A 72,089-nucleotide genomic window follows, 5' to 3' on the forward strand; every position below is an offset into this window, starting at 1 on the left:
CATTAGATGTTATGCAAAGGTTTCTCGAGTAGAAAAATGTCAGATGGGAAAATTATCTACGTGTTTACATTAATATTACAAAGTAAAATTATTTTTCTTTATAAAATATTCAATAATTGTGAACTTTGTTATAAAAAATATATTATATTTCACTATTATATTACCCTAATGCTAAGTTTTTAATTTTGATTATTATTCCTATTTTTTTTTCAAATTTTTTTTTTAACAGTGGTACAATCGGCAGTGTACCTTGACTTGCTAAACAATGCTGTTCCATATCTGTTCTGAACTAAAATTTTAAAACTTAAAGTTGTGTTTCTCACTATAAAGTACTCCTCGAGCAGTGGTGGCACAAGGGATAGAGCATTCGCCGTTCAATGAGGTGAACCGGGTTCGAATCCCGGCAATGGCTGTTCGATACGAATTTTCGCACCCGGCTCGCACTGACCACAGTGATGACGTAAAATATTCTCAGTGGTAGGCAGATAATGGGTTAGAGTCCCCTTGCCGTCAGGATAACATTGGGAGACTCTCGTGGTTTTCCTTTACATGTAACGCAAATACGGGTTAGTTCCATCAATAAGTCCTTCATGAAGGCAAAATTCCTCCCAATACTTGATCCAGGAGTTCTCTTGTCTTCTGTATAGGGTTCAAAATTACGAGATTACGGAGTTGACCGTTAGTAGTGGTAAACCCCAAAAATTGGGTCGGCTGTTCAACGACGGTTATAATATAAAATAATCCCGTAATATTATCTTTTTGTATAACATTTTATGCCAAACATGTTTAAATCGGTATTTAATATTATAAGTGCAGCTGGAATCGAGAGAGAGAGAGAGAGAGAGTGAGAGATTTACAAATATAAATCGATGAAATATACAGTGACTATTTAACTGGCGTGCTCATGTTATTCGGATGAATTACTATTGTACTTAAAAACATATTTTTACGGCTTGACCCGACGTAAGGAAAAACCTAGACTTCGATGAGTAGTTGATATTGAATATAAATGCTTAATTCTAGGTATTAAAAAAATGGAATACAATTACGTCAAGAAGAGATGCCTGGAATGAAGAGGGCCATGGCTCACACAGAACTGTCTAGCTAGGGACAATGATGCAGAACTGGAAGCAGGGGCAAATTTTTTTTTCAACAAAGGAGCGAAGAATCACCACTATCTGATGCGATAGTGCAATTTAAGTGTTGTATAAAATATTTTTTATTTATATATGTTTGACAAAAAGACATTTATTGAAAAGCCAGATAAAATTCTAATTCTAATTTAACAATATTATAAAATAAACTCTTAATTTATTGATAAAAATACGTCAAAAAACGATGTTATCTTTGCAATCGAATTTTCTGATTCAAATGACTTTCGGATAATAAAGGTACCACTGTAAGGTACTACAGTAGTGAATTTTTTTCCTCACGAAAATAATATTTAAAAGAAAAATAAAGAATAAGTATTTATTATTAACGAATTTTTATGAATCTTATTATCTCTATTTGTAAGGAATTTTTCCTTCTCAGACCACGTTACTTTTGGATGTCTTCGTAAGCTAATTGAGAAGAGAGGAAAAAAAAAAACATATTTACAAAAAAATACTACTTATATTAAAAAACGAAACAACTAAAATATTCTATTTAATTTGCATATTCTTTGAAAGTAAGAGAATGTAAAGCTTTCATTTAAATTTTATTAATTGAAAAAAAAAATTAGATCACAAATTTACTTCATCATTATTTCAGACGAATTTCGATAAGAATAATTTTAATTTATACGAACATCGTCTCTTTGCAGAAGAAAAAAAGTCTCTTAGTGAAAAATTGTGAGAACGACAAGAACAATTACAGAAACATAACTCCATTTCAACAAGTTCTTGCTTTCACTATAACGGCTTTTTTCTACTCAGCGTATCGTTGCAATGATGGAATGGATGTGATAAATTACGATTATTTCTTTTCAAACAATTAATCGCCTGCTCATTCGTTCGATTCCTCGTTTTATACGCATTCAAAACGTAACACCAGGTGCTTTTCGTTCGCTCAGGTAAAGCTATTAATTTAATAAACTTGGAAAGTGACGTAAACTGGCATGAATAAGAGCTGGTCACGTGATTTCCGTTAGGGAAAAACGATTTCTCATTGGGTGAAGAGAACGTGTGTCATGAAAGCGCAAAAACGCAAAAGATCGATATTTTATTTTATACGACTCCTCTTCGGAGAAGTGGAGAGCTTCAGATATTAATTCCTTATGAATTTTAGAACACATCGAGAGCTCTTTTATAGTTTTTACCAAATTACCTCTTCCATATTATGATTTAATTAATATAGATATGTGCTATTTAAAGTGCCTTGGAATTTTCGTCTTTTGTGATATAATTTTTTTAGTTTCTGCACTTTTTAGGACAGTATGATAACGATGATTTTATGACGTAAGTGTTAATATTTATAGTGCATTATTAATAATATTTTCAATAAAAACCATAGTGTCTAGTGATTTTAGTTATATAGAACAATTTTCATATAAAATAACTGTCTAAACATAGAACAATTTATATTAAAATTTGAATAATCATGTTAAGCAAATGTATGTGAAAGAAAAACATGTTGGGTTTTTAAACGGTAATGTTGATGTTTTCTTTCTTTCTTTTTTTTTAATTGTATAATTTATCCGCAAAGGTAAAAAAGATATAATACAGAATCATTTTTTTCTCCGTTCTTTTTTACTGACACTTAATTCATTCGTCCGAAATTTTATTTAAAATAAAATCGTTTTCATTTAGGTCTTTTGGATTCAAAATAGCTTAATATAAATTAAGTTCATGCATTTTGGGACTTTTATTGTTAGTTGTATTGCTAATTTTATTTATAAAGATATAATACAGATTTTGTTCTAATATTGTTTTTTTTTTCATTCTTTTTTTACTTACACTTAATTCATTTGTCCGTAATTTTATTAAAAAAAATTGTTTTCATTTAGGTCTTTTGGATTCTGAATAGCTTAATATGAATTAAGTTGATGCATTTTGGTAGTTTTTTTGTTAGTTGTATTGCTAATTTTATTTCGCTCATAATAAATAAACAAAATAAGCCGCGAAACTGAAATGACAGTTAGTAATTCTGTAACTGTTTTAATACGAAACTTCAAAAATTGTAAATAAAACTTGGTGTATAACATTTACAAGTACTTCATTAAAAACTCAAAAGATTAATAGACTGCGTGTGCATTTAAAAAAGCAATAACCAATAACAGAAATTTCTCCTCAAATTGAAATTCGCAATAACTTTTAAGCCGTTACAATATTATGAAATCCGTTGAGAACAATTAAAATATTACAAAATCATTAATCATTTTATAGTTGGTTAAAATTATAAAATCGTAACTTTTCATAAATAATTTTTTTTTTACAATTTTTGAATATTTAGATTGTGTGTATTGTAGTTTTAATGTCTTTCGATATTATAATGGCTATCATTATTTAGTGTACTTAATTTTATGGAATTATCATTGTTTTATCCTAATTCATCATTATTATTGTACATATTGCACTGCCTCTTATTATCATTTATTTCCCGAATGACTCACCAAGGAACAAAAAAAAAAAAGAAAAAGAAAGAAAGAAAACCAAACAAAAACATTCTCTCCGTTTTATTCTCTATATTTAATGAAAGGGTATCTTCATTGCAATAAATCTTTCATTACTTTTTAAATTTTATTAACTATAAAGGTTAAAAGAAACGCATCTAAATATCCAGTTCAAGTTTTTTTTTTCCAGGTAGAGTAGAAAGTAAACAACACAAAGAAAATATAAACAGGAAAACTTTTGCGATCTTTTATAGAACATCATTACTAAATTTGATTTTAGTTTAAGAAACATAACTAATTTTTCCTGTTTTTCTGATATTCTGATTATTTGTTCGTAATTGCTAGCCATTTCATCCAATTAGTTATATATTAAGTGAATTTTTTAACGTAATTATGTTGCGTTTAAATAATAAGTTGTTAAAATCGAATTTTTTTTAAAAAATTCCTTCTGATGCGTCTCAACTTTTAATTCGCTTTTTCTTATATTGATTTAGTTTATTATATTTCAATGTTCTTTGATGATGTTTGTTCAAAGTTGATGCTTTGATCTGCTATTAAATATTCTAATTCTTAGAATAACATCTTTTTGTTTTTAAATGCACAAGTTTATATTTAATACTTGTTAGCGATATATTTCAAATGGAATGTTTTTAATTTTTCACCATAAGTTAAATATATTTAATACATAAGAGACATATTTTTACCTTTTAAAAAAACGTTATTGAATTTTTATGCCGGTTTCACATTTGTGCAAATTTTAACTTCATTAATCATTAATTTAAATCTGTGTGTCCTAAAAGATTCTGTGGAATCGTAATTCCTTGGCATTCATTCCGTAGTACCTTAGGGAGGGTTCCACGGAACTTTTTACTCATTTTCAGAACACGAACTCTTTCTTTACTGTTTTTTTTAAAATTTATTTATTAATTTTTTTACATTTATTATTTTTTATATTTATTATTTTTCATATTTATTATTTTTCATATTTATTAATTTTTTTTAAATACTTATTTTATGTATAAGGTGTTTTGACATCGTCTTTGATTTACAGGCACTGGGAAACCTTGCCAAAAATGAAAAAAAGAATAAAATCAGTTAATTAAAAATCGCAGAGTTGTTTTTAAATGAGACAAAAATATTAATCAAAATTAGGCGAATTGTTAGTGAAGTTAGTCAATTTAAAAAATGGGTTCAAAATAATGAAAATCTTTTTTACTTTCGGAAACCGTAAAGACAATGTTTGGCACCGTTTTTGTTTTTGTTTCGTTTAAACATTAATTTGCGACTTGCAGTGTGTTATTACAGCCCAATTTCTGTCAATGTTCATAAAACATATATCTAGACTGAACATTGCATAAAAGCCTATATTTCAAAATGCGATTTTTTGTACTAAAAGCTTTACTTATTTGCAAAAAATAAATTCTTACTTTTTCGTTTAATTAGTATGATTTGATGATATGCGGTTAAAACCATACATTTAAAACCTATTTTTCAAATATGCAAAAATGCATAAAATAATAAGCATTTTAAATTTTCTTAAATAACTTTCAAACGGTTGTAGTTAAAATTAATGTTGATAGAATATAAGTCTCTTTAGGTGGTCTCTATACAAATTATGATTAACGTTTCTTTAATAAGACACGAAACCTTCAGGATAAAATTCAAAAAAGAATTTTTTTTCTTCAAAAATTTGAATTGCTCACAATAATTTGTATTTTTTTTTCCATAAATTGTAAATACTTGGGTAGTTAGATTAATTTTTGATATTACGTTAAAGTTAGCAAAATAGTTCAAATATTTACCCATAGACATAAAATAATAAGAGGAAAGCTCATTTGCATTGGATGCCTGTAAGTGACGTCATCGTTGGTAATTCGTGGCATTTTTCGATTCTGAAGCGAATCAGGTTTGACACACGCGTGACGTCCCTTACAAGTATTTAATTAAATCTAATATAAATCACATGGTTATTTTATTCGGTGAACAGCCGATCCAATTTTCTGGGTTTACGACTACTAATGTTCAACTCCGTAGTCTTGTAATTTTGAACCTCAAGCCAGAAGACAAGGGAACTCCCGGATCAAGTATCGTGAGAAATTTGCCTTCGTGGAGGACTTTTTGATGGAACTAGCCTGCATTCGCGTTACGTGGAGAGGGAGACCAGGAGAACCTCCCACGGTTAGTCTGACGGCAAGGGGACTCTTACCCATGATCCGTTCACCACTGAGGATATTTTAAGTCAGCATCGTGATCGGTACAAACCGGGTGCGGAATTCGAACCCGGCACATCTCATTGGGAGGTGAGCGCTCAATCCCCTCACCACGGCTCTTCAAAAGTTATTGAAAAAAAGTGGAAAAGGGTTTAAATTTTTTTCTTCTTATTTTTGCATTTATTAGTTTATTTATTAGACAGGGGCGTCTGCAGAAATTCTCTCAGGAGGAGGGGGAAGGAGAAAATTCAACTCTAAAAAATTTGCCTTCGTGGTGGACTCTTTGATGGAACTAACCCGTATTTACGTAACATGTAGAGGAAAACAGATAAATGTTAACCCGGCGGCAAGTGCCGTCGCGCTAATATTTTGATTTCGCGGAGGTTTTCGTGGTTTTCCTCTCCATGTAACGCAATTGCGGGTTAGTTCCAACAAAAAGGCAAATTTCTCCCAGTACTTGATCCAGGAGTTCCCTTGTTTTCTGTATTGTGTTCAAAATTACAAGGCTACGGAGTTGAACATTAGTAGTTGTTAACCCAATTTTGGGTCGGTTGCTCGACGACGGTTGTAAAAAATAACAAAGTGTTAAATTTAAAAATTACAAGCGATTTATGTTTTCACTGTGTTTCAAGTTGCTCACAGTTGACCGTAACGTATTCTTTTAAAGTCGACATGTGTCAACCCATTAACTTTATAACAATACGTTCAAAGGGAATTGAATTTTACTATTGACGAAAATCGTAAATCAAAACAGAGCAATCATACGAGGAAGCTATTATGTGATATATCATTTTCATTTCCTCGAGTCTTCGCGTTATTGATATCTCCAGCCATTATTTTTCAATTTGAGAGCCAATTTTATTTTATTCTTTCTCTTTGTTATATTTTTTTTAAAGGTCTCGAAGAAAATTGATGCGTCTCTCTCTCTCTTTTTTTTTCTTTTTTTGGCGAGAAAAACGAATGAAAGTTTAAATTATGTAGTGTAGTTTGGACGATTGTTTATTACTTTATGACGGAGGTTGTAGAGTATTTGATATTATTCAAAACTGGGAGAATATGTATACAATTTGATCTTATAATACTGTTTCGTAGAAATTTGGGTCCGTTAACGGACCCTTCACAAAATATCTTTTCATAAAAAACGGACCCTTCACAAAATAATTTATATTTTAATCGGGCCCTTCACAAATTTGTTTATCTTCATTATTGTTTTGTTAATCGAATAAACCCTTCCCGGGGGGCCGGGGGAGAGAAAAACGGTCCGAGACAAATTAAGTTTCCCCAAGTTTAAATTCCAAATGTAGTATTCTAAGAAAATATTTCTACTTTTACAAGCATCGCGTGCGCATTCTTTTTAATATTAAATCACAATTTTTTTTGTGAATAAATAATTAATCAATTTATATTTATTCATAAAATTAATTAATGGAATATTATGTAAATAAAAATTAATTTCTGGCAATTTTCTTTAAATAAAATATTATAAATTTAAGAATTGTTTAAGTTTACTTAATGCGCAACACATTAAAAGTGATACATTATTAAGTTGTGTTATACATCTTGTGCGCATTCTTATTAATATTAAATCATAATTTTTTTTCGTAAATAAATAATTGATCAATTTATATTTATTCATAAAATTAATTAATAGAATATTATGTAAATAAAAGTTAATTTCTGGCAATTTTTTTACATAAAATGTTGTAAATTTAAGAATTGTTTAAGTTTACTCAATGCGTAACACATTAAAAGTGATACATTACTAAGTTGCCAGGGGTCTGTCCAGACATTTTGTGAAAGGTCCGTTTTTCGTGAAATTGTGAAAAAATTACTCACATTCTTTCAACCAGGGTCCGCTTTTATGAATTTGTGCAAATAGGGTCCGTTATTGCAAAAAAAACTTTTTCAAGGAGTTTTTAAATTGTAAAGACATACAAGATTATGCTCAACACTGTAAAATAATTTAAAAAAATTAAATTTTAAAAAATAAACAACAATTGCTGTTTCTAAATTAGAGATGCAACATACTAATATTTGTATTTAGCCTTTACTGCTGAACGCAGAATATTCATTTCGGACGAATAATGGAAGAATCGTCTGCCGAAGACAAAATTTAGTTCGTTTACATCTGTTTTTCTCCTTCCCCCCCTTCCTGGGAAGAATTTATTCGATTTACAAAATAATAATGAAGTTAAAATATTTTGTGAAGGGTCCGTTTTTAAGTTAAAATATTTTGTGAAGGGTCCGTTAACGGACCCAAATTTCTTCTAAACAGACCCCTGGTTGCGTTATTTAAAATATGCTAATTAAAATTATTAAAAATGTGAGTGATTTTGTTTCGATTATTCGTCCGAAATGAATATTCTGTGTGGAGCAGTATAGGCTAAATACCAAATACTTGTATGTTGCATCTCTAATTTAGTAGCAGCAATTGTTGATCATAATCTTGTATCTATTTACAATTTAAAAACTTCTTGAAATGGTTTTTAGCAATTTTTGCAATAACAGGACCCTATTTTCACAAATTCACAATGGCAGGACCCTGGTTGTAAGAATGTGACTTAACGCTTATTTTGTATTCGCAAATTACGAGTAGTTTTTTTCACAATTTTACAAAAACTGGACCTTTCACAAAATGTCTGTACAGACCCCTGTTATCTGTTAAAACTGAACATACCAGTACTTAATATATACCTATTTCTACCATAGCCGGTCAAACGCCCGTACTTTATGTTTCTTAATTGAATGTATGAAATATGGATGTTAGAAAGGAAATAAACTAAAAAAACTTTTTTATAATTAGACAAAATTGTATATTGCCAATTTTTATGTACTACAAACGCAAAGGATAAGAATTTTAATTCATTACTCAACGCATTATAAATTTTACTATAAAAGTAAACAAAAATTATTTTCTGGCTAATAATTTTTAAAATGATGAATAAGTAATATACTGTTTTATATATTTTATCCTAAAATATATAAAACACCGTTAAGTAATATCTTAATATTACTTAACGCCGTTAAGTAATATCTTAATACATTTCAATAAAATAACGTCTCTTTTAACTAAAAGTCTTTGATTTGAGATAAAAAGTAAAATCGCAAAGAAAAATACTAAGAAATGAAGATAAATATGTCAGGTAAAAATCACTACTTAAAGGATAAAGTAATATTTCGCATGTAAAAAATACCAGGGGTCTGTCCAGACATTTTGTGAAAGGTCCGTTTTTGTAAAATTGTGAAAAAATTACTCGTAATTTGTGAATATAAAATAAACGTTAAGTCACATTCTTTCAACCAGGGTCCTGCGTTTGTGAATTTGTGCAAATAGGGTCCTGTTATTGCAAAAAACTCTTTCAATGAGTTTTTAAATTGTAAGGATATACAAGATTATGCTCAACACTGTAAAATTATAATAAAAAAAATAAATTTTAAAGAATAAACAGCAATTGCTGCTACTAAATTAGAGATCCAACATACAAATATTTGGTATTTAGCCAGCCTATACTGATGAACGCAGAATATTCATTTCGGACTAATAAAAGAAGAAGCCGTCTGCCGAAGACAAAACTTAGTTCGTTTATATTTGTCTTTCTTTACCCCCACCTCCCTGGGAAGAATTTATTCAATTAACAAAACAATAATGAAGGTAAACAAATTTGCGAAGGGTCCGATTAAAAGATAAATTATTTTGTGAAGGGTCCGTTTTTAAGTTAAAATATCTTGTGAAGGGTCCGTTTTTATGAAAAGATATTTTGTGAAGGGTCCGTTAACGGACCCAAATTTCTTCTAAACAGACCCCTGAATACCCTTTATTAAGTTGATCATATTCACCTTCGTTAATTAAGCATCTTATCAAATAATACTTATGGCCAATAAGAATGCACTGACAACGTTAAGAAACGATTTTAAACCATTATCTTCTAATACTACACATATAAAAGTATCCACCTGATTACTGCATAGTGCACAAAAGTAATGCATGCTGCACAAAAGTAAATAAATAAAACTCCCTGAATAAAATCTGATATTGTTAGATTGTTATTCTATATTGATTTCACTAAAATGGTTTTAAGATTTAAATTAAAATCTGTTTGCATAGAATAGAAAAAAGGTGGGATATTTATAGTTCATTCATTAATAGTGCATCTCAGTGTATAAAAATCCGTTCATTCGATCAAAAGTTAATTAGGGTGTTCCGTTTCTCAATCGGCAAACTGCAGCACAGCGAAATTTTTTTTAAAAATTACATTAGTAAAAATTCTTGAAATTAGTTTTAAAGCATACATAAATTTGGATCAAAATGTTCAGTATCTAAGGAAGTAAATAAATATTCTAGGCTTAGAAGCCTACATGAGGGATTTTTTTCAACTTTTTTTTAAAAAAGGAAAAAGGATAAAAGAGGGCTAAATGGATATTTTCCCATTAAAACTTTTTTAATAAAATGGTGAGCTTTTTAGTCTAAAGATTTCAGGAATTATTTCAATTCAATTGATTTTTCAATTCCCAGTAAAAAGTATTTCATAATTTTTGGTTGTATTTAAAATTCTTTCTCATTTTTATATTCTTGATTCTTTTTAAAGTCAATGGACGGGGAAAGCCGTAATACAAACTCACGCAATAGCTAAAAGCTTCTGATAAAATAATCATTAATTCTAGAAAACAACGATCTAATTTTTAGAAAATAACTGAATCCTTGCATTCTATTTAGAATAACAACGTGTGTTGTTTTTGTTTTATTTTCATAACAGAAGTGATTTGCGTGAAAAACCTATTTACCTAAACTAAACTACTTAATAATAAAAACCATTGATGTTTTTCTACTGATTATAAATATTTACCTAGGGTAGGATTGTTTATGCTTATACGAAATGACTAATATGCTAATATGAAATAAAGTGATATAGAAAAAAATTAATGCCAATAAGGGTTAAGATATAATTTTCCGGTTATTTTACAAGTCCGGTTATTTTCCAGTAATTTTTATTTTGTAGAACAGGAAGGTATGTTACGTAATTTAAAAATCTTTTTCTTGTGAAGTGTGTGTGTGTTTATGTTAATATGTCGCTTATAAATGTTTATAAATAATGCTTATAAATGTTATGTCGCTTATAAATATTTGCCTGGTACCTTACGATAAAAAATGTGGATGAAAATTTAATTTTACTTGAAGTTTGATATTCAATTCTTTGTATGTAGCGTGCATAATATATTTTCGGAAATTTATATTATTAGAAAATTGTACTAACACTATTAAACGAATTACGGTTTGTTTATTGTTATTATTAAGTTAAAAAAATTTCACGATTTGCTTCATACTCCACTATGTTGATTTGATAGTATTTGATTTGATATGATAGTTTAAAAAAAATTTATAAAAAATGCATAGAAAATTCTGCTTAAAGCTTGAAATTTGCATATAATATATTTGCGATTCTGTTAAAAAAAAATTGCATTGAAACCATTAAACCACACTAAAAAATTCCAGATGAAATTTTAAACTACTGGCACCATCAGTGCAGCATCTATAAAATCCATTTTTACTGTGAAAATTTATTTACCATAATTTTTACAGAAATATTTAAGCAATTACGGTGATTTTACTGTAAATATTACCGTATATAAAAACATCAGATATTTCAGATTCTTTGGTCCGTAAAACTTTACGGTAAAAATGGATTTAAAGCTTCCTGAAAACGGTAAAAAGCTTCCCGTGTGTTCCTGAGCAACACTGTTAAGTTTATTTACTCATGTTTTTAGATTAAAATTAGTTCCATTTGATTATACTTGTTTCTTATGACAATAGATTAAAAAATTAATTTTATGGCTTTTCCCCACTAACTCTTATGTCATATGTGATAGTGTGGAAAAAAAGCTTCATTTTTCTTTTCTTTTTCTTAAATAAAAATATACATCTAATAAAATAAGCATCAAAATTTAATAAATATAAAAAATAATGATTTGAAAATATCAGATTGATTAAAAATTATGATTCGTAAACTTCTTTTTGGCAAATTTTTTAAGTTTATATTCCCCCTATATCATAAACAAGACCCTTTCTCTATATTTTCCCTGTGTTTTTTTTTATTTTCTCTTTTACACGTGATTATTTTAAAAATTGTTCATATTTTATTTTCAAAGCGTAATTTTTCTAGATTTGCATCGTAATGGGAGCAATAAATGATTTCTGATATAGCGAGTGAATTAAGAAATAAAAAAAAAAAAAGACGAGTAAAGTAAACAAATCAGTGAATCGTCATATTAAAGAATTAGCCAATCAACGTAAAACAACGTATTAGTGAACTAATTTATAAATATATGATTAATTATTCATTTAATTTATAATTTAAAATGCGGTTATTTACAAGAATTCTTCTTTTTTATTTCTCGAACAAAAAGTAAAGCTTATTTTCTATTATTATCTAATTTCAACTGAATTTATAACGACAAAGGAAAATATCATGATTCGAAATTCCGCGGAACAAGAGCTCTTAAATTGGTTATTAATTTCTCTTAATTATAATGTTATCTCTTAAATTAATTCTTATATCAGTTCTAAACGTTTCCTACAAGGTGCGAGCAAATTTCATAGCCAATCCAGATTTATATTATTTTCTGACATGAACAAACAAACACAAAATTAGAAGAAAAAAATAGTTATAAAAATTTACAAAAAAGAGAAGAGAAAAAAAGGGAGGCAATAATTTAAAAGGGAAATTATTTTCTTCTTTTTTTTGGCAACTAGAAAAACGCAATTTCTAAAATTTTCTTTTTTGATAATCGGTGCTTAACAAAGCAAATTTCACTTCAAGGACATGCCTTAAACGTAGATTTTAATCTAATAGTGTATTAAATTTATTTCTAATATTTTATTTGATCTCATTTTTTGCATGATTTTGGTTGAAAACATCCTGCAAAATGAGGAAAAAATGCAAAATATTTACATTCGACAATTTACGAAATTGCATTATTAGGGTAGCCTTCAATTCAATATTCCGTTTTTTTCCATTATTGTTTTTTATTCATGAAGTTAGTACCATAAAATAAACGATTTTTATGATAATAGTTAATTTCGACAAACTTCCTTAACAGAGCTATATATAGAGGTACTTATATTTATCTGAATATTTTTTCCGCTTTTTGGGTTAGAATAGAGAAATTTAATATTAATTCAACACATTTATTTTTTATTGGAGAAGGGTTTGTTTCGTTTTCCCGATAAATTTGAAGCAAAATAGCATTTAATGAATTCGTTTTTTAAGCGGAAAAAGCTATAAAATTTACTTTACTCAAGAACCAATTTTTTAAAAAAGTTGTTATATTTTAAGAGAAAAAAATTTAGCTTCAAATTATAAAAATTTTATTTTAAAGTTGAAACAATAATTTTTTTAAAATACTAGGAGGCTTGTCTTCCTGTTCGCCCCCCTTAGTTGCTTCGCATTCATTATAGTTTTTTGTCTTCAGAATCGATAAAAAAGGTCATTATGTTAATAAAATCGATAATTATTAAAATGTTATGTAAGCACATTTTTTAATATGCTAATCGGGGCTATAGGAACAGTTAAATACAGTCCCTGGCCAAACTATTAGATGCACTATAGGATTCTATGTAAAATGTTAATTATCAAGTGATACTAAAAAGCTTTATTCTTTTTGCGCAACTGAAACCGGTTTGCACTTGTTTACGTTCTTTTATCAATTGGTTATATTAAAGGCCAGTTTACACGGTCCAATTTCTTAAATTCGAGAAATTGGACGGATTTCTCTGTCCAAGAAATTGGATGATTCATCGACACTATCCAAGTTCTTGAATGTCATTGATTCGTTGAAAGAAAAACTTGCGCATGCGCATTGTTTATATTCAACATTATAAAATAATACTTACATAAGTTTAAAATTACTAAATAAATTCAAATAAAATCATAATAACACAAATAAACCGCAACAGATCAATTTATTTGAACTAAAATATATGAAAACAGACTACAAAATGACATAATTTGCTGCCTGCTTGTTGACGTCACAAAACCTAAGACGCTGATTGGTTAAGAGAGAAAAAACTTGGATGGAAAGTAGAACACGCTCTACTATCGTCCAAGAAGTTGGACCAAGTTCTTGGATGATTGTTGGCACGATCCAAGCTCAAAGCAAAACAAGTTTCCATCAATATCAATCAATCACTGTCCGAGAAATTGGATCGTCTAAACAGGCCTTTAGACCATATATAATCAGGGGTCTGTTTAGAAGAAACTTGGATCCGTTAACGGACCCTTCACAAAATATCTTTTCATAAAAACGGACCCTTCACAAATTTGTTTATCTTCATTATTGTTTTGTTAATCGAATAAACTCTTCCCGGGAGGGGGGATGAAGAAAGACGGTTCGAGACAAAGTTTAAATTCCAAATGTAGTATTCTAAGAAAATATTTCTACTTTTACAAACATCTTGTGCGCATTCTTATTAATATTAAATCATATTTTTTTTGTAAATAAATAATTGATCAATTTATATTTATTCATAAAATTGATTAATGGAATATTATGCAAATAAAAATTGATTTCTGGCAATTTTTTAAATAAAATATTATAAATTTAAGAATTGTTTAAGTTTACTTAATGCATAACACGTTAAAAGTGATACATTTACTAAGTTGTGCTATTTAAAATATGTCAATTGAAATTATTAAAAATGTGAGTGATTTTGTTTCCATTATTCGTTCGAAATGAATATTCTGCGTTGAGCAGTATAGGTTAAATACCAAATACTTGTATGTTGCATCTCTAATTTAGTAGCAGCAATTGTTCAGCAGAATCTTGTATCTATTTACAATTTAAAAACTTCTTGAAAAGGTTTTTAGTAATTTTTGCTATAACAGGACCCTATTTGCACAAATTCACAAAAGCAGGACCCTGGTTGAAAGAATGTTACTTGACGCTTATTTTGTATTAGCAAATTACGAGTAGTTTTTTCACACTTTTACGAAAACAGTACCTTTCACAAAATGTCTGGACAGACCTTATAAATAATTAGACCAAAGTATTAGACGCACTGCAGTGTTTTAATAATGACATATTTTGCACGTGTTTACATGCAATACTTTAATATTTAAACATACATGTAATGGGTTCTTATTCAGGAGATGTTTTATATATACTTCCTATTTGTATTTATTTTTAACGTATTGCATTGCAATGTTAACCCATTGATACACGAGCGTAAACAAGTGCAAACCGGTTTCAGCTGCGTAAAAACAATAAAACTGTATAGTATCACTTGATAATAAAGATTTTACACAGAATATTACAATGAGTCTAATACTATATACTTCAGTCGAACTCTGTTATTGTGAATTCTTTGCGGAATCAGAAATAAGTTCACTATAAACGATGATTCACTATATCCTAAATATAAAAAAAAAAATGAATTTTTTTTTTTTTTTTTTGCTTTAAAAGATCCAAAAAAAAATCGAGTTAAAGGGAGTAAAGTTCGAGTAATCGAGAATAATTAACATGAAATTGAAGATAAAAGGGTCGGGACCTCATAAAAAAATCGAGTTATAGTAATATTCGAGTTATCGTACTTCGAGTTAAAGCGAATTGACTATATAGTTCAGTCGAACTCTGTTATTATGAATTCTCTGCGGAATCAGCAATAAGTTCACTATAAACGATGATTCACTATATCCTAATTATCAAAAAAATAATTTTTTTTTTTTTTTGCTTTAAAAGATCCAAACAAAATCGAGTTAAAGGGAGTAAAGTTCGAGTAATCGAGAATAATTAACATGAAATTGAAGATAAAAGGGTCGGGACCTCATAAAAAAATCGAGTTATAGTAATATTCGAGTTATCGTACTTCGAGTAAAAGCGAATTGACTGTAGTTTGGCCAGGGACTGTATACCGTACTCGTTCCATGGAGTTTTAAATATAGATTCTTTCTTACCTTTTTTATTTTTTATTCTGAATTATTAACGGAGTACATGTTCCGAAATAGTTTCATTTCTGCTGGTGGTTGTGAAGGTCAAATAAGTGGGGAGTTCTCAGTTAAGTGTTTCATGCATACATAATGAAAACGCTAAACGAGAGTTGGTTATAATGTTTTATCTCGAAAAAAAGAATATTACTTAACAAAGGATTCCACAAATAGCCAGTTTATGGAATTTTTATGGTCAGGTCAGCTGTTATTTCGGTCGAGTTAAGAAATACGATAATTTATTCGTTTACAGTTTATGGTAATGGTGCAAAAAGAAAAGGAGTTTTTTTTAGGTTTAAAAAAATATTTTTCAAACCATTTTTTTAGAAATAAATATTAGTTATTTTGATTGTAAATATGTATTTCTCAAGGGCAATGACCCCCTAAAACTCAACTTTTCTTCATTTTGCAATTATTAAAACTAAACAGTAAGTAAAGTAAACTCAGTGTGCGTAGAGTTTTTAAAAAATGCTTAAAGGGGTTTATTTTTGATTTACGTTTTTTAAAAACCCTTAAAAGTGCATTTTTTTTATTCGGGGTTTGTAAAAAGTGCTTAATTTTCTATGTTTTGAAAAGAGATTTTTTCTTTGCAGTGTCGATTGTCCTTCTAAATTACAAGAAATGCATTATTTTTCACAATTTTCTCTGCAATATTTATCAGAAACTAATTATTTTATAATGAGTATGTAAAGGTTTTGTGGAATATTTTTGAATTTTATTGATTTCATGTTTTTAAATTAAGAACTTTAAACGATAGAAAACAAATTATTTTTATTACTGCATGCACAGATCCTAATTATGATTTTTTGGATAGTGATTAAAAATATTTTTTGAGTGCTTGAAAAATACTTAAAAGATGCTTATTTTTTGTTGAAAAATCTGACTACTCACCCTGATAACTGAATTTTTTTACCTTGGATTCAAAGTCTTGATGGCATAATAATAACCAATACAGAGGTGTGTAATTAGTATCACACAAACCTTTAAATTTGAATTGCATATTGTATAAAAACATTATCTTCAAACATGCTCCATCGATATTTTAAGATCTATTAATCGCATTTCCATCTTGTTTTTTTAAATTTTTTTTAAAGAAAGTTGTAAAAGAATAAATTTTCCAAATTTTTTCTTTAAACTTGAAAAAAAAGAGGCATAAAAGTAATATATATTATATTGTGTTTAATTTAAAGAGTTTTTTTTTCTCCCAATTTTGCATAAAAAGTGGACTTTGAAGATTATATGAATCTCAATTATACATACAATAAATAAAAGATATTACATTGAACTCAATTGTCTAAAAACATAATGAAAATCGGATAAATATTGAAAGGAAGAGGTAGCAAAATATTTTATCCAATTGAACACAATCGAAGTATGTCGATTCATACCTGGTATCCTAAAAATGGCTGACGAATTTTGATAAAAATGAAAAAAATGGAACTTGATTAAAATATACAATTTCAGACATTTATGAGTGCGAAACTAGTTATTTCATTCCACAGAATTGCAAATTTGATAGATTTTTCATCAATAGATGGCGTTTCAAGCGCTCAAGAGATGCGACAGGGAAATTGAATCCGTATCATCCTCAGTCGGTATTACGCAACAAAATCACTTAATCACCACTCGTGAAGGCTTTTGATGATAATTCTCACGTTAGAACAGTGTATATTCATCTGTTCTGAATACCAATTTTATATACTGATTGAAGATATTATTCTGCAGCGCCATCTATTGGCAGGAATTTTAACTAAATTTAACTAAATAAATATGAAATCTTCGACATTGAAAAATTTTTCGATCTTCCCCTTTCCTTAAATTTAAGAACATGAGTTATAATAACCGCGATTTTTTCTTAATATTTACAGATTAACAAAAGCAGGCTGTTCAGTAATGACCGAAATTATTTTTTATTTTTAAATAAATAACAATAAATCATAATAAAGTAAAATCGTAAGTTATCATTGGAGGTCACAATGTAATATTTTTGCACGAAATAACAGTAAGACTACAGAAACCTAACGAATCACAACAGAAGAAAGTGGGACTGAAAATGTCATAACCTGTGTAAAAAAAAGAGAGGGTAAATTAACCAGGTAATTAAATTGGTTATGTTTTTCATCCCGTCTTCGTCACTATTGATATTTTTGCTTTTTTCCCTCACTAAAATATAAATTTACAACCCTTACTGAGTATCCTTTTGAACTTCATTTTTGACAAATGTTTTAAAAATGTGCATTAAGATTTAAGCGTGGTCATTACGGTAACACCATATATAACGTTGCTGACACTACCTTTATAATTTGTTTCCAAAAATCACTGACACATATTAATCACAACAGCTATTTTTGGTGTCTATTTGTGCTCTAACAATTTGCATTTATCCGAATTCAGAAATCGTTGAAACTAATGAATTCTGCAAGCATTCCGGAACAAAACTATGTATCATTTTGAGGGGGGGGGGATGAACGGAGACGGAGTTACGGGTCATCATCATGCATATAAATAGTCAATTAACGAACGATAACCGCATGTTCTGCCTTAATTCTAATTATGGACCGGGGTATTCTTGAAGTTCATCCGCAAAAGTGTTGCCATCGAGTAATCTGCATATCTGGAATGTCATTAAAAATCATGGAAACTCATGAATTTCGACCTCGATCGAAACTTGTCATGGAAAGTCATGATTTTAAGTGATAAATACTAAGAATTCATAGAAACTCTCAGTTCATTATGGATTTTTGACTACTGTAGCCCTTAATAATGACGCACGATTTAAATATCCTGCAATTTGTATTAACATGCAGGGCCCTAGGTCAGGCAGGGGCCCCTTGGTTTTATATGTAGTTATTAAACTTATATTTGTAGAAAATTTAATAAATGTTTTGAGCCTGATAAATATTAAAAATTTTAGTAAAATTTAATTTTAAAAACGATTTCATTTTGAAAAAATTTAAAGTTAACACTTTTGTTTATTCTGTGAAATATTTTTTTAATTTTTATTTCGGCTTAAAAGACATTAAATATTTTTAATTCCATTTTTCTAATTTGTATGTTTGTTACGGCTAATTGCTGAGTTTTTTTTCAGTTTGTTTAATAGTTTAGTCCTTTTTTATTGCATTTGTTTAAATGATCTGATTAAAAATTGTGCAAAGCACACACACATCAAAGCATTGCCTCACATCATGTAAAACAATACTGTTTGTAAGAAAGAGCGTTATAGTCAGTTTGGTCTCCCTTCGACTTTATTGAGTAATAATGTATTTGCCCATGTAAGCCATGGCAAGTGTTTGGTAGAAGTCATAAAAAATCAAAGAATGTCATGGATTAAAAAACTCTAGATTTAGTAGGTATAGGTTATTCTTCTCTAATTTTACGACAAAGCATTGTTTTATTTTCAACATCGTTTCTTTTTTTTGCTCTTTTCAGGTTTACAAACACCATGGAGATACTACTTAGCAACTGCACCCTTTCAACTGCATCTTACGAAGGCGACAAGGCTTACGTCTTCCTCGCCTCCACGACAGCCGTCCTCTCTTTCTTCCTCAATCTAAGTCAGTTCATCATCATCATCCATCAGCGATTACTCAAAGAAAACAAAAACATCATCATCATCAACCTCTGCATTTGCGGTCAGCTCTCATCCGCTTCGGTGATCTGGTACATCTACAAGGTCGTCTCCTTCTGGCAAGAGGAACGCCTGGTGGACGATTACTTGCTGTGCTTCTTGCTGCCATCCGGTCTGCATCTTCTGACCATTTTCATCTTCACGCCTTTAATCACCTTATTAGTCCTGCAGCACAATCTGGTGATTCGACCCAAGACTGGAAAGCGATTCCAAAGCACTCATTTGGTGATTGGATTGCTGATCGTTCTCTCCTGGTGCCAAGCCATCATCATATCCATCATACCATTAACCGGTTGGAACAACTGGAACGGTGTTTGTTCTCTTCCACTAGCATGGTCTCCGTCCTTCACTATATTAATTTGTATTATATACTTCTTACACTATCCAATAGTGCTGATATTACTGGCAGATTTGTGCCTGTGGTCTTCAAAGCGGAGAAATTCCATCAGTCCAGAACCGCTTTGTTGCCAATCGAAACTCGAGCTTTGTCACGCCGTCCGAATAGCAGAAAAGCCTTTGAGCAACAGGAATGCTATTTTTCTATTTCTATTGTACATGGCAGGAACGATGCCTTTCATGTGTTACGCTGCTAGCGTTGTCATGGATCAAGACATGGACTTCTGCAGCTCGTTGGTTGCTAATGAAAAAGCTGCGATGTGGACTTCTTGGGTGACAGTTGTTTTTGCTGCAATCCGTCCGTTGTTTCACATATTTATGGAAGACGATTTGGGCGACGCTACTGCAGTTTTCATCACAACAGTGTCCAGGAGAAAAAACTGCAATACGTGATATTTACAGAACTATGAAATTGTATTTATTTTTTAAAGTGTCAAAAATACGATTTTTTTTCGCTTCATTTTGTGGAATGTATTGTGTTTTTAGCTGTTTCTTTCCTGTATAAAAAGTCAGTATGCAAACAAGTATGAAGAAAGGTTACTTCATTAGACCACTTCAAAAAAAATGATCGTCTAATTCGTCAATTTTATTGTGTTCGTGTTAATGCAATTATTACTTTACATACTACACATATCTATTTGGCAATTATTTTTCTTTTATTTTATAGCCGTCGTTGAACAGCCGACTCAATCTTTGAGTTTACAAGTACTAATATTTAACTCTGTTGCCTTGTAATTTTGAACCCAATCCAAAAGACACGGGAACTCCTGGATCAAGTATTGGGAGAAATTTGCATTCGTGAAGGACTTTTTGATGTATTTGCGTTACATTGAGAGGAAGACCACGAGAATCTCCCACGGTTAGCCGAGTGGCAAGAGAACTCTAACCCATAATCCGTCTACCATTGAGAATATTTCACGCCAGCATTGTGGTCGATACAAGCCGAATACGGTTTGTCGGTCTCTATGGTTTGTCGACCACCTTTATGATCGCGTTTGGGAGGCGCGGAATAATTTTTTCCATAGCCTTTGTATTGAAGAAAACCTTTAGGAGAGACCATTAAAACCTCTCCTAGCGACCGGGCAAACTTTGGTACCAAATGCGAAAAAGGCCAAACAAGGAAATATGAAAAAATATCGAAACAAAAAACTTATTTAGAGAGCTCTTCTCAACGATATATCCTCATGTTGCATCCAGAGTGCTCTAAAGATAATGCTATCAATGATTTACTTCTAGAGCTGCAAGTTAAATTATTAAAAATTTATTAGAAAAAACAAACCTCTTCTCACTTTTTAAAGCTAACTAATTTTTATCATACAAAATTAAATGCAAACTTAAACAAAAAATTTAATTGTTTATTCATTTAAAATAGCTTGATCATTCATAAATTTGTTTTTACATATAATTATGTAAGTTGGGATCATTTTCATAGACGCTAAATTTAATTCATGGATTCGTCTTTTCATCACGCGCTTATCGAAGCGGCATTTTCGCACCAAGAAAATGACACTCTTAAATTAAAATCTTTCGCGAAAAATCATGCACCTTCGTTAACAATTTTGAAACCTCTAAGAACGACCAATTTCCATCAACGACCATTTTACCACGGAACAGAGAGTGGTCGCACCCGAGGGGTTTAACTCTACTAATCATTCTAGTCAAAGAACGACGATTTGACAATGGCTAAATCTTATGAAAAAAAAAAAAAAAAACTGGGGTTCGATCCTTGAACTTGAAGCCAAACCAGCTTCAGATCAATGGCTATCTTTTTTGTCTGGGGAAAAAATATTGCCGCAATCAGTAACTGCCTTATCCCAACACCTCCTAGAATAGAGCAGGCCTCTGCACGGGTTACCATAAATATCCTTCAGTAGTCCAAACGTAATGACTAAGGCCCGGATTTTGATGACATTTGCATTTTTTTTTGCATTTTTTGAGATTTATAGGGCATTTTCTTTAAATTTTGGGGCGTATTTTGCATTTTAAAGCATTTTTTAAATTTTTTGTTAGTTTTTTTCTAATTTTTATTATTACACTGGCTTACAAACACTGAAGAAAATCTCTAGGATATTAAAAGGTGAAGCAACATCTTTTCAAAATGAGGAGGAATTGTCAGTAAGTGTGACCGTCCTTTTCAAGTACGCAGCAATAACATCAGTAGACGTTGAAAGAAGCATCTCCTGGTATAAAAATTTGCTTTCAGACAAGAGAAGCTCGTTTACATTTCAAAATATTAAAAAAAATTTAATAATACACTGTAATTCTGATATTTGGTAATATTATGAGATGGAAGTTGTTAAGTTTCTATACAAAATGAAAATGTTTTGGAGTCAATATATTTTTCTTTTTTTTTTGTTGTTATTTCAGGATATAAAACATATTTTTCAAACTTAAATTAACGTAGAGCAAGTATTGCATTTCTTTATATTTTTTGAAACATAATAATTTTAAAGAGTAAAACATTGTTTTAGTTCAATATTTTTACTTCTATTTAAGTCATGTCATAGGGCATTTTTAGCGCAATTTTCGCATTTTAAGGGCGTTTTTTGAACTTTTAAGGGCATTTTTTGCAGTTTGTAAGGGCATTTTTTGCACTTAAGGGCATTAATTGAGATTTTTTTGGTCATCAAAATCCGGGCTCTAGTAATGACATATTTTTTATTTGCAACCACTGCGCAGCTTAGTACCCCGAACGTAATGACATCTTTCTTATTTTTCGTCTACTGCACAGTTAACTTCGCCACATTGGACTACTAAATTGATCCGTGCTGAGGCCTTCCTTATTCTAGGAGGTGCTGCTTAGCCTCGGAACCCCCTGGCACGCAAAGGGATGTGGCGGGAATGCTTTTCTTTATTTCTAGTCAATAAAATAATAAATGAACCGTTTGATAAAGGCAGGTAGGTACTTTATTTACGTCGCACTAGAGCTGCATATTGGGCTATTGGCGACGTTCTGGAAAACACCCCTGAGTGAGGATCCGAAGACATGCCATCGCAATTTTGATCCTCTGCAGAGGGGCCGTTGACCTGCGCGCGAAGTCAAGCACTTAACGTTAGATCTGTTTAACGAGGACCGATACCGCACACTCTCGGTTTCTACGCTGGATGATAGAAGTGGTCATCTACCAGCTCACTGACAGCAGCCAGTGATGCTTGACTTCGGTGTTCTACTAGGAACCGTGTCTTTACGATCAGTCCACTGCGGGACCGTTTGATAAAAAAATATTAAGTAAAGAAAGAAATTAATTCGGAGCTAATATGAAGACATTATTTTTCACTATCCAATGATAGGAATAAGAGATAATTTAGTAATCGGCAGATATAGTCGAATATCGGATAGAAAAAAAATATTCTGAGTATCTTTGTTGTAAAAGAAAGTAGTTTCAGTGGTTAAATTTTTTTTTTTATAAATAAAAAAAATTATTATAAATTAAATGCATGCTAATCTTATTTAAAATATATATATTTGCTGAATTTAAAAAGTGACCAATAATAAAGTAGATTACTTTTTGTAAATCTGACTTCATGCCTTACTTTTCCAGTTAATATTCGTAATAATTCAATGAATAAAATAAAACCAGCATAAAAGCATATGAAATAAAAGGATTATTTTTAAATTACTATTGATAATTTGCAGTTTGAATTCATTTTTACCCTCTTTTTTGTTTTTAGCATCGAAGGGATTTTGTAAGAGAATCCCACCAATTTAATGAATACGCAATTTCTATCGGCGCGAAGTTTTTAATATTTTCTTTTATTATTAGAGAGAAATTTGCTCGCTACGCTTGCCCACTCTCAAAAATTCTGACGCAGCTCCTTTCTATAGTGAGCGTAATATATATATATATATATATTCATACAGACAGATATAATATATCTGTTCTGTGTGTGTATGTTTTTAAAGGGAAGTTACGAACTCAACATTGTTTTCATTCAGTTCGGTGGAATTTTTATTTTATTAAAAATTAACAATGGTCAAATATTAAGTTAGTTTTAAATAAACAAAGGCAAAACTGATGTTGTTTTTATAAGTAAAGCACATTTAGATAAATTTTGCAATATCACTTTCTCCCTTTACCTCATTAGTTAGGATTATCATTCGCATTTAAATCACAAATATCTCTATAATGAGCATATATGGCAACGTTACTTTTGAAAAGTAACGAGTAAAAGTACAAGTATTTTTAAAAAAAGTAACGAGTAAAAAGTAAAAAGTTCTTATTTTAAAAAGTAACGAGTAAAAAGTACAAGTAAAAGTACAAGTACTAAACAAAAAAAGTAACGATTTAAAAGTACATTTNGAGAAATTCCATCAGTCCAGAACCGCTTTGTTGCCAATCGAAACTCGAGCTTTGTCACGCCGTCCGAATAGCAGAAAAGCCTTTGAGCAACAGGAATGCTATTTTTCTATTTCTATTGTACATGGCAGGAACGATGCCTTTCATGTGTTACGCTGCTAGCGTTGTCATGGATCAAGACATGGACTTCTGCAGCTCGTTGGTTGCTAATGAAAAAGCTGCGATGTGGACTTCTTGGGTGACAGTTGTTTTTGCTGCAATCCGTCCGTTGTTTCACATATTTATGGAAGACGATTTGGGCGACGCTACTGCAGTTTTCATCACAACAGTGTCCAGGAGAAAAAACTGCAATACGTGATATTTACAGAACTATGAAATTGTATTTATTTTTTAAAGTGTCAAAAATACGATTTTTTTTCGCTTCATTTTGTGGAATGTATTGTGTTTTTAGCTGTTTCTTTCCTGTATAAAAAGTCAGTATGCAAACAAGTATGAAGAAAGGTTACTTCATTAGACCACTTCAAAAAAAATGATCGTCTAATTCGTCAATTTTATTGTGTTCGTGTTAATGCAATTATTACTTTACATACTACACATATCTATTTGGCAATTATTTTTCTTTTATTTTATAGCCGTCGTTGAACAGCCGACTCAATCTTTGAGTTTACAAGTACTAATATTTAACTCTGTTGCCTTGTAATTTTGAACCCAATCCAAAAGACACGGGAACTCCTGGATCAAGTATTGGGAGAAATTTGCCTTCGTGGAGACTTTTTGATGTATTTGCGTTACATTGAGAGGAAGACCACAAGAATCTCCCACAGTTAGCCGAGCGGCAAAAAGGACTCTAACCCATAATCCGTTTACCACTGAGGATATTTCATGTCAGCATTGTGGTCGACACAAGCCGAATGCAGTTTGTCGGTCTCTATGGTTTGTCGACCACCTTTATGATCGCGTTTGGGAGGCACAGAGTTTTTTTCCCCGTAGACTTTGTATTGAAGAAAGCCTTTAGGAAAAAAAAGACAAACCTCTTCCCATCTTTTAAAGCTAACTAGTTTTTACGATATATAATTAAATGCAAACTTAAACAAAAAATATAATTATCAATTTATTTAAAAATAGCTTTATCATTCGTAAATTTGTTTTTACATACAATTATTTAATTTGGGATCATTTTTTATAGACGCTAAATTTTATCCAACGATCCGTCTTTTCATGACACCAATCAGAGCGGCATTTCCGAACCAAGAAAATGACTCTGACTAAAATTAAAATCGTTTGCGAAAAATCATGCACCTTCGATAACAATTTTGAAGTCAATGGGAGTAACCTCTAAGAACGACTAATTTCCATCAACGACCATTTTACCGTGGAACGGAGAGAGATCGCACCCGAGGGGTTCAACTGTACTAATTATTCTAGTCAATGAACTACGATTTGACAATGGCTAAATGTTATGAAAAACTGGGGTTCGATCCTTGAAGCCAAACCAGCTGCAGATCAATGGCTATCTTTTTGTCTGGGGAAAAAAGATTGCTGCAATCAGTAATTGCCTTAGCCTCCGAATCCCGCGGCACACAAAGGGCTGTTTCTTTAGTTCTAGTCAATAAAATAATATGTGAAACTTTGATAAAGGTAGGTAGGTACTTTATTTACGTCGCACTAGAGCTGCACAATGGGCTATTAGCGACGGTCTGGGAAACATCCACGCATTTTGACGCTAACAAAATAGACGAAAAATTAAATAAATAAAAATATAAAAGAAAATAATAAAATTGAACTAAAATTTAAAAAAAAAAACGTTTTTTAAGTAGACTGATAAGGGAAAATAATTTTATTTTTTCTTCAGCCTAAAATGGAAAATATCACTTCGTACTAGACTTCTTTCACCACCAGAAATTCCCCATGTTCTTCGAAAATGATTCGTCCAACGTATTGCTTTTTAATTGAGACAAAAAAAATTAGTAGTCTACTTAAAAAGGCAGGTACTTTACTTAAGTTACACCAGAGCTGCACAATGGGCTATTGGCGACGTTCCGGGAAACATCCCTGAGTATGATCCTCTGCAGAGGGGATGGCTCCCCTGCTTTTGTAGCCCGTCGACCTGCGATCGAAGTCGAGCACTTAACGGTAGAACTGTTTAACGAGGACCGATACCGCACACCCTCGATCCCTACACTGGCTGATAGAAGTGGTCAACCACCCGCTTACTGACCGCAGCCAGTGATGCTTGACTTCGGTATTCTACTGGGAACCGTGTCTTAACGATCAGTCCACTACGGGACCGTTTGATAAAAAATATTAAGTAAAGAAAGAAATTAATTCGGAACTAATATGAAGACATTATTTTTCACTATCCAATGATAGGATTAACAGATAATTTAGTAATCGGCTGATCTAGTCGAATACTGGATAGAAATAAAATAGGTATTCTGAGTATCTTCGTTTTAAAAGAAAATATAGTTTCAGTAGTTAAAAAAAAATGTTTTTAAAATAGTAAAAATTATTATAAATTAAAAGTTTGCTAAGCTTATATAAAATATATATATTTGTTGAATTCGAATTTAAAAAGGGAACAATAATAAAGTAGATTACTTTTTGTAAATCTGACTTCATGCCTTACTTTTCCAGTTAATATTCGTAATAATTCAATGAATAAAATAAAACTAGCATAAAAGCGTATGAAATAAAAGGATTATTTTTAAATTACTATTGATAATTTGCAGTTGGAATTAATTTTTACCCTCTTTTTGTTCTAGCATCGAAGGGATTTTGTAAGAGAATCCCACCAGTTTAATAAATACGCCATTTCTATCGGCGCGAAGTTTTTAATATTTTCTTTTATTATTATAGAGAAATTTGCTCGCTACGCTTGCTAACTCCCAAAAATTCTGACGCAGCTCCTTTCTTTAGTGAGCGTAATATATACATATATATCTGTGTGCTTTTAAAGGGAAGTTACGAACTCAACATTGTTTTCAATCAGTTCGGTGGAATTTTTATTTTATTAAAAATTAACAATGATCAAATATTAAGTTAGTTTTAAATAAACAAAGGCAAAACTGATGTTGTTTTTATAAGTAAAGCACATTTAGATAAATTTTGCAATATCACTTTCTGCCTTTACCTCATTAGTTAAGATTATCATTCGCATTTAAATCACAAATATCTCTATAATGAGTATCTGCATAATCAGTTTTATATAAAAAAATAAATGAAAAACCGTTGACGTAACATTTGAAAGTCAAATTCAATAGAAAAATTTTAATGACAGATTTACAAACATGACAAATCGATAAATTACATCTGGTTATAAGTGGGACAAAGGAATTAAGTTTTTAATCAAATTTTACAATACATTTCATTCCATTAGTTAAAAAGAGTGTTTTTGATATTCAAATATTGCATTTAGTTTTATTTGTATCTGGTCTCAAACTTAAATTTTTTTCTTAAAGTAAGATTTCGTTTAAAATTTTTTCTAAAACTAATCTTTACTCTGCACCACACTTTACAAAAATTTGAAGAACTCGTAGAGTTTAAAGAATTGTATTTACAAGAATAGAAGTAAAGTCCCAGGGCTCGAAAAACAGCCCGTCCTCGACGGTCAAAAATTTTCCGCGGACAACGAATTTCTCGAATCCGACGTCCGCGCGGACGGTCATTTTCCCGTTAATGTTCGTGATACATTTTCAATTTTTGTTATGTTACAAGAGTCTTGTAAGTTACAAGGCAGCAAAATGACCCACAATACAGCAACATACTGCGCATATATTGATGTTTTCTCTGTCTGGGAGTACTGCAGCGGTTGAAAGGGGCTTTGCAGCAATAAACTTACAAAAAAACACAATACGTACTGGTCTTAAACAAGAAGCTTTAAAAACAATTATGAACATCTACCTAAATGGAAAACCCCTTTTCAGATTTCTGTTCAGAAACCTCTGTAAATCATTGGCTTGATTGTGGAACTGGCAAACGTCATATTTGATTCATTTAAAAAACGCAGTACCCTCGGATAACTTGACATTCCAGATAACTTGACCCTTGTCATTTAAGTTATTTCATAAAAGAGATACTGGTTACTATTAGTAACCTAGTATTTCTTTTATTACTGTATAATGTAATCCTAGTAACGACTAATTCATTGTGCAATTTATATAAATGTTTGTAATAAATAGGAGAAAATTATTTTTTTATTTATTTTAAAGCGACGGGTTAGTTTCAACGGAGGACGGGTGCATTGTTGGACGAGCCGTCCTCGGGGACGGGTAAAATTTCTGAGTTTTTTCGAGCCCTGTAAAGTCCCTTTCCAAATTATTAGACGCACTATAAGATTCTATGTGAAATTTTAATTATCAGGTGATACTATACAGTTTTATTGTTTTTACTTGACTGAAACCAGTTTGCAGTTGTTTACAATCGTGTATCAATTGATTAAATTAGACGATATATTATATAAATGGAGAATATTTATTATATCAGTATATTATAAGAATTGAACCAAATTTTTATACGCACGGTAGTTTTTTAATACTTACATGTTTCGCACGTGTTTATATGCAATACTTATATATTTAAACATACATGTAATGGGTTTTTATACAGGAGACTTTTTTATATACTTCCTATTTGTATTTATTTTTAATGTATGTTAAATGCAATGTTAACCCATTGATACACGAACGTAAACAAGTGCAAACTGGTTTCAGCAGCGTAAAAACAATGAATCTGTATATGTACCTGATAATTAAGATTTTACATAGAATCTAAGAGTGCGTCTAATATTTTGGCCAGGGACTGTATATTATCTTACAAATGTTTTTTTTTTTTTAATGCAGTTACTATTTTATTTTCTGAAATTTAACATAAATGTCAGAAAATGTTTCAGATGATTCCAAGAAATTTGACTTAAAAAAGCGTGATAATTAAAATTATAAGTTTCAAGTTATACATACACTTTACGAATCGTTGGTTATAAAATGTATCGGCTGTTATATATTTAATATCAAACAAAACTGTTAAGAGGAAATATTTACATCAAAATTATGTAGAAATTAAGATACAATTTTGTTTTACAAAAATAGGATACAAAAATAATTAATGTCGATACATCGAAATAAATAATGTCGAAATATGTAAATAATTAATGTCGTGCCGGTTGTGGAATTCGCATTGACCAGACATGGTTGGGATTCGAACCCGGTTTACTTCATTGGAAAGCAAAGGTTCTAATCCCTGAGCCGCTAAGGCTCAAAACAAAGAACTATTTTATAACCGTCGTTGAATAGCCGGCCCAGTTTTTTTGGTTTACGACTAGTGTTCAAATCCGTAGCCTTGTAACTTTGAATCCAATCCAGAAGACAAGGGAACTTTTGGATCAAGTATTAGGAGAAATTTGCCTTCGTGAGCAACAACTTCTCCATTTTAACACTTTAAAACACACTTAGAAATACACATATATAAACTCACATATTATGTCTCATAAGAAATATATGCCTATTAGAAATATATGCATACATACTTACATATTAAGCAACATTGTGGGCCCCCTAATTTGTGTATAATTTAATCCTTTGGTATGGTACTACAGTATATAAAAAAATATTAACTATTAAATAAATATTAACTAACTTAATAAAAATATTAACTAACTTTTTTAAAAATATTTGATTTTAATATTTTTTACTCTTCTTCACTTTTCATTAATCTTTAATTTTTTCTATGTTTTTAACTTATTTTATGAGTTTTATATACTTGCAGCTCATGCGCAGTAAATAAAACTTATTAATTTTCTTTGTTTTTCCCTTTATCCCATATATATGCTATTAAATCAACATTTTTAACAACAATAAATTATTATAATTTTAAAATCGGAAAAAAATTAATAAATATCATATCTCATTTACAACATAACATAAAATAACAAAAACTGTGATATTCTATAAATGTGAATTTTCTATTGAAAAAAAAAAGTATGACTATATCATTATGTTAGCAAGAAAAAAAAAATGTTAATTATTTTAATGACTTTAAAATTGCAACTTTTGAATCAGTTTATGGTTGGTTGGTTCTAATGCCACACAGGCACAAAAAAAGTATGACTATATCATTATGTTAGCAAGAAAAAAAAAATGTTAATTATTTTAATGACTTTAAAATTGCAACTTTTGCATCAGTTTATGGTTGGTTGGTTCTAATGCCACACAGCTCTATGGGTGAAACCGAGCAAATCTACAGCAGAGTGTGTGATTCTTGTTTTTCAGTGGCGCCATCTATGGCGACTTCTGCCACATCATACGTCACACCTGTTTATAAGGCGGACCCATTCATTCATCCACAGATCGTAATTTTGACCTGAATCAGAGAACGATCGATCTCCAATCCAGTATCCCCAGTAGCTATAAATGATTGCAAAACATATCTGATAATACAATATGAGATGAAAGTCTAATACTAAATGCATGAAATATTCATTTCCTTAAACTTAATTCTTATAGGAGTATATCATTAAAAAAATGTTAATTGCATTCGAGTAAACATTTCTAGACATTAAGTTCTAAATCGAATCATTTGTTAAATTCATAGAATTATTATTTTTTATTCATCGTCAAGATTCAACAGTTTTTTTACTTTAATTTTATTTATTTTATCTTAATAATAATGGCAGTATAAAGTAATTTTTGAACACATTTTTCTTTTCCTGCTAACTTTTGGAATGTTTTTCAAATTTTTTTACAAGCTTTTCAGAAAAAAAACTTGTTTTTGTATTGCATGTACAAAAACAAGTTCCTTAGTTGAATAATAATATAAAACAAGAACATTTGTTTTATATTTTTATTCAGCTAAACAAATTGCAATTTACAGAAAACATAAATTGAGCGAAAATATGTCTTTGACAAAGTCAAGTAAAAGTATAGGTTTTTGTAACATACCCTAGAAATATGTACAAAAAATAACATACACAGTAAATACATGCAAAAAAAAAAAATGAATAATGATGTATTTTAGGTTACTTACCTTTTACTTAGAAACCACAGAAGAAATATTTTGAATTAAAAAAAAAATACTCATAGACTTTAGAACACATAAATTGCTTTTTAAACATGCACCACTCTCTTTACAAAATACTTCAAACGAAGACAGAAGTAAGGAATACTACATTGCTATGAATGATGGGACGAAAACAAAAATAATAACGGACCCTTTTTTTCCCTAGAAAACAGAAAAGTATTTCTTATTAAGTAGGCAGTGAGTGCTTCAGTAGTGTTCGTAAAAGGATATGGGAAAAACATAACTCTTTGAGGGTAAAACAAAAGGGTTTTAAAGTAAGAAAGTTACATTTCTTAGAATTTAAATTCATAACACATACTTCAGCTTTTGTTCCTAGAAATGAGAATAAACATGCGGAGAAAAAAATCTTATCTAATAAAAAAGAGTGTACTTCTCAATAATAAAGGAGTCACTAATGGTAAAAGAAGTGAAATAAAAAGTCAGAAATTTGAATTGCTGGAAAAGATTTATGTTTTTAAAAAATTATTTAAAGTTGAAATGTATGAAATAAAAGTTTTCAAGGTGGGTCAAGGAATTTCTAGAGATGACCAGGCCTACTTGGTCCCGACCTAGTTACGCCACTGACCATCATACGTTAGTGATAGCATGTTGTTCGAGCAGCGAGATTAAATTCATTTTACCAATGATCATTTAGGCTTGAATTTAGAAATTAGTATATTGTTAATAAGGCAAGAAGTGTTTATAAATGATCCTTTTTTTCAAATGTCAAGTTTATAAACAAGTATTTATTATTAAACAAATCATATGTTTCTACTTAACACTACTGTTTCACTATTAACGTTACCCTCTTTAAATACAAATAAATCAAGTAACAAATATAAGGCGTACATGAAACACTACTCAAGACAGTCTCAAAACAACGATCCCGTCGCGAGAAAAATGGCTTCAAAATATTCAGGAAACAGCAACCCGGAAGAATAAGCAATAAAAAGCACGTAGCGCTTCCTAGTGCAAGAAACACCATCCATACCTTACAATTCAAATTTTTTCAACTATTATAAGATAAAATGCTGACCGCCGAAATTAGCAAGCAACGGCAAAGGATTTGACATTGAATTCAGCGGCTGGCCTCAGACTTTGGTATAGGGATTGCCTTTCTTTTCACTTATGACTGAAACTTGTTAACTGATCTCCTATACTTTACATTGGTAGTTATGTAGATAAATGCATATTACTTCATAGCAAATCAAACTAGAAATTTATTTGGCACTAATTATGATGTGTTGGTGATGACTTTTTTGAGTTTATGCTAACATGAACACTGATTCCTATTTTTAATAAGTGCCAAATCTAATATGGATATCTAACAATATTTTTCCAATATAAATAATCTACATAATGTAATAACACATACGCAATCATCGGCCTTGTATTAGATAGTTATCAATGACTGAAACACTTTGTTATTCGATATGTATTATTAATGATCACACTAATTTATTTATTACTCAATATGTATTATTATCATAAATGATAGCAATATTGTCCTGTATAATACATTAATAAGTATTATCGGTAGCTATGTAAACTAGAATCTGGCGTTGTTCTTTTCTGCGCCTTGTTGAACGTGACTTCATGGTCTTTATAACCAATAAGTAACATTTACAGTTTTATTTTATAATTGGCAATCAGTGCACCTTTATTTCGAAAAGAAATAAATAGTAAAAGTCAGGTAAATTTCTAACAATAAATCTGAGAGTAATCATTTATCAACAATAACAAAATTTATTAATAACAATAACAAAATTTTAAAAAAAATATGTTAAACAAAATCAAATTATACTAGAAACAACAAGCCTATAACGAGAAACATATAAATATGTAAAAAGAAATAACATAAGTAAACATAATATAAATGTTTAGCATTTTTTATGCAAACATAATATATTTGATTTGGTAAAAAACAAAATATTGCAAATTTGTATAAAAAATATTTTTTGTTCTTTTACACATTTTAATTAATGCGATGACAAAACTCTCAACATAATCAAACATTAATTAAATGAACCTATTTTTTAAATAACGATTAGCAAAGTTATTTGTATAACTTTGCTTAAAATAATATTGAGCAAATATTAGACTATAAAATCAATCAAGGATATTCACAAAAAAAAAGGTGCTGATAGGGGTTTAAAAAGTTGAGCATAAAAGTTTTCTGCATTTATACAAAAAGTCTTCGAAAATAATATTCATTATTTATACAATGCAAAGTATAAAATAAAATTTGTTAACTTTTACATTTCATATAAAATTAATTTAAATTAAGTATAATTTAAGCATGGTATTAAGCATAAAAGAAAAATAGTAAATTTCAGCATTGTATTATTTTTTCTCTATTAAAATAGTTTGAGTTAATCAAATAGTTTAAGCCAAATACACAATTTTAAATAGTTTTTGACTATATAGAAATTCGATATAACAAAAATTTATCACAAAAATAAAAATTCCATTTATTTAAAAACAAAATATTATTTTCACTTCATTAAATTTGTATGTTCAAAGTTCAAGAAACTAAAAAAAAAAAAGAGAGAGAGAAAGGGCCCAAATTGATTTTAAATGGGAAATTTAAAAAAAAAACATGTAGAGTCTTGCCCTAGGGGGGCAACGAGTTAGTCCCTTCCTTCGATGTTTTATTTAGTTTCTTGTGGGACACATCAGGGAAGTTGCCAAGGCTTTGTGTCCCATGTCAGAATCGCGGCGACATTGTCGCAGAATGTTACTAAGTTTCTGCTGAAAGATTTTTCCCTTGATTTTTAATTTTATTCTTTTCTGCAGAAATTTATGAAATAGTTTTTTTTTTTTGGAATTGTATTCAAAATATGCCTTTTTTGTGCATTGGAGGGGAACGAAATGCTGGTGGTTTTGTATTCTCATTATAGAATAAGAAAAAATGAAAGAATAATGAAGTAAAAAAGATCGTTTTCTTCTCTGCAGAAGTTTTTGAAATATTTTGTCCCCTCCAGAATTACATTAATAAGATGCCTTTTTCGCGTATTGGCGGGGAAATAAATACTCGTGATTCTCATTTGAGAATAAAGAAGTAAAAAATTTTGATTTTCATTTTACATGTATATTCAGGGGTCTGTCCAGGCCGTATTTACTACCATTTAGCAGAACCTTCACAAATTCAACTTTAGGAAAATTTCACAAAATACTTTTTCTTAAAATTTTATTTTTGTATCCCTTAAGAAACGATAAATTCACATTTTGTGTTGATTTTTCAATATAATTTTTCACAAATTATATCTAAATTTCCACAAAATATGTACCTTTCAGAAAAACCTAGACAGATCCCTGATATTTGTTATTATTAAAAGTATCTTGCAGAAATATATTAATGCTAGAGAGGTCTGTTGTAGAAAGCCCAAAATTCTGCCATGGGGGTTTCGTGTTTATTCTGAAAGAGATCACAGTACTGAAAACTCCCCCTGCACAAAACTCTAAATTTTTTTTTATTTTAAAAGCTTAACAAATTTAAAATCTCTTTGCAACCTTGGCAGTCCTAGTTGGTGCAATCAATTGATACGGAAATATCACAGAAAAGCACCAGAAACACCATTTCGACATTCTTGAAAATGCTCTCGAAATCAATAATCAGATTTATCACAGAAAGATTTTGTCATATTAGTTTGGCATCTCACCACTACCACCCCAAGTACAAGCATCTGGTGGGCCACAAATAGGCCATTTTATATATGCTGATGAGTTTAGATATTCTTGAAGTTCCGGCAAATTCCTAATTCTATCCTGGAAAGCTTTAAGGTTAGGAAAAGCATCCAAAATTGTCTTAGAAAACAAAGAGGGAAAATCAAAATTATCATAAACCAAGAAATCTACATAAGTTATTTCATCACCGGCGAAGAAATTCCTTTCCCCTAAGAATTCCGAGAAGGGTTTTAATAATCCTGGAGCATTTTTCAAAAATTCTTTTGGCGAATCATTAGATTTAGCGTAAACGACATCTCTGAAAAATACAGTCGCAAAGTCAGTTATTTGTTGTTCAACTAATGAAGCACGCAACTGTTCTTCCTCGGTTTTTCCTTCTAAGTTGTATTTTTTCGCCAAGTATCGCAATATGGTTAAGCTCTGCGTCAGTTTTAGATTATCCTCAAAATAGTAAGGTAAGTTTGGGAAATCCAAACCTAAGGAAAATTTTTCTTTCTGCCAAGTACCGTCAAACTGATACCTTTTGTCTACGAATTTTACATTTTTATAATGAAGCAAGTATCTAATCGGTTCACCTAGGCCACGGAAGTACCAATAGCCTAAAATAATTTTGCTCATTGTAAAATTTTATGAATGTGAATTTTGAAGCTTATAAATTATCGCAGGTACGATCTACGGTACGATAACGATCGCTATCTAGAATGTTTTTATTTGAGTGACTGAAAAAGTGTCAAAGCGACGAGTTTTGAAACAAAAGTTAAGTCAGGACTAAACTCGATAGAAAATGATAGCTAATGCAGTGGCAGATGGCGCTGGAGATCGAAATTCAACGCGAGTTTACCGGGTTACCACTTCCGACTGATTTTTACGCCCGAGTTAGGAAAAATACGACATTCAATATTATTATACTTGTGTTTTCCATATAACGCGTTGTTTCAATTTAACTTTCAACGAAACAAACAGCAAAGGAATTTGGAAAACTTCGCAAGCTTGTTATGATGCTAACCCATAAGAAAACAAAAGGCATTATTTTACACAAATATAACCAAATAAGGGGTGACACTCAAAACATGCCAAACTTTACACTTTATTTATGCTGTGATAATTTGTTAAATTTGTCTTAGGTTCACGACCAGATAGTAAACAGTAAACTCTAAAACAGTAAACTCTTAAGAATGATGAAATTACGCGTAAGTTTAAACACAAATCATAGAAATAACCTTCCTAGAATATTAAGCCTGTTCAAACTTCGCCTTGTAAGCATAATATAAGCGGAGGGATACACTGGAAGTTTTCAAAATTTCTTCTGGTTTTAGGAAGCTTATTATTTTTTACATTCAGTCAACCACCCATACATGCACAGGTGGGTAGATACTTTATTTACGGAGCACTAGAGTTGTACAATAAGCTATTGTCGACTGTCTGGGAAATCTGTCTGCAGCAGGATAGCTCATCCTCTTTGGTAGCTCGATGACATGTGCGCGAAATCGAGCACTTTATGGTAGAACAGTTTAACGTGAGTGATATCGCGCAGCCTAGGCCCCTACACAAGCTGATCAAAGCGGTCACCTATCCACTTACTGGCTGCAGCCAGTGATGCTTGACTTCGGTGTTCCACTGGGAACAGTGTCTTTACGATCAGTCCAATGTGGAACCCATACATGCATAAAGAGCTTTCACACTTTAAGCAAAGAGGACTACAACATGTGGGTACAACTAGAGGTACAATAATTAGAAAACTATATTCAGCTTTTAAATGTTATTAATGGAAAAAAAAGGTAACAACATCCTATCGCCTACAAATGGCAATAAATATAAGTTAATATTACAAAATACTTAAGTTTTAATATTTCTTTCTAAATTGGAAGCTTTTAAATCATGGGCATGTTTTGGAAGTTAAAACATCTTGCATCACTCAAAAACTAATAAAAAATGATCTTAATTATATAATTTTTTATTTATTTTATTTTTAATAAGATGCTTCAGGCACTGCATAGAAAATCCAGTCCGAGTCGTAAGTAGTAGCTACTACTACTAGCAGTACTTTATTAATATCACACTAGAGCAGCACAATAGGCTGTTACTTGTCATAAACGATGCATTTTTCTAAAGGGGGATCACAAAGTTTTCGTTCGAGGCGTCTGCAATTCAGATGCCATATGTAACTGCTAACGTTGCTTTTGCGCAACTCTTTCTAGCTATGTAAAAAATAACTTTTTTAAAAATAATGGATGAAAATTAGTGGTTAAGTTTAGTGTATAATTTCTAATGTTGAAACCTCTTTCTATTTATATTTAAAAATTGTAAGCGCCACTGTCACTGTTTTGGGCGCTTAATTTTAAATTACATTTTGCTTTACAGCGCAAAAACTACAAGACTTAGAGACTTAAAATTACAAAAGTGTATAGAAAAATGCACAGAGTAAGATACAATAAAAAAAAGTTACCATTTGACAGTTATGCTACTCAATATAAAAACTTCATTTGCATTAAAAAATACGAAGGTGGTAAAATTTGTGCCGAGTTCTCTAAAATAGGCCCCAATTCTAAAGACTCGTTTGAAAAAAGCTTTCGAAGTTTTCTGGTCCCACGCAATGGATTTTGATGTAGTTCTCAGAAATTCCAAAATTTGAGTACTTGTTTTCTTAGCTCTTAAAGTATTGGACATATCGTTTTAAGATGATAAAGGAAATAAAGTAGAAAAAAACAATGAAAGAAAGATAATTGAAGAAAATTAAAGATAGAAGCTTTTTCCTAAACTTTTCAAACTTTTAAATTTTCAGAAAAGATGTCAAACAACAAAATGCTTTAAAAATCCTTTCAAGCAAGGTCTGGCTAAATGATTAAACGTTAATAGAAACACTTTATGAATCATTATTATAAATTTATATCCTGTAACTATTAACAATAAAGATTTCCCATGTAACTCATTTTTTAAATTGGGTTTAAAGGGAACGGCTTAAAGCCCTGGGTACAAAGCCTATTTAAAGAGTCCCTTAAAAGTGGACAAGTTTCATTTAACATGTATAATTCTTAATCCCATTATAAAAAGGTAATTTTTTAGATTGTAATCTATTGCAGCAAATTGTAATCTATTTGAAACCTTATTTAAAGTACATCATAGAGAATTTCAAAATTTAATTTACCTAATAAAATAAATTAAAGAATAACATTTAATTGATAGAGTAGGAGTTGTTGGGGGAGAATGATGAAAATTATTTAGGAAACTATTTGTATTAAATATCTATCAAAGAATCTACAGGCGATCTCGACGCTCGAATACGCCATCAGGGGAGAAGATTATTTCCAAGCCATTGGCTCTCCTCCTTCCCTTTCCTCCTCTTCTCAGTTGTATAGAAATGTATTAGGATATTTTTCCTTTTCTTAATATTTTTCGTATTTAATTATTAAAAATAGTTTTTTAAATTTTCATGACGCTTTCTTTCAGAACTATGTTTAATGTAGTTTTTAGTTACATTTAGTTTCTTAATTTAAAAGATTTTAATCTATTTGACAATCAAGACAGAAACTAACGTATTTCTTTCTTCTATAACTTTCCACACGCTAATGGTGAAAGCATGCGAAGTGTTGCTATAAGTAGAGAGTTGTGCACTGCGCCATCTGTAGCCCATTTCGATCGCCAATAGCATTCTGAAAATATTCTTTGCACGATTTATTATTTTACGAAAAAAAACAACTATTTATCGAGTTAGTTTACTATTTAAAAAAAATATGAATATTTTTTCTTTTGTAATTTGGTGTGAGGACCCTGGGCACGTGCCTGAATGCCCTCCAGTAAATCAGTCTCTTTGTGTTTCAACTTGAAATAGTGGAAGAAAATCGAACATTTCGAAAAAATTCAATTAAATAAGTACACACTAGAAATTCACTCCACTAAATTACATTTTATGTAAAATATATATATTTATGTAATTTAGAGATACAAATATTTTCTACTCAATAGTTTTATTAAATTGAATTCGACGAGAAATTCTTTCTAAGCAACAGCAGTCGAATCTCGAGTTTCTTTTAATGATAAATTGACTAATTTTTAATCGTTACAAGGGACAAATTCGATATTATCTTACAAATTCATGCTGCATAAATTTTGATTTGAGGATATTAATATGATTTACTTTATTCATTCTGTAAAATAGGGCCAACTATTTTTGATACAAGTTAAAAAATTTTTTAGAAATAATTATTAAATATCGAGCATTTGTGATGAAAACGTTTCCAAACTTTTATTATTAAAGTTAAAATTTAGAAATCAAACACACAAGTTTGTACCGCAGAATTTATATTTTTTGGCATCAAAATTTTTGAACCAGAGTGTTGAGTTAAACCCAAGATTCTTTCACGAAAATGAAGACAAATAGATCGAAAGATACAAAAAACCATTTAGAAATTGATGCTAGTGCGCGAGTATTTGTCACCTGAAATATTGGGCTTGTTGAATTTCTGGGTTTGCCGGCCAGGTGGCCAAGTAGTCAGATTGCCTGACTGTGAAGCCAATGGTTGCGGGTTCGAATCCCACTTAGGACAAGGATGTTTCTCTCTGTGTGTTGTTCTCTGTTGTGTGAGTGCGGCCCATCCTATAAATGGGAATCTGTGGCAGTGGGGTGTGAGTAATGCCCCTCCGTGACGTAGGTTCACAAGTGCCCACCGGGTAACGTCAAACGAGCAACGCTTCCGGCATTTTCGGAGGTGAAGAATGAAAGTTCAGTGCCTGCCGTAGAAAAAAAAGTATTTTTTTGGACATGCGTTTTTCCTTCGTAAGTTATTCTTTAAAATAGTACCATACTCATAAAATGTATAGCCAACACGAATTTTTTTCCAGCTGCAATATGTCATCCCTTTACTTCATGCTTTGCTCCACACTTTATATTTTACGCTTTACTTTTTACTTTGCGGTTTGCCTTTTATTTGGCTTTCCTTTTTGAAAGTAGCGTTTCCAAGTAAGTTAATAAAATAATATGTAACACATGACAATGTACACTAAATTAGAGTCGATTATTTAAGGACAAAAACTATTAAGGTCAATATGAGAGAGCGATAATGCTGAAATTTAGGATATCTTATGTTTCTAGTTCTTTGTCAACATGAGCTTAAAGCTAGAAAGCATTGGATCAGCAGTAATATAGATATCAGTCGTTGCAGCTATGGAGGAGACAAAGTCTTCGTCGAATTCGCAAGTAATATCTGAGATATGTTCAAAAGTTCGTGATTGCATTTGGATTAACGCTTCATATTTCACGCTAAAACAACACAAAAAACTGCACAAAGAACTTCATTTTCGACTGATACATGTGCTAACAACATAACTTTTGTTATGAAGCATAAAATAAAATGAACGCCAAAGTTTGAAAGATAATTTTGAGGAAGTAATTTTGCCCCACATTATACAGTTGACTTTTAATAGGCGATCGAAATAGGCTACAGGTGGCGTAGAGTAGAACTATCTTCCTATGGCAACACTTGGCATGCTTTCACCAATAGCGTGTGGAGTGTCATAGGAGAAGGAAGTGCTTTAGTTTCTGTCCTGATTTTCAAATAGATTAAAATTTTTTAAATGAAAAAACTATGTGGAACTGAGAACTACATTAAACATAGTTCTAAAAGAAGCGTCATGGAACTTTTCAAAAATATCTTTAACAATTAAACACGAAACATATCAAGAAAAGGAATAATATCATAGTACATTCGATGCAACTGAAAACAGGAGGAGAGGGAAGGGCCAAAGGAATGTAACCGGTCTTCGCTCCAGATGGCGTATTCGAGCGTTGAGATCGCCTATAGCTGTCTAACTTAAAAGTTTTTAATCTCTTTGAAAATCAAGACATAAAACGTACTTCCTTCCTCTATGACTCTTCACACACTAATGGCGAAAGCAGGCGAAGTGTTGCCATAGGTAGAAAGTTCTTCTCTACGCCACGAGTAGCTAATTTCAATCGCCAATTCACGGATAGAAGATTGTAACAAGTTTGTTTGCATTTAGCAGCTGTAAATATATCTAACAAATATATAAACATGAAACGAGCAATAAATGGCAGAGATTTATTGTAGTTTAATCGTGTTCGTGGTTATTTTAAGATTCAGTTGTTGTTCTTTTGCTGCGTGAGTCACCTATGAAATAAACTTTTTTTATAGAAAGAGTTTTGGTAGAAATATCATAACGAATGGTTCATTAACTTTTTTTTTCCGTTGAAGTAAATAGAGTTAACAAAATAATTAATTTGACCCAATAACTTCATCATAAGGAGTGCGCCAACACTTGGAATAACTTTTAATTTAATAATCCGATTTTCACGTATTGAGATTCAATTTTAATGGTTCGAGGTCCTAATCTTAAATATGCTAATAAACCCCGATATTAAGTTATAAAAAATATTTAAAAAAAATGTACATTCTCTGATTGAACTTGTATTTTTTATTACCAATTTTTTTTGTATTCTTGACTTTCAAAATTGGAAAGGGATAGTCGCGAACTGGAAAAATGGTCTCAATAGATAGGTTAATTAGTCTAGGTCAAAAATTTGGAAGCTTGAAATGATGATTTCACTCATGGCGTATTTGGTCATATCTCAAGAAGTTTTTAAGCAAAATCGAAAAATTTTTGCAGACGATTTTAAAATTCATTTATTCAAGGGAAATTCTGAAAAAAAGAGAATATTTAATAAATATTTGTTATTCTATTTAATATTAGTAGGGAAAAGTTTGAACTGTTAGAAAAAGTTTTTTTTGCATCGTTTTAAAGTATGCAATTTTAAATAACAAAATACGAAATTTAAATGACATCGGTATAATAGTTATTGAAAAATTAAATTTAATTTCAGACATTTTAGAAGTTGATTCAACAGATTTCCTTCAAATTGTTTTATTTCGTCATTTACCATTGCGTACTTTAAAATGGTGTAAAAATTTATAAGCCTTACAATTTGACTTTTCCGACTATTAAAAAATAAAATAATAAAGAAAATAATGAATAATTAGTAATTATTATTTTCTCCCTTGAGATTATCTTCGAATTAACGTATTTTGTAATTCTGCTCAAAAATTTTTCTACTAGTTAATCAAGTTTTCGAGATATAACTAAATAAATGAAAATTAAGTTAAGTTTTCTGTTAGATAATCAAGTTTTCGAGATATAACTAAATAATTTAAAATTAAGTTAAGTTTTCTGTTAGATAATCAAGTTTTCGAGATATAACTAAATAAATGAAAATTAAGTTAAGTTTTCTGTTAGATAATTAAGTTTTCGATATACAATTAAATAAATGAAAATTAAGTTAAGTTTTCTGTTAGATAATCAAGTTTTCGAGATATAACTAAATAAATGAAAATTAAGTTAACTTTTCTGTTAGATAATCAAGTTTTCGAGATATAACTAAATAAATGAAAATTAAGTTAAGGGGTCCAAATTTTCGATTGCTTTCTCGACCAAACTACTGAGACTACGTTTCCCAGATTCTGGTTATCTGGTTCTTGGGATCAAAAATTTAAATTCTTTGTAAAACAGCTACGTAACTTAAAATAAATTTATATATTTAAGGTTAAAAATCAAATCATTAACATTGAGTCTTAGCATGTAAAAATACGACCATTAAATTAAAATTTATTTAGGTTATGCGTTTTTCCCCCCTTTTTGTAATTACTTGTCTCCAGCTCTTTCCAAATGGCTGATGTCATATAGCATTGAGCTAGACTAATTGGAAAAAAAAAATCCTGCCATATTCCAATCAATCTGACAGTTTTTACAAGCTCATTTTATAACTGTCGTTGAACAGCCGACCCTACTAATGACTATTAGTTTACGTCTACTAATGTTCTACTTCGTAGCTTTGTAATTTTGAACCCAATCCAGAAGACAAAAGAACTACTGTATCAAATATTGGGATATTTTAGCTATATTGATCCCTAACTCAGTTGTATATGCTGAACTGTATATGCAAGTTATATATGCTTTGCTCAGTTGCATATGCTTTTACGATAATAGTTCAAAAAATAGTTAATAGCCTTATAAAAAAAATTCGCACATTTTTTATTTCAGGCAACTAAATTTTTTTACAGTGTTCAGCATATATGGGTCATTCTCACAAAAACAGTCATTTTCATGTCCCCAGTATATTTTATGTTTGTTTTACAGCTCACGAAAAAAAAAAACAATTCNTAGATTAAAATTTATTTAGGTAATGCGTTTTTCTCCCCTTTTTGTAATTATTTGTCTCCAGCTCTTTCCAAATGGCTGACGTCGTATTGCATTGAGCTAGACTAATTGGAAAAAAAAAAATCCTGCCATATTCCAATCAATCTGTTTCCTGTATCCGTTTCCCAGATTACTACCCATATCGTGGGGATCAAAAATTTAAATTCTTTGTAAAACAGCTACGTAACTTAAAATTTATTTGCATATTTAAAGTTAAAAATCGAATCATTAACATTGAATCTTAGTATGTAAAAATACGACCATTAGATTAAAATTTATTCCCATGGCTAGTCTGACGGCAGGGGAACCCTAACCCATCATGATCCGTTTACCACTGAGGACATTTTACGTCAGCACTGTGGTCGGTGCAAGCCAGATGCGGAATTCGTTTTCACCAGCCATCGCTGGGATTCGAACCCGGGTCACCACATGGGAAAGCAAACGTTCTATCTCCTGAGCCACCACGGCACTTTATATTCTCATTTTTTTATAACCGTCGGAGAACAGCCGACCCAATTTTATGGGTTTACGACTACTAATGTTCAACACCATAGACTTGTAATTTTGAATCCAATCCTAAAGACAAAGGAACTCCTGTATCGGAAGTATTGGGGAGAAATGTGCCTTCGTGGAGGATTTTTTGATGGAGCTAACCCGCATTTGCGTTACAGGAAAGGAAAATCACGAAAACCTCCCATGGTTAGTCTGACGGCAAGGGGACTCTAACCCATGATCTGTCTACCACTGAGGATATTTCACCTCAGCACTGTGGTCGGTGCAAGACGGATGCGTAATTCGTATCGACTGGGATTCGAACCCGGTTCGCCTCATTGGAAGGCGAACGCTCTGTCCCCTGAGCCATCGTGGCTTCTCATTTATAATGAGCCGACTTTTAAGTCAGTTAAGGAATTTATCCAATAGAGCTCAATGAGTTTGATTTATTTATAGGCGCTGGCAATATGCCTCTTAGCTCATTGCAATTAATTGAGAAACCTTACGTCCACTTTCTAGTTATTCCAAAGACATATGTGCTGATGGTAATGAGCTTTAAGAATTATCAGGTTGATTAGAAACTATTGTAGAATTTTCTATTCAGCCCAACGTATATGTCAGTATCCGCCCAAAGGTAACAATACTTATGTGAATAGAAAAGTAATACTCACCATATTGGTTCTACCTTCAGGAATTTTAACATTAGATTCTTAATTACAGATCTCCAAAGGCATTAGATTCAACTACATTTTTGAATCACAACTTATTAAGTAATCTTGTAAAAAATTGGTTAAAATAAATAAATAACGGACTTCGCCATCTTGGTATTTTATTTGAAGGAATCTTGACTTCTCCTTATATTTCTGATTTATTTATTCGAAATACGATATGTAAAATCATTTATTTCGAATCTTTAGTCTGGACACTGTAATAAAATTCCGATTTACATACATAAAAAAAAATTATTTTTAAGTAGAGTAACCGCAGTGGACTGATCGTAAAGATGCGGTTCCCAGCAGAACACCGAAGTCAAGCATCACTGGCTGCGGTCAGTAAGCGGGTTTGTGACCACTTTGATCAGCCTGCGTAGGGACCGAGGGTGTGTGGTATCAGTCCTCGTTAAACTGCTCTTCCGTAAAGTGCTCGACTTTGCGCAGGTCTTCGGGCTACAAAGGTAGGGGAGCCATCCCCTCTGTAGAGGATCAAAATTGCGATGTCACGTCTTCGGATAATCCTCAGGGATGTTTCTCAGACAGTCGCCAAAAGCCCATTGTGCAGCTCTAGTTCGGCTTAAATAAAGTACCTACCTTTTTAAGTAGACTAATATTTTTTTTCTTAGTCTGCGTTAAAACGCAAAACGTTGAACGAATCATTATCGAACGGGATTTCCGGTGTCGATGGAAGTCTAGTACGAAGTGATGTTTTCCGTTTCGCTAAAGAAAAATAAAATTATTTTCGCTTATGAAAAACGCATTTTTAAAATTTTTTTTTTAAAATTCAATTGTATTATTTTCTGTCTTTTTCATTTTTAATTTTTTTTGTTGTCTATTTTGTTAACGTCAAAAAGTCTGGTCAAAATCACGATTGGTGCTAAATTGGCAATTCATTTTGTTTTCAACTTTAAGGAGACAATTTTTATTTGTATCGGCATCAGGGTCAGAAATCCGCATGAGATTTGAGCACTTATGCTAGTTGGATAGAGGCTGAAATTTTGACTGACGATACATTCTGTTTTAAGATGAAGGAGGGATAAAATCTGTTTGAAGCGGACGATAAATATCGAAATTTAGAGTCGTAGTGGCTCAGGAGATAGAGAGTTCGCTTTCCATTGAAGTAAACCGGGTTCAAATCCAGACTCGCACCGACCACAGTGCTGACGTAAAATATCCTCAGTGTTAGACGGATCATGGATTAAAGTGCCTTTGCCATCAGGCTAAACATGGGAGATTTTCATGATTTTCCTCTCCATGTTACGGAAATGTGGGTTAGTTTCATAAAAAAGTCCTCCACGAAGACATAATTTCTCACAATACTTCATCCTGGAGTTCCCTTGTCTTCTGGAGTGGGCTTAAAATTGCAAGGCTACGAAGTTGAACATTGGTAGTGGTAAACCCAAAATTGGGTCGGCTGTTCAACGACGGATGTAAAATAAAATAAAATATCTGAACTTGCATTTTCATTAAGTGTCCAGAAGATATTTGAGGACTCTAGCTCAGCGGTACCCAATATTTTTCAGCTACAGATCCCTAATTGAGCTTCTATTAGAGGAACACCAAACTTATAAAACTCATTAGGAGCCGTTTAACCAAGGAGATTAATTTATTAACCAAATTTATTAGATTAATTTATTAGCCAAATTTATTAAACAAGGATTTTCAGTGTTTCATCAATTAGTCAACATTGTTTTAAAATCAAGGTTTTACATAAGACGGTTAAATTGACAGTCTGGTGTTACATCTGAATTACGGTTTTTCATAAAGAGCTGTTATAATATAGCCGTTAAAATTGGCTATAAGCGAAATATAATTTTATATTCTTGAATTTGTTATTTTATGCTGAGTAAAAAATTTTGGGGAGAAATACTGATGGAATTTATTATAAATTCATGTCTTTTTATATCATCATCATATATCTTTATCATAATTTACTAGATATATTATTACAGAATTTCCTAAAAAATTTTTTTTGCTTCTTTTTTTATTAGAATTTTATTTTATGCACATGGATAACCCAAATATTAAATAAATTGTGAGTTATTGGTTGGATATAAACATAATTACAGGTCTCAAAAATCATAACTAGTTAAAAAAAAAAGTTCTAATTCTCGGAACTTCTGTGATCTTTTCATGGAACTCTGAGATTCCATGGAACATCTTTAGTGAACCATTGCTTTGGGAAGTCGAAATTTTGGTCGAAAAAGAGCTGTCGAAATTTCGATAACAAATCAGAGATACGAAAGTAAATTAATTAATAGTTCTTTAAAGTATCAGAATAGTGCAAAAACACGATTTTGAGCAAAATTTTAAAAATTAAGTTTATTACAAATGTAGAATCCCTGTACTCTTAACTGTCTAAAAATATTTTACTTTTGCTTGCATTCTAAATATTTACAAAGTTTTATTTACAATTTTTGTGTAACACTGAGTAGATTAGTGATTTTAAGTTTTTTAATGCACTTATCTCAAAATAATTTTTTTCTCACATTTTACGTCATCTTAAACGCGATATGTCATGCTGTTTTTGAAATAATTGTCTACAATTTTTCATGAGTGTTTATGATTACAGCACACATGTTTTGAACTACAGACTAAGAAAAAAAAAAGAATTTCATTTTTTATGCGTGTTTTTTCGCTGAGACAAGAGAGGAAATTTTTAAAAATTTGCTTTTTTTTTTTTAACTACATCAATCCTTAACTCAGTAGTATACGCACTTGCTTTTAAGATAATAGTTCAAAACATAGTTAATAGCTTTATAAATAAAATCCACACATTTTTTATTTCAGGCAATTGAAATGTTTTTACAGTGTTTAGCGTATATGCAAAAAAATGCCTTATTTTTTTTTAAATCTAAAAATGGCCATAAAAAATATAGCTAGTTATTTTTGATAGTCTTATAAATTTTTCACATACAAATGAACTAGTTCTTAAAAAAAATTTACATTAATGTTTAAAAAAAAATTGTCGAAACAAGTCCGGTACCTCAGACAACAAAAAAAAAAGAAAGAAAAAAAAAAGACTTTTTTGAGTGAAGAAAAAGAAAAAGGAACAGTATTATCTTCATAAAATGTAAAATTTCGTACCTGGAAATCAATTTAGTAATAAAATATTTATGATATTTATTGAGAAAAATCGACCCTTTATATTTTGATTTCAGCTGCCTTTTCTTAATTTGATTCAAGTATCGAATGTGTGTATACATCAAACATTTCGATTTGTATTTCATAATTTCAACCTACATTTTTTATTAGCACTCAAAATATATTTACTTTTAGAATTAAATCGTGATATCTCTATTATACTAGTGAGAATTTAGACTAGTTTTAGAAGAATATTAAAGAAATAAAGCTAGTTTTATTGCTTTTAGTTATAGCCAGGAAAGGAGCATATAAGAAGTTAACGGTTTTTGGTTATACACAGATTGTACACTCGTATCAGTGACAAAAGTGAACAAAATGAACTTCTCAACTATCCTATACACTATTTCGGCAGCTGCCATGCTGTTAATCTCTGTCGCTGCAGGTAAATACATACTTTATTATTCTTTATGTAAATTGAAAACTGCTTATTGGACATTTTATCTGGAAATCACTGTTATATATGCTATTAAATTTGAATTAATCGGTCAATCAGTATTTTAAACATCTGTGTGTATTAAATTTTTCTTTAATTTGGAATTATAAAGTTACTTAAATTAAGTAAAAATCTCTCATGTTAGTAAAAATATTTGTTTTTTTAGTTGGGAGTTTTTCCCGGCTCTGGGGGAGTTTGGGAGTTGAAGTTGGAATTGTTCATTCCAACTTCTTCAATATAAATTTAATTACAATTAATATTTCAGAAATAAATAGCAAGTGCTTCAAATGTGATACAGGGGTTTAAGGTCTCATATTTCTGCATTGATATTAAACTATCTGATCAAGCAAAAGAAATGTCTAAGAAATAGGAAGGACTTATGAAGCAAACGTTAGGCATTAAAGATCATTAATTACACATAACTTCTAAAAAAATTACACATTTATGATCCCTCTGACAGAAGCACATTGATTCGCTGTGAGGTGAATATTTCAGTGTATTTATTATAAGAAAATACTTTATATTACAGATTTCTGTGAAACAAAAATTACATATTAAGATTCACCACGCGGCAAATGCTACGCTTAAAAATAAGCTGACGAGCGTCTTCTTAAAACAAAAAAACCTGTTTGCAAAATTTTCTAAACGAACAATCGAAAACTCCTTCTTATTCACCCCTCTAATTAGTTACAAAAATTATTTCTGTTAGAGAATCTCTGGCAGTAATTTTTGTTCTCAGAATATTAAATTGAAAATTAAAGCATTGAGTTTTTAAGCAGTACCAGTTACTTAGATTTGGGAGAATGCTGGTCAGCTTATTAAGAAATACACTATCTAGCTATTAATGACCGGACACCCCTTGAACGGCAGGTAGACTCGTCCTGGCGGAATAAATACGGAACCTGTGGTGGGGGAAAGACCATTCGCAAGTAGGCGACGGCCATACGAGCGTTAACAGTGAAAATGAGTGGACGGCGAGAGCTGAATGAGGCGGAAAGGGGCATGATCATAGGCGCCCACCGATTTGGTCTTTCCATACGTGCCATCTCCGACAAGTTTCAGATACCACGGTCAGCAGTTGGTGACGTCGTGTTGAAATGGGAACGAGAGGGAGTGATAAAACCGCAGTCTCGACCCAGCAAGTCCAAAATAATGTCCGACAGGGATCGACGATCTCTTCGACGTGTAGTGAAGGCAAACCGACAAATGTCATTGGACACTGTCGCTACCAACTTCCGGGCTGCATCTGGCAGTGTTGCCAGTACACGTACCATTCGTCGGGAGCTGATTGCACAAGGATTCCATGGACGAGCAGCAGCACATAAGCCAGACATCTCTCCATCAAACGCCCGCCACCGATTTCAATGGTGCAGAGCATGTCGTCAGTGGAAGTAGAGCGATGGAAAAGCGTTATGTGGAGTGATGAGTCGCGCTACATGTTGTGGCACTCTGATGGACGAGTGTGGACCTGGCGAATGCCCGGAGAACGGTACCTACCGGAGTGCATTGTCCCCACTGTGAGGTTCGGGCGGTGGAGGAATTATGGTGTGGTCCTATTTCTCATGGTTTGGCATTGGACCCTTGGTGTTTGTGCGTGGAACCCTGAACGCAGAAGGGTATAGAGACATCCTGGACAATACGGCGCTTCCCACCCTTTGGCAACAGTTCGGAAATGGCCGTTTGTGTTTCAACACAAAAAAGCTGCCATGCATAAAGCACATGCCATCACAGACTGATTTGATGAAATGGGGGTGCAAGAGCTTGACTGGTCATCCCAAAGTCCCGACATCAATCCAATTGAGCATCTCTGGGATGAGTTGGAGCGCCGGTTGAGGGCCAGACCACAACGCCCCAAAACCACCACTCAACTCTTTGCCATGTTACAGGAGGAATGGCGGGCAATACCTGTCGCCGTGTATCAAAACCTAGTGGATAGCCTTCCTCAAAGGGTTAAAGCTGTGATTCGGACGCGTGGCGGCCCTACGCTCTATTGACTCGATACTAGCACCTCATGTATCCGAAATGAGGGGTGTCCGGTCATTAATGGCCAGATAGTGTATTTATGAGGCATGTACGTTGTATATCTCTATGAAGTAAACAGTACACATTTAGGATTTATAAGAAGAAAACTCTACAGATTAAGTACTTCTATGAATCAAACAATACACATTTGGGATTTCTAAGAAGCAAACACTACAGATTAAGTACATCTCTATGAAGCAAACACTACACATTTGGGATTTCTAAGAAGCAAGCACTACAGATAAAGTACATCTCTATGAAGCAAACACTACACATTTAGGATTTCTAAGAAGAAAACTCTACAGATTAAGTACTTCTATGAAGCAAACAGTACACATTTGGGATTTCTAAGAAGCAAACACTACAGATTAAGTACATCTCTATGAAGCAAACACTACACATTTAGGATTTCTAAGAAGCAAACTCTACAGATTAAGTACATCTATGAAGCAAAGAGTACACATTTAGGATTTCTAAGATGCAGACATTACACATTAAGTACATCAACGAAGCAAATACTACATATTTAGGATAGCCACAATGTAGAGATATTTCAGATTTCATCTTTTACTTTACATGACATAACTTAATAGTCTCTAGAATCAAAGTCAAGTAAATTTTTCCGACTACAATTCCGACTCCTGCAAAATTTATGTCGAGTTCAACTCTCGACTATAACTAACTGTGCAGCGTAGATTTTAATTAGTATTTAATTTCGAAAAAAATTACATTTTTTTTAAAAATTCTTTATATTGTTTAATTAAGACAATATTGTTTTCAGCTCCTTTTTAGAGCTTTTCTATTTTACCTCATTGTTTTTATATTAAATTTTGCTCTTAAATTTTTGTTTAAATCTATTTTCATGGATTGATTGGATTGTCTTTTTAATAATAAAAATAACCATCAAAGTTATTACGATTTCTGCATAATTTGTTATTTTACTTTTTCAGCTCTGACAGATGTAAGTAAATTACGAATTTAAATTTTGTGTGTTATTTAAAATTATAATATAATCATATGAAGCTCTAAATCGAAATCTTTTGTAATTAGTACAGTTGTCAATTATCTAGTTTTCCTATTTTTGTTCTTCACAATCCGCTGCTATCATCGCCTTTCGTTATTATTATTATTATTTTTTGGAGGGTTCCTTTGAAGGTGCAGTTTTTATGATACCTTCAGTTAAAAATATTCCTTATATATCCATATGTAAGGTTCGCATAAGTCTAATTGTATTATAGCAGAGAATAGCTTAACTTTCATATAAAAAGGTGGCAACATTCAGATATGTAAATAGAACGCTTCGCAAACGCANTCATTTGATTCTGATGATTCTTTCATGGTGTTGCATTTTCTACAAACAGCAGTTTATTATTATTTTTTTTTGGAGGGTTCCTTTGAGGGTGTAGTTTTTATGATACCTTCAGTTAAAAATATTCCTTATATATCCATATTACGTTTCCGTTTGATATTTGAAATTTAGTCAGAAATTTTCGCACCATTTTGTCACGTCCTCTTTTAAACTCCCTTATAGCTTTCATTAAAAACATCATAAAACAAGCAGACTTCATACAATATTGCACTTGACTAATAGAGTCGTGTACAGTTTTTATAATATATTTTTGAATTGTTTTTATAACTACAATCTAAGGAATAAACAAAAAATGTGGCAAGGCCTTTTTTCAGTCGTTTCCGGTCAGTTCTTAAGAGTTCTGCTATGAACCATTAATATTATAACTTATTATGTAAAAATCCGATAACTAGATAAAAAAGTTTTTAAGTTGTTTCGTTTTTCAGTTTGCGTAAAGTATGCTATCAGGCGATTGCCGTAAAGTTCGCCCCTGCTGCGAGCAGTATTAACCCCCTAACGCATTTGCCCGTGTCTAACACGGGCAAAAGTTATCAGCAAATTTGTACATGCCCGTGCCTCACACGGGCAATCTTGTATCTCGCGTTATTTTATTTCTAGTGCCCGTCTAAGATACATTCTAGTAAATATTGATAAGGCGAGATTATAATTAAATTCATTCATAGATGGCACCACTATGCAGCATTTTTCTTGTATAAACCAAGTGGTGAAATTTGGTGATTAACTGCTTATTATATTAATTTAATTAATTGATTATTAATTAATATATTGATTTAAAATGATTTTAATATTTCGAAATTTAAAATAAACCTGAATCAAATTGCTTAAACCTTGTTTGTATAGTAATTTTTTTAATGCATTTTTTCTCCAACCTTGCTTCAACCCCTTCACAACTGAACTCGCAAAAAATAACTTACACTATAACTATATATTTATTTTCTGTTAAAAAAACTCGATCAGTTTAAGGGTGTTTTTTACTGAACCACCTATATTTTGTAGCAGCATTTTAAAACGTAACTTATTTTCGAATGCATAAAGTTATTTTCCCATTGATCATTTAACTATAGTCATATGAATGAAAAGTTGTTATAATACAATGAAGTATTTCTAATTTTTTATATATTTATAATTTATTACAGTCTGAGTAAGTAACATTTTTGGTATTACATTATTCAAACATTTCAATCCCATTGAGATAACGTTGCATTGACTACATGTTTTTTTAAATTTAATTTAATTAATTAATTAAAATTTTTTGTTGTTGTTGCCGGGATAGCTTGGATGGCAGGGCGCTGGACTCATTTTTGTGAGAACGGAAGAATCCACCCACCAGCTGGATTCTTCCGTTCTCACAAACTCCCCGTGCAGCAAATGGTGACAGGTGGACACGTTAAATTTGTCGAGTCACAAAGTCCTTCATACTCCCATCACAATACATACCTCTGGGAGCATTGATCCAGGAGATTCCTTGTCTTCTGCATTGGTTCAAAATTACAGGGCTACGGATTTGAACATTAGTAGTCATAAACCCAAAATTGGGTCGGCTGTTCAACGACAGTTATGAAATAAAATAAAGTTTGTCGGGTCACAAAGTATTTCATGCTTCCATAATAAATTATATCTCTGATGGTACTGAAATGGAGATTGATCGTTCTCTGATTCAGGTCAAAATTACTATTTGTGGATGAATAAATGGATGAATGAATGGGACCACCCAATAAACGGGTGTGATCTATGGGTGTGGCAGAATTCTTGGCTATAGATGGCGACACTGGAAAACAAGAACAATCTCACCCCTTGCCTTAATGGCCAACAACATTTTTTTTATGTTTGCTTGAATAGAAAGTGTTGAAGTGCTCACTTGATTTTTTTTCAATTGTAGGCATTTAATGACTGTGTCAACTGAGCAAAATCTCAACTTCAGATATTGTTACGGCTATCTGGGACTATGAACTGGATGACTCCAATTTTCAAATTTTTAAAAACCATTCCAGTAACAGAACCCTACATAATAATTTGCTAGAGTATGAGAAAAGTTCTAAAATTTATTCGCAGAGCACGTGGTGAAATATTTGTATTCAAGCGTTGCACTTGACAGACTTGCAAGTTTTAAAAAGCAAGCATGTCTAGTACTATAGTCCCTAACAAAATTAATAGACGCACTGTAGTTTCTGAATAATTACATGTTATACACGAGTTTATATGCAATAGTTTCATATTTAGACATACATGTAATAGGTTTTTATTCTGAAGATTTCTTATATACTTCCTGTGTGTAATTATTTTTAATGCATTGCATAACAATGTTAACCAATTGATTCACAAACGTAAACAAATGCAAACCGGTTTTAGTTGCGGAAACGAACATAAAATTGCTATATAGAACTACTCTACATGTAGAAAGTACTTAATATCAATTAGTTTAAATTTAATTAGGGAAGTTGAAGACGTAACGTATCGTATTAAGTTAAAGAACCAGCACTTAATAAAGGGAATATCATTTTATTAAGCATTTTAACTTAATTTTATTTACAATTTTGTTCTCAATGTATTGTTTAATGTTTGTCTACAAGGATGGAGAATTTTGAATCTGCGGCTTACCACACTTGGCTGTGGGCGCCGCTGATTATGAAGCCAGACAGCGTCATTTCCTTCTTGCGACTCTTGAGAATGGGCGCCTACATTTTAGCACTCGAAACATGTCGACGTTTTCCGTTTTCAATATTTTCTTGACTCAAATGAAACTTTTATATTATCAAATTTATGTGAATGTTTGTTGTTTTTTTTTTTAAAATTATGAACGTTAAACAATGAAAAAATTAAAGCTATCGAAACAACAATTTAATTTTTTATAATACAAATATTTATTATTTTTATCGATTTAATAAAATTAACGTGCTATTTAAATTACAAATGGATTTTATTGTTTTCAGATTGAAGAATTTCCTAGCTGTTGGTCAGTACTAATTTTTTTAAAAAAAATATATCATAATTACATTATGTTTTGAATTCTATATTACAGTTTCTAATTTTTCTTTAATTTTTTAAATCAACAAGTGTGCTCAAAAAAAATATTTTTTTCTGAAAAGCCTGACGAAATTTCACTTTTATTAATATTAATCGATACATTAAAATCCTTGTAAGTTTTATTGAGAAGTAAAAATGAGTTCCACAAAACGAAAGCTAGTTGTTAGCATTTCTTATAGTTTTTAATAATTCCTTAGAAAGTAAACAATAAAAAACTATGGTAACTATTAAATTTTAAGTAGTGATTGATGCAAAAGTAGCAATTTATACAAAAACGGTACAAAAAAATTAGAAATGATTAAAAATTGTTCTCATAATTTATTTAGGACATAAATGAAAACTCTTATAATTGAATTTACCATTTACATTAAAATTCAAGTAACCCTCTACTGATATTTATTTTTATCATTTTATTGATAGCTGAAAGATTTTTCTCATTTTATAAGAATTCATGAAGGCTTGTTTAAAAACTAGATGGCGTTGTCTGATCGGAATAATCTAAACCGTAGGTTCCCAAAAGGTGTTTCGAGAGCTAGGACTTTTTTTTCAAACCGAAAATAATGATATTTATTTCCAAGGAATAATCTATATTTTATTTAACATTTTGGTTGTTTGCGAGAAATTATTTATGTAAAATACTAAAAAACAGAAGCACCAAGATTTAAAAAAATTCCATAAGTATTTCTCATTGAACTTTTCAATTTAAAATAAAACAACTAAATTCAAGAATAAAGAATTATGTTTCTCCGATTACTATTCCCATACCTTAATAATAGTTCTTATTTATAATAGTAATTTATATTAGTTCTTCACAATACTTTTATAATAGTTCTTTTTTGAAAACCATAATTATGTTTCCTTCATTCCTTTTTAGCATATGCTTACATCAAAAACAAATTTATTTAATTCATTCTTCACATTTTTTAGATAAATACTAAATTACTAGTGTTTGTTTTTTGATTAGAATATTCAATGGTGCTGATGAACTTTTTCTTTGCATAATGCTGGGGCTCCGCTAAAAGAAGTTCCATCATTTAGTATTCCATACCCTCAAAAATTAGAAATCGCTGAACTAAAGGAAATTTTTCTCGTTTGATTTAATATCCTATTGTCTTATAGAGTAAATACAAAAGTAAATAGAAAAAATATTCATGATAAATTATCTATGATGATTTTACTCATTTAATGCATTTTTTTGTATATCAATTAACAGATCGTAAGTATTCAAACATTTTTGTCTTTCTTTTATTTATTATTCTTCCTAATAGTATTATATAATTAGGTTCATTTTGAAACAATTTAATAGATCAAGTTGTCAAAACAAACGCTAACAGTGCATTTTTGATTAATTTAACTCATGTTAATCCAATAAGTTCGTGTCGATTATGCACGATTTTGGTTTATTGACGCACATTTAAAAAGCGTAAGTATCAATGGTATCAACAAAAGATTCCATGTAGCTTTCAAAATAGAGATTCGGTAATGTTGGGCAAACATCACTGTCCCCTAGCAACAATACAACCTTAGCAACAATGTTCCCTAGCTCAATATAGGTTCAATATGAACATGCACCGAGGGACCAATATTTTTTTAATATTGGCCTTATAAAGTACTAATAACGGTTTTTATAGGGCCAATATGGGATTTTATAATAATGAATATAAAATATCGATTGAAACTGATAATTCTATTTAGGGCCAATATCGGAAAATAACGGCTTTTTTGAACCCTTACTGAGCCAAGATTCGTGAATATTTGCCCAATGAGAGCCCGAGTTATTTTTGCTAGGGTTGATTTTACTTGCTCTAACCTATCATAGGAAATCTACGATGATTAATTAATAACAATATGTTATAAACGTCGGATGAAATTAAAAAATCTCTGTTACTATTAAAAAGTATTTATATAACCCTATAGAAAAATATTTGTTCTGTAAAGCGCAATCCGATGGTAGGAGTTTGGTGGAGTTTTAACGAGATAGTGACAAAACCGACGTGCTTCTTAATGTATGTATCACACATTTGGCACTCATCGGTTGAAAAAAATTTGTATAAGGATCATATATACAACCAGCCTGTTTTATTTCGATAAACAAATAGCTAACTTACTTAAATAAGGTTGTTTTTGTGTAAAAGGTGAAAAATAGTAAAGGCAATGTTAAATATATGCTTAGCAGCATTGCTATCTGTTTTATTTTTTCTGGAAACAGATAGCTAACTAGCCTAAATAAGATTGCTTAAGTGCAAAAGGCGAAGAATAGTTCAAGTAATGTCAAATGTATGCATTTTAGCTTTCAAAGATAACCTATAATCTGGTAAAAAATAATTAAATTACATCATTTACACATTTCGCAGTTAAACAACTATTATAAATGTTTTGATTACTGCTTTACGAAATGCCTTATTAATTTTGAAACATAGAATTTTCTGTGGGAAATAATTTTCTCGGAGAAAAAAAATGTTGCTTTCGTTGGTATACAAATGAATAACTTTTACTAACAAACGCTTCTTAACTTTTGGAACTGACGAATTATATTAGAATCTTAAGTTTGGATATTTTCTATATGTTGGTGTTACTGTGATTGACAGAAATTGGTGGTTGTGGACTTCCACGGGTGAATGTTTACAATCATATAATCGCTTTCGTAAATGTCTGAGTCGCCAATAGCCCATTGTGCAGCTCTAGTGCGACGCAAATTAAGAACCAACCAACCATTCGTGAATGTCTGAAACTTATACTATGTCTAGTTAAGTGCCACTGCCAGGTATACATTTTCCTGGTATGCCCTACATCAATGTTGTTTTTTGAAGGTTCAGTTCCACTGCCCTGTGCACATTTGCCCGGTATACCTTACACTGATGTTTGTTTTTTTTAAAGTTGAGTGCCACTGCCTGGTATTCATTTTACCGGTACTCTGAGCACTGATGTTTCTCCTAACCTATCCTCAGCAGATATTAAAATATCGAATAAATATAATAATATCAACAAATAAATTAACATCAAATCGGATATAACAAATATTTCGGACATTCACAAAAGCGACTAAGTCATTGTTGACATTCACCGGTGAAAGTCGACATTCGCTTGATTTCGGTCACTCATGACAGAATTGGTTAATACTTTGATAAAATTTGCAAAAAAAATATTTTAGAAGTAAATTTCTAACTTGCAATTAACAACAAAATTAACAAGAAAATTAAACAATTTCATTTTTCTTGAAGTTCAAAATTTCTGTTTTCGGAGGTAGATACAAAATTATATTCTGTAGAATGAATTTGTAAATTTTCACTTGTTTTTGAATTGTTATACAAATCAGTATTTCGAAGTTTTAAAATTTTGGTTTTCTTTAAACAGCCGGTAAGTTTTAATAACTAAAATTTTAGCGTTTTAGTGTAGATTTTAGATTTACCTAAAGTTTGATTAATAAAATAGCTACATTATCAGTATTTAGTATATCATTTCCAGTTCGAATTAGAAATTGTATAGTTACACTTTCGACACATAGGGATTGGATGTGTTAAATTTAAAGTGGAAGCAAAAATAAGTCCGTTAAATTAGTTGTACCCAAACTTAAGCTACCACTTTTTATTTTTTACTATCCTTATTCTGTACGAATACATTTATGACTCGCCCGTCCCGAAATGGTTAAGTACATGGTCATGGTCACTCCTGTGTTGCCATTAGCAGTCCAGTGTATGCAGGCCAACGTTGTGTATGATCGAGCCTGAGTAACAGCAACACGAGGAAGTGGAAAATGTCACTGGCACAAGTAGCAAGTCAACTGTTCAATGTGGGCCAGCCATCGAAGTAGGCTTGTTCAAATTGAAATGGGAGTTTCTGTCACGGTAGGCTTCTTCGCATAATGTCCGGGTCACCAATGTGAGGAGAATCATATCGACAATGTCAATATTCATCTATGAAAAGATATCCCAACATTAAATCGAGCTAACATATCTCATATACTAGTGAATTGGAATTGTATTTTTGAAGTGGTAGAAACACTACAGTAAACTATGCTATGACTTCTCATTTGCCTTGATATCTATTAAAAACTTCATAAAAAAGATAATAATACCTCTCTTTTCTGTATCTTAAGACTTTAAACATTTAATGTTTCTTAGTGGTGTTTATTTCATAGAGAGAGCATCATCTATGTTTAACTTTTTCGTTTACTATCTGTAACTTATCTAAAATTCCACTTAGAATTTGAATGTGTCATAGGAGTTTAACATACGCGCAGATATTGTTTAAATTCAAACACTTTAAAAAATGTTGCACACAACTTTTATAATTTAATTATTCTTGGATTTATAATTTGATGAAAAAAAAAAACGACATTCTATGATGTCTTGCGCGCATGCTGTAAGTCATAAAAATGATGTTAATGACTTGATATAAGTTTTAACTGGTAATCAATTATGTTCCTAGGGAATTTTTAATATTTTTAAATTAATTTGAATATTTTTAAATTAATTAAGAATTTTTAAATTAATTTGAATAATTTTTTTAAATTTGTTTTTATAAGTAGTTAATAGTAGTTAATAGTAGTTTTTATAAGTAGTTAATTATATTCTTATTAAAATCATGCTAGCTCAAAAACTTGAAAAATAAAAAATATTTTTTTATATTAAAAATGGAAATGTTTGGCATTTCATATAAAAAAAGATTTATTTTGAAAAAAAAAGAACTATTTTCCGATATTCAAGTGCTTAAACAAATTTAAACAACATTTGATACTTTAATAAATTATCAAGTTTTAACATAATAGGTTAATTAGAAGTCAAGTAATTTTGAGCGCCAGATGAAAAAAAATGCGAACTAAGAATAACACATTATTTAAAGATAAAGCTTATGACAAAATACTCGAGTTTTCAGGTTGTTCCAATTTAGATAATTATCAAATTTCCTTTGTCAAATTAGCTTTCCAACTTGCATCGAATTCATTTGAGGAACAAAGGAGGAGAATAATTTGTCGATTTTTCACAAAATGTTTATAGGATTGCATTCTATAGCAATTTGAAGATTACTGAGTTTTAACAAACCAATAATGTAAAATTTTTTTATCTCCCCGAGAGTTATTACACAGTGAAGGAGGATCATGTCATGTAAAAACAATTCTTCACCAGGAGCTTTCGCCGTTCCGAATCAGCTTTTATAAACACAAACTATTCTTTTCCTTTAATCTTCATAGGCATGTGTTTCACTTAATTTTAAGTTTTTTTTAAATCTGATTTGCCTATAATGTGTAACTGAAATATCCTTTTTTATTTCTTGCTGAATGCCTGTTTTAGTCTTGAACTTTTAATTTATATGCTGATATATTTCCTTCAGAGGAAAGCTATCTTGTTTTGATTTAATCATATACGTATATCTTTTGTAAATCAAAATTTGCTATTATTTAAACAGGCAGTAAGTACTACAATTTTAATTTTTTAATTGGTTTATGAATAGTTATGGTAATATTAAGTAATCTAGCATTAAGATACCATCCAACTAAATCAAATTTAAAGATAATATCTAACTGAAATCGGTGACTATTTGAACAACGATAAATCCACCATCTTTGGCTTTGACTAGATTCGAATTCGACTCGATCTTTTGGCAATACTATTTCCACAAAAGCTAGAAAAAAAGAAAAAAAAGCTATATATATATACACTGGTTATCATAAATTAAGGAAAATTCACAAAAATCGCGATAACTCAAGAAATTACACATGGAATTTTATGAAACTTACCCACAATATACAACACATAGTAAGGTATTAAACAACATAAAAAGAAATTATCAGACATTAATAGTAGTATAGAAATTAGCACATGTATAAAATAAACAAATTGGAAGTATCGGTTTGCAATAGAAAAAGTACCTTTAATATGGAATATGATTGCCTCTAGAAGCAATACAGCACAAACAGCGATGTGTGATGCTTTCAATTATGCGGTCTATCAGTTCAATAGGAAGTGAGAGCCATTGCTCTTGTAAAGCAGTTGCAAGCGTGGCAAGGGTCTGAGGGGGCGGATTGATGGCAGATACACGCCTCCCTAGAGCATCCCAAACGTGCTCGATAGGATTCAANAATGTATCTCCTGCTCAGCTACTATATGGGCGCAGATTAAGAACTAAAATTCCAATTCACAACAAATTGTTAAATGTTGAAGTTTTTAAAAACATTGAGAAACAGCTTGGGCAAAAACAGGATCGGCAGAAACGTTATTATGACAGGGGTGCGCAAAAGCTCAAACCACTAAAAGTCGGTGATGTAGTGACAGCTTATAATTTCAATAAACGTGTTTGGGAACCTGCCCGGGTTATAGAGAAACATAAAAATCCTAGATCTTATATTATTAAAACAAATTCAGATAAAACGCTGGTAAGGAACCGCATACATTTAAGACCTACTATGATTAAATTTAAGTCTGCAGTAGTTCCGGACTTTGAATTTCCTGATAATTCTGGTTCTGATGGAGCAAATGTTTTGGTAGGGCCTCAGAGAAATAACTCAGACAGTTCGTATAGAACAAGATCTGGAAGAAGGGTCATTAGACCTCACTATTTAAATGATTTTATATGCAACTAGTAGTATTGTGTTTAATTTGTGAGTGAACTTTTAAAATGTTTATCATTAATTTTATTTTTTGCGTATTTTACAGTATTTCGAGAATTTTTATAGTAGATATTTTGCTGAGAATTATAAAATTCGTTTATCCGAAAATAATTCAATGCAAAAAAATTTTTTTTTAATTATTATATTTTGTATTTTACAACATTTTATTTAATGATAACTGAAAAATTTTTGAATTATAAGGTGTACACATTTTTACATCATTTTTAAAGAGTGCAGTTTTGTAAGGCAAAATGCAAAATTCGAAAGAAACCGTGCGTATAGTTACTGAGTTTTTGGCTAAGAAAGTAAAGAAAAAAATTAAATGCACTAAATTTAAAAAGTAATTAAGTACAAGTTGAAGTATGTACTTTTTATTTTTACAAAGAAAAAAAGTAACAGCATTTTTATGTGTGTTCCGGGCAAATACCCCTTTGCTTTGAAAAAAAAAACTGTGTAAGGATTATTGAGTAAAGGTCTACCGGGTTATTATCCTTATTAATCCGATTGTTATGATTACTATCCGCCATTTACATGCAATAATCCCGTCTTTCAGTAAATGTGATGAAGAAGCAGATTAATCCCATTGTCCTGTATTTCTAACAAAGGTGATTTTCTTTAAAGTTACAGCACACAGCCCGATATCGCATACATTGCGTTATTTCCTAAAATAAATCATTAAATAATCAATGATCAAATAATCAATGATCAAATAATTAAAAATGATCAATCAAATAAATTTGTCTATTAAATTTCAATAATACAAATAAGTATTTTTTTTTCAATTACAATTTATGTTATTTATTAAAACCAGAACGTAAGTATATCGCTTTCTTAATCAGAATCATTATTAGTAACTGCTAAGGGGTTAACAAAGGGCTACTTTGTTATATTCACGGGAAATTTAACTGAAATTTCTTTTCGTTGCTTGGTGATAAAATTTTTTGATTTGTCAATGGTAAATTTTATCCGTAGTTGTTTAACAACAGTTATACACTCTCTAGCCAAAAATTATCCGGACATTCGGTTGTCATGGTGACGGAAGTATAATGGTGTGGGGGTGTTTCTCGTGGTTTGGTTTGTGTCCGTTAGCTCCTGTGGTTGGAAACATGAACTCTGAGGTGTGTGTGGACAATGCTCCCAACTCCATGGCAATATTTCCGAAGGCCCATTTCTCTTAAAACAGGATAACTGCTCCATTCACACACTGATGCGGACGTGCTTTGACGAAATAGGTGTTCAAAAACTGGACTGGCCTTCTCAGAACCCCGATCTAAATCCAATAGAACACCTTTTGGGATGAATTAGAGGGCAGATCAAAGTAGCCAGCCAAATCGACCCTCCTCACTGTAAGCACTCACTTCAGATGTGATGGAAGTCAATTCCTATGGGCACCTATCAAAAACTGGTGGAAAGTCTTCCCAGACTTTGTGCTGGCTGTCATCGATGCAACATCATATTAATATGTGCCTCAGAACGCTCTAAGTCCATACCACTGGGTTGTCCGGATACTTTTGGCCGGATAGTGTATCTATAAAGAAATTTCCCTCGAACATCGTGCAGTATTCTCTTGTAAAATAATAAGTATTTACATTGCATATATGCCACTAATATGATAATAATACGTTACCTTCTAAGCATGAATAAAATCCCTTTAACCAAGAGGACAATGTCCGTGGCAAACGTATTTCAAGCTCATAATTTTTATGAAATTTTTTTTTTTTGATTATCTCATATTAGATTTGGTATAAAATCTGCAGAAAGCAAAGATCGATAAGTAAAAATTTGGTGCAGGTCGTGTTGCAGTGCTTGATGGATTGTCGTTGTCTTGGCAAAATCACTGTGGAAATTTGGTGGCGTAAGACATGTTCGACATTGTTCAGTTCTTGTTAAATCGAATCTTTATACCTGAACTCAGACAGTAATTTGGGGTCTCATTTAATGACATAGGCATAAAACGTTCCAAAAAAATCTCCTCCCACCATCTTTTAAAATTGAGTCGTAGATGACGACGTCACTCCCGCCTTTTTGTGACAAACTTTCTGATCTGTTCAAGTGTGCTAACGGTTTTCTAGCCACCTTATGTGTCTAACATGGTCTCATCACACTTCTTTCCGGTTACAGCACTTGAAAATTCTTTGTCCCACAGTTCGGGACAGTTGGACATATTCAAGAAGCTTATACTAAGGCTTTGAAGGACATTACGTAAAAGGTATACTGTGTACTGGGAACAGGGTGGTTTCAGACTTTTCAAGCTAGAAGACGAACTTATCAGTTGTTACATTTTTTTAAAATTTGCAACAGAACATTCACTCAAGAAAGAAACCTAGCAACAGCCAGTAGTGTTGCATTTACATCCTTGCCCTCGGTTAGCAAGCTTAGAAGCTACTAAAGGTTCATTCTTTTTCTTTAATAGAAAACTTAATACGTTATCAGAATTTTTACATTTAACTTTGTTTTCTTTGTGTAATCACCTATAATGATTTATTAATTTCTGCAATTGTTTTTAATAACGTCACTCAATATACTATAATTGAAAACCCTCGATGCCTGGACATTTCGCTGATTATAATGTATTGACGTGCACAGGTTTGCGCCAATCAATGCTCTAAAGAACATTCTGGTTAGCCGTGCTTTAGTTACCTGGAAATTTCGTTTAAAACAATGTATCATCAAGATGCTTGCACCAAAGCTTAAAGGAAATTCTGGAAAAGATTTGTTGTAACGCCTTCTATCAATACCTCCTAGAAGAGAGTAGGCTTCAGCACGGTTACCATAAACAAGAAATTTGATCCTTTAGTAGTTCAACAATAATGCCATATTTCGTATTTTCTTCCACTGCGCAGCTTAGTAGCCCGAACATAGTGACCACTTTCTTATTTTACTCCACTGCGCAGTTTACGTTTGTTACGTCGGACTACTAAATTGATCAGTGCTGAGGACTAAGAGTTGCTGTTTCGATGCCTTGAAATCTTGCTGAAAGCGATGTGTTGATGCTGAAAGGACGTAATAAGAAACTTTTAAGTGTATTGAACACTGTTCTGACCCGATAAATAAATGTTTTTTAATTGGCACAGTAATATTACTTCTTTGACAAACTCTCTAAAAGAATAAACTCAGGAAGGTTTGCAGACTTATAATGTTTTTTTTGGGGGGCTTAAAACTATTTAAGAACTTTTACGTTACGCAGTATCTCCGTCCATGTGTTGTATAAGCTCTCATAATCAGGGCTAGCAAGAAACTAAGACATTTAATATTTTGGAAACATGAAAAAAGCAATAGGATAAAACAATAGCAGTTCCTTATAATTTTTTTTTATTTTGTTTCAGCTGAATAAAAATGGGGTAAGTTTAGAATTTTGCTTATTTCACACCAGATTGATCTTAAATGTAGCATTTTTGATAGCACATTTGTCTGGAAAAAAGTTCTCTACTCGCAAATTAATTAACCACTTTGTTTTCAACTGGTTTTTGGAATAGTATGCTGCATTCTTAGGAAATTTATTACTTGAAATTTTAAAGATAAATAAATTCAAGAATTCGAAGAACTGTTATATCATTTTATAGTTAATATTTGAACAAAAGGGAAAGGAAAAATGAATCATTTTACATTCTATATTTTGGCTATATTTGCTAGAATATGAGTATTCGTCAGTGGATAGAACTTTTCTTTTTGCACATCTGGACCATTTTCAAGCTATACCTGCTATAATATGAGCATTCGTCAGTGGATAGAACATTTGTTTTGCACATCCGGACCACTTACGAACTATATTTGCTATAATATAAGTATTCGTCAGTGGATAGAACTTTTTTTTGCACATCCGGACCATTTTCGAGCTATATTTGCTATAATATGAGTATTCGTCAGTGGATAGAACTTTTCTTTTTGTACATTTGGACCATTTTCAAGCTATACCTGTTATAATATGAGCATTCGTCAGTGGATAGAACATTTGTTTTGTACATCCGGACCATTTTCGAGCTATATTTGCTATAATATGAGTATTCGTCAGTGGATAGAACTTTTTTTTGTACATTACGGACCATTTTCGAGCTATATTTGCTATAATATGAGTATTCGTCAGTGGATAGAACTTTTCTTTTGTAAATGCAGACCATTTTCGAATATATTTGATATTATTTGATTTTTACTCCCTGATTTCTTTTCGTGGTTTAAAATTGTACAGGTAAAAAAAATTACGTGGAACACTGCATAGTGCTCAGCATTTTTCTTGTCTTAATTTTTTTTGAAACATATGAGAACTTCGTAGTACATTTTTTTTAGGATTTAGAATAGAATTTCTGTGTTCTTTTAGATTTTGCGTGTCGCAAAAACATGATTTATTAATGATATGTTGCTTAAAATTTTTTTTCTTTTAGGCTGGAAAAGAAAGAAGAAAATCTAAATTGAATGGCTGATTTTCTTGTTCCATAGTAAAAATAATAAAAAATAATAATAAACGCTCCTTTGTCTTTATTCACCAAAATCCTTTTTAACATATGAAAAGGAAATTTATTAGCACACCCTAAATAGGAAGTTTATAAGAAATCTCCTGAATACAAACCTATTACATGTATGTTTAAATATAAAAGTATTGCGTATAAACGCGTGCACGTCATGTAATTATTAATACACCACAGTGCTTCTAATAATTTGATCTAATTATTATAGTATACTAATATAATGCTTGATATAAAAAATATTTTATATTTATATAATATATTGTCTAATTTATTTAATCGTCGAATTTATATTTAATGTAGTCAAATTTAACCAATTGATGCATGAACATAAACAAGTGAAAACCAGGCTGAAAACTGGCAAACCGCGTAATAAAATAAATCTATATAGTATCACCTGATAATTAAGATTATACATAGAATTAAGATTATACATAGAATTAAGATTATACATAGAATTAAGATTATGCATAGTGAGTCCATTAATTTGGCCAGGGAATGTAGGTATAAGGTTCTATATGTACGGTCTTGTAAGCCTAATCATGAATGATTAAATAGTCACTTAAATTGAATCAAATTCTGAAAAGTCAGAAATACTTTCTTAAGTTATTATTTGAATTACAGAGCTATTAAAAGAAAAACTAGAGGGGCTAGAATGGCCCAAGCCATTTTTTCTAGTGTTTATACATATTTTTAAAAACCCTATTAAAAATGAACTCGAAAAGGTACATGCATTGATTTTAGCCAATTAATAGTTAATTGAGGGGGAAAAAACGCTATATCGAAATCAAACGAACCCCAGTAGGGGAAAGCGAATGTAATTACCATTTCAACAGGTTTAAAGGCCTGTTTAGACGATCCAATTTCTTGGACAGAGATTGATTGATATTGATGGAAACTTGTTTTGCTTTGAGCTTGGATCGTGTTAACAAACATCCAAGAACTTGGTCCAACTTCTTGGACGATAGTAGAGCATGTTCTACTTTCCATCCAAGTTTTTTCTCCCTTAACCAATCAGCGTCTTAGGTTTTGTGACGTCAACAAGCAGGCAGCAAATTATGACATTTTGTTGTCTGTTTTCATATATTTTAGTCCAAATAAATTGATCTGTTGCGGTTTATTTGTGTTATTNNNNAAAACTTTAAAAAATGCATTAAAATGCAAAATACGCCCCGAAATTTAAAGAAAAATGCCCTATAAATCTAAAAAAATGCTCTAAAAGACAAAAAAAGTCCAAAAATGCAAAAAATGCAACAAAAAAATGCAAATGTCATCAAAATCCGGGCCTTAGTAATTACCATTTCAACAGGTTTAATTGGAGTATGAAATTTGAAGGTTTTTCTAAATATCGTCGTTCAATCCTTCCATGTTCATAATGAATATTAATGATAATCAATATCATAATCTATATCAATAAGAGATAACAGAAAGTAAAGGAATTAAATAAATATTCTAAAATCTACATAAGTTTTTTTTAAAAAAAAAAAAGACTATTCGTATACAATTAGATAATGTTTTAAGAAATTGCAGGTCTTTCTTGGGAATATGTAAGAAAGTAAATTCATAAATGCGTTATGTTTTTTTTTTTAAAAAATTAATTATTATTTCTTATTTTTTGTTTATAGTAGGATATTTTTATAGCGTGTCTCTTCACAGTTTGAACATGGAGTAAAATCCACGGGGTTCAAATAATCAGGCTGAAAAATTGGCCAAAAATTTACGTGAATCGAATTTCTGACATTATAATTTTCACTGTAGCATTAAATTAGAAGAAAAAACAGAAAAGAATCATAACAACCGATCAGAAAAAAAACAGAAAAGAATCATAAAATGTTATTAAATTATAGAACTATATAAAATGCTGTCCAATATATTGTACGCTTCTAGCTTAAAGGTTCTATGGTGCAATTTTGTAAAATTTATTCCATATGAGCCCTTCGAAACATTAAGCGCGTTACACATTTTTATTGGCAAAAAAAGTTAAACTTGGGAATAAACAGTGCTGTCATCTAGTGACGATTTGATGAAAATATAATTTCAATTTTTAAAAGAATCTTGTCATATTTTAGTTTTCTTGAAATATCTTGAAATATTTTAGTTTTTTAATAATTTAAATTACTTATTATCTTTCACTGTTAAAGAATTTTAGTTACTAAAAATTAAAATTTAGATTTCATAAAACGAACCATTTAAAAAAAAAAGTATTGTTTGCACTTAATTGATACCCTTTGAAAATGCGGTTAAAATCAATGTTAAGATTAATTCTGTTAAAATCAGCTTTAATCACAGCACAGCACAAATTACGTAAATTAATTGTAACTTATACATTCGATATACTTTGAAAGCTATTTTCCATTCTTTCAAATTTTCGATTCAAATAAATCAAAATAAATTGTTGTCATTTTATCCTATCAGTGGAAATTTAAGGCGGCATGAAGAGACATCATGTCTATAAATATGTCACTATTTCAGTCATAAAAAGGTCAAATAATGAGGTACTCCAAAATATATTGATAAAGTTTTTCCATCTTAATAGGGTGCATAAAAAATAAAATTAACGTTGGGTTTATGTATTATTGTGTCATAGTTTCAGCTTTATTTGCATATTTCTTAGATGAATCATTGGTTTGTATAAAAAGATACAAAACTGCTGATGATTTTATTTTGAATGAGGAATCTTTATTTTTCAATTGGTTTTTACATAAAAGTTAGTCCAACAAATAAATAAGAGAATACAAATAAATAAATTATATTTTGTTTTCTACAAAAATTAGATTTTTTGTATTCATTTTTAAAAGGATTATTTCATAACTTTATTTTATAACCGTCGTTGAACAGCCGACGTAATTTTTGGGTTCACTACTACTTTTGGGTTTACTACAACTCCGTAGTCTTGTAATTTTGAACCCAACCCAGAAGACAAGGGAACTCTTGGATCAAGTATTGGGGGAAATTTGCCTTTGTGGAGGACTTTTTGATGGATCTTACCCGCAATTGCGCTACATGGAGAGGAAAACCACGAGAACCTCCCGTGGTTAGCCTGACGGCAAGGGGACTCTAACCCATGAACCGTCTACCACAGAGGATATTTCACGTCAGCACAGTGGTCGGTGCCAGTTTACCTCATTGGAAGGCAAACGCTCTATCGCCTGAGTTTTTTTTAGTAATTATTATAATTATTATTGCAATTATTATAATTATTAAGATTATAATTATTTTATTTTACGTCGTTGAACAGCCGAGCCGATTATAGTTATTGAGTTTACGACAGCCAATGTTCAACTCTGTAGCCTTGTCATTTTAAACCCAATCCAGAAGACAAGGGAACTACTGGATCAAGTATAGGGAGAAATTTTGCCTTCGTGGAGGACATTTTGATGAAACTAACCAGCATTTCCATTACATAGAGAGGAAATTCACGAGAACCCCCTACGGTTAGTTGACAGAAGGGAACTCTAACCCATGATCCTTCTACCACTAGGGATATTTCGCGTCAGCACTGTGGTCTGTGCAAGCCGGGTGCGGAATTCGTATCGACCAGCCATCGCTAGGATTTGAACCCGGTTCACCTCATTGAAAATCGAACGCTCTATCTCCTAAGCAAATCGCGTCTTTGCTTAGTTTGTTTGAGCTTTTCGTTGCCGACGTGAAAAAAAAGTGCATCGTTGTGTCAACGAAAGCAAGTAGAATTTTAAAATTATTGTAATAGGCGGACAAACCTCTGTTCACTGCGCCTGTTTGCTCGTGCAGTCCCTTTCAGTTTGCTTCGCAATTCGATTTCGCTTCGATCGCTTATTCGATACTTGTGTATTTTAGTCTATCTTTGTATGCCGCGATTGCTCAGGGGATAGAGTGTTCGCCTTCGAATGAGGTGAACCGTGTTCGAATACCGGCGATGGTTGGTCTATACGCATTCCGCATCCAGCTTGAACCGACCACAGTGCTGACGGGAAATATCCTCAGTGATAGAGGGATCATGGGTTAGAGTCCCCTTGTCGTCAGCCTCAGCGTGAGAGGTTCTCGTGGTCTTCCTCTCCATGTATCGCAAATGCCGGTTAGTTCCATCAAAAGTCCTCCACGAAGAAAAATTTATCTTAATAACATATCCAGGAGTTCCCTTGTCTTCTGGATTGGGTTCAGAATTACAAGGCCACGGAGTTTAATATTAGAAGTCGTAAAGTCAAAAATTGGGTAGGCTGTTCAACGACGGTTATAATATCTTTGCATGTATGCTGATATTTTTTTCAAAACGAAGTTATAATAATATGTATTACATATACATTCTGTGAACATCTTTTCATCATCATCATCATCATCATCATCAATGGCTCGACAGTCCAGGGAGGGCCTTGGCCTTCTCAAGAATGTTTTTCCAGGTTACCTTTTTTTGGCATCTTTTCACATCTGAACATCTTTTACTTCATATATATTGCGGTTCTATGTGTAAAAAATTACAAATTTCAGTGTTTGGTGACACGATATATTGTTTATTCTTACATAAACTCATAAAATGAATAAAAATCAAAGAAAGAGATCAGAAATTGAAAAAAAAAAAAAAACATAAATGGTCGATCTTCGTTAATAAAACGTAACTCTCTCCCTCGGTTATTATAAAGTATTATTAAAAGTAAAATATAACTTTAAATTATTACGTAACCTACGTAAATAAATAATCATAATTAAAAGAGAAATATAGATCAGATTGCTTGTTGATATGAACTTTTCGCTTTTAACCTTTGAATTTGAGCCGACTTAGTGCTCAACTTGTTGTTTCAACGTTTTGTTGCCCCTGCTAGAAAAGAATTTTCAGTCAGAAATTTGTAAACATGTACGTTTAAGTTTTCGTGCTTATGATTGCTCACCAACTTGATATTTCGGTTTTTTGCTGTCAACGCAAAAATAAATTTGATTGATTTTAGTTTCAAAATCTTCACACATATGCATTAGTATTTCATATAACAAGAGGATAATTTAAGGTAATTATTTAACAATTTTTTTTTGATAAATTTATAAAAGTAACTTATTTGTATTTTAAAATTGCAGTATGTCAATATTAAGCCCAGAAAACCCACATTGCAAGCGATTTGTTTAGTTTAAAATGAGTTTCTAAAATTTATTTTAAACCAAAACTTCTGTATGTCATTGTTTTTATTATAATAATCTTCTGCTTCCCTTCATTCAATACTGTCCTGTACATTACATTTCAGAGTATTGTACACAAAAAAGCTTTAAATCCAGAGTCAAGTCTTTGGACAGGAAAGCTTTACAATATTGGCATTGTCATAAGTTAAGACATGTTAAACCTCTTGAACTAAGGTAGGATTACTTGAAGCTTTCATAGCACTTATCAAATATTGATTGACTCATGTTTCATCTAGCTTAATAAATTTATTGTTAGAATGATAAGCACTTTATTGAAGGACTTCAACTAGAAGAACCGATCGAACTTTATTGTTCTTTTATCAAGGTTTTGATCAAGAAAAAACTAAATGACATTAGGAATAATTTTAGAAAGAAACACTGTTGTCGAGAAATATGTTAATACATATTGTGGTAATAGTAGTTATCGACCATGTCAACCTTCATCTATGAAAAGGTACACCAACATAGAATCGAGATAACATGTCTTATATACTAGTGAATTAGAATTGTAATTTTGTAGTGGTAAACACACTACAGTACTCTCCTCTATAGCTGCGATAGAATTCGATGAATGGATACCATTAGTTGATTCATTGCTGTTTTGTGAGAAGCCCTGAGAGCTGTATTAAGATCCCGTTAGTGGTCTCTGCTGTGTAACCGTTAGCTGTACAGTGTACACGTTTACGCTGTTTGTGATCGAAACTGAGTAGCAGCAGCACAATTAGGTGGATAATGTCGCAGTCAACTGTTCATTTGGAATAATCCATCGAAGTAGGAGTTTCTGTCAAGGTAGGCGTGTTCACATCACGTCCGGGTCACCAATATAGGGATATATTTATCGATGATGTCAAACTCTATCTGTGAAAAGGTACCCAACATAGAATCAAGTTAACATGTTTAATATATTAGTGAATTGGAATTGAAGTTTTGGTGTGGTAGACGTGCTACACATATAGTAGTAGTTGAAGGTTTTATTTGCGTTGCACTGACCTCAAATACGGTATGGGAAACATCCCTGAGGATGATCCGAAGACAAGACATCCCAATTTTGATCCTCTGCAGAGGGGATGGCGCTCCCGCTTTGGTAGCCCAACGACCTGTGCGCGAAGGCGAGCACTTTACAGTAGAACAGTTTAACGACGACCGAAACCGCACATCCTCGGCTCGTTCGCACGCTGATTAAAGTGGTCTCCCATGAACACATTAACCGCAGACAGTGACGCCTGACTTCGGTAATTTAGTGGGAATCGAGTTTTAGCGGTTAGACCATTGCGGGATTGTTTATAGTAAAACAGATGGTTCAAACTTGATGTAGGAACAAATAGGGATGTTTAAATTGTGTCGCTCAATTTTAAAACTAGCCATCTCATCAAATTTTAGATTTCATTAATTCCCATTCCATTTAATTTAATCTCCATTTGGAATAAGATGTAGTTTCCTTTTGGAATAGTATATAATTATCATTTAGGACAGCGTACCATCTTAATTTAGAATAGTATATTATCTCTAATTGGGATAGCATATAATCTCCATTTAGAATAGCATATATAAGACTCCATTTAGAATAGCATCTAAACTCTATTTAGAGTAGCATGTAGTCTTCATTTGGAATAAATGTAATTTCCATTTATAATGGATAT

General features: G+C 31.3%; 2 protein-coding genes and 1 long non-coding RNA gene across 3 annotated transcripts; 2 read left to right on the plus strand and 1 right to left on the minus strand.

Annotated features, from left to right (window-relative positions):
* The first annotated feature begins 2,300 nt into the window (after positions 1 to 2,300).
* LOC107451087 (uncharacterized) lies at positions 2,301 to 24,526 on the plus strand. The gene is made up of 3 exons (XM_016067072.3): positions 2,301 to 2,438; positions 19,209 to 20,192; positions 24,108 to 24,526. Exons 1-3 carry the CDS (start codon positions 2,434 to 2,436, stop codon positions 24,457 to 24,459), a joined length of 1,341 nt encoding a protein of 446 aa, XP_015922558.2. The 5' UTR covers positions 2,301 to 2,433; the 3' UTR covers positions 24,460 to 24,526.
* An 8,351-nt stretch (positions 24,527 to 32,877) lies between these two features.
* On the minus strand, positions 32,878 to 35,593 carry LOC122268549 (glutathione S-transferase Mu 1). The gene has a single exon (XM_043038570.2). The coding sequence runs from the start codon at positions 35,454 to 35,456 to the stop codon at positions 34,797 to 34,799; it is 660 nt and encodes a 219-aa protein (XP_042894504.2). The 5' UTR covers positions 35,457 to 35,593; the 3' UTR covers positions 32,878 to 34,796.
* A 27,261-nt stretch (positions 35,594 to 62,854) lies between these two features.
* Positions 62,855 to 65,308, plus strand: LOC107451104 (uncharacterized). The gene is made up of 2 exons (XR_006225553.2): positions 62,855 to 64,188; positions 65,227 to 65,308. It is a non-coding gene; the product is annotated as an uncharacterized lncRNA (long non-coding RNA).
* The last annotated feature ends 6,781 nt before the right edge of the window (positions 65,309 to 72,089 follow it).

Source organism: Parasteatoda tepidariorum, chromosome 5 (genome assembly GCF_043381705.1).
Source record: "Parasteatoda tepidariorum isolate YZ-2023 chromosome 5, CAS_Ptep_4.0, whole genome shotgun sequence".
Lineage (NCBI taxonomy): Eukaryota > Metazoa > Arthropoda > Arachnida > Araneae > Theridiidae > Parasteatoda > Parasteatoda tepidariorum.

Excerpts from the sequence above, each read along its gene's own strand:
- LOC122268549 (XM_043038570.2), bottom strand. The coding sequence starts at position 35,456 with ATGAGCAAAATTATTTTAGGCTATTGGTACTTCCGTGGCCTAGGTGAA.